This window comes from Leopardus geoffroyi, chromosome B1 (genome assembly GCF_018350155.1).
Source record: "Leopardus geoffroyi isolate Oge1 chromosome B1, O.geoffroyi_Oge1_pat1.0, whole genome shotgun sequence".
In the NCBI taxonomy this organism is placed as follows: Eukaryota; Metazoa; Chordata; class Mammalia; order Carnivora; family Felidae; genus Leopardus; species Leopardus geoffroyi.
The window spans coordinates 18,842,736-18,914,824 of record NC_059327.1 but is presented as its reverse complement, the minus strand read 5'-3'; the positions used below and the strand labels follow the sequence as shown (position 1 = coordinate 18,914,824).

Here is a 72,089-nt window from a genome sequence, read left to right as displayed (position 1 = left end):
AAATTGACAAATACATTAGGAGGTTTTATTCACCCAATTTTTATTCTCTCAAATATTTGAGGCTTTGGTGAGATGTAACAAAATGGGGAATTTTAACAGAAAAACTAAGACAGGGATTTTAATGGAGAAATTAAGGAACTGTTGACCTCTGTTAATTTGTCTACTTTCTCAGTGGACATTACATTAGGGAATGAGCTTTTTAAATTGCATTCAGCAAGTATGGGTGCCACCTCATGTTAGGACCATCAACGAGGGGCCCCTGGGTGGCTGAGTCAGTTAAGCATCAGACTCTTGATTTCAGCTCAGGTCATGATCTCACAGTTCGTGAGTTTGAGTCCCATATTGGACTCCACACTGACAGTGTGGATCCTGCTTGGGATTCTCTCTCTCCTCCTGTCTTTCTGACCCTCCCCAGCTCTCTCTCTCTTTCTCTCTCAAAATAAATATATAAACTTAAAAAAAAAAAAGAAACCATCATTAAATTTAAATGTCAATCACTGTGTGATTCTGGAATGTTGGAGGTAAATACTTTTGGACCTGTTCTCTTCTGACAAGTTCAATGTCTGGGACATGATTACCCAGTGTGAGACTTTTTGAAAATTCCAGAAAGTATCTGTTTGAAAACCTACTAGAATGAAGAAATGTGACTGTCTCTCCAACCTACAACATTAATATTGTCTGGTGTCCCACATAATAGTTCCCTAAGTGGCAGAATTACATGAAGAAGAAAGTTGGAATGGCTGGGATTTTTATTCCCTTTATTTCTCCAGGATCATCTTCTCTAAAGACATGGAGTTGAAGGGGCGTGTAGAGTGAGCAAGAATCCACTTTTGGAAAAATGGGGATTATAAAGACGATTTTATAATTATATAAAAGAGAATCTAGAAAGGAAAATGAGTGATAAAATAATAAATCAAGCTATAAATTAGCACATTTAGAAAAAGGATCTCACATCTGGACAGTAGTTTTTCTTTCTGTATTATGTTTATCTGCTTTTGGATGGTTTCTCCATCCAAACTCTTGCTGAGTTTCTAATAGAGATCATTTTTGCCAGGCTCATTTGTTAACCAGGACAGATGTGGACTGTTGTAAATGTTAACTTCACTCAAGAGAACTCTAAGTCTCTAGATAGTCTTCAAAGTAGTGACCAGGAATAAGATATGAATAAAAAGATCAACATTTTTGGCTATGTTAAGAACGCCATTCTAAAACAAATACATGCATACATGTGTATGCACACGCTTACACATATATATGGCTCTCTGTACTGCAGTCTTCCTGTGTGATTGATTTTTTTTATTCTCAAGTTAGTTAAAATACAGTGTAGTCTTGGTTTCAGGAGTAGAATCCAGTGATTAATCACATATAACACCCAGTGCTCATCCCACAAATGCCCACCTTAATGCTTATCACCCATTTCCAACCCCCCACCCTCATCAACCCTCAGTTTGTTCTCTGTATTTGAGTCTCTTATAGTTTGCCTCCCTCTCTGTTTTTATCTTATTTTCCCTTCCCTTCCCCCATGATCATCTGTTAAGTGTCTCAAATTCCACATATGAGTGAAATCCTATGATATCTGTCTTTCTCTGACTTATTTCACTTAACATAATACCCTCCAGTTCCATCCACATTGTTGCAAATGGCAAGATTTCATTCTTTCTCATTGCTGAGTATTATTGCATTGTGTGTATAAACCACATCTTCTTTATCCATTCATCAGTTGATGGACATTTGGGCTCTTTCCATACCTTGGCTATTGTTGATAGTGCCGTCATAAACATTGGGGTACTTGTGCTCCTTTAAATCAACACTACTGTATCCTTTGATTTTTTTTTTCAACGTTTATTTATTTTTGGGACAGAGAGAGACAGAGCATGAACGGGGGAGGGGCAGAGAGAGAGGGAGACACAGAATCGGAAACAGGCTCCAGGCTCTGAGCCATCAGCCCAGAGCCCGACGCGGGGCTCGAACTCACGGACCGCGAGATCGTGACCTGGCTGAAGTCGGACGCTCAACCGACTGCGCCACCCAGGCGCCCCATGTATCCTTTGGATAAGTACCCAATAGTGCTATTGCTGGGTCGTAGGCTAGTTCTGTTTTTAATTTTTTGAGAAACCTCCACACTGTTTTTCAGAGTGACTGCACCAGTTTGCATGGTGGCCACAGGTTTACAGAAATCCTGTTCATCTACATAAATTCATTTATCTTGAAGGGACGACAACAAATCTGCCTAATGTATCCATGATGGCCTGAGAATGCCTCCTTGCCATGCTTTTCCCAAAATGTTGCATTCCTAGTAGGGCTAAGTATGAACTGAGACACCCCGGCCCCAACACACACACACACACACACACACTCACACACACACACACACACACACAGACATATACACATGTGTGCTCACACCACAATCAATTTCCGGTTGAAACTGTGTATTTGAGGCTGGTGCCATCTTTTCTCAGATGGATTAGACGAACATATTTGCAGATAACATAATTACCTTCAGAGATTTAAACAGACTTAAGAAAGAGCCACAATCCTTTTTCGGTGCTATCAGACTGTGTGTTTTCTAGTGTAGGTCCAAGTCATGTTAACACAGAAAATGGGACTCCTTAAATGAGATTAGACTGTTTTGTCTTAGAAAAAAATTCAACATTCACTGTTGTCTTTTTAAAAAAATGTTTATTTATTTTTGAGAGAGATAGAGAGTGACTAGGGGAGGAGCAGAGAGAGAGAGAGGTGAGAGAGAATCCCAAGCAGGCTCCGTACTGTCAGTGCAGAGCCCGATATGGGGCTTGAGCCCACAAACTGTGAGATCATGACTCAAGCTGAAATCATGAGTTGGATGCTTAACCAACTGAGCCACCCAGGCACCCCTTCACTGTTGTCTAATATAATAGCTTTTAGATAATTTGGGAAGAAACCAGTAGCAGCCCCCCCCCACCAGTGAAGAAATGAAACAGGGATCAGACAAACTCCCAACTCACAGGCCCTAAGCCACTTAGTCCACTTCAGAGACAATAGAAAAATTTTTATCCACATTCAGATAAAGCATAAGACTGTTGTAACCTAACAGATATTAAAAAGGACCCAGTGCCCAGTTACTGGAACTTCTTTCTTCTGGGGAAACATTGAGCTTACAGGTGGTAGGAGCTTGAAACATGAGCTGAGCAGAGACTAGCATGACTAAGGAGAAAGAGAAAAGGTCAGGAGCAAAAGAATATTCAGATGAAACACTCTCTAGAGGTGGAACAGAAACTGTGGGTTGCTAGTGTCTCTTCCTACACTGTGAATGTGTCAAGGGAGCTGACTAGTGAGAGACAGTTACAATTTTTCATCTTCTAGAGTGATACTCTTTTGATATATTTCCTGGCTCCTCAGGAGAAAGAAAGAGAGAAAGAGAGAGGGAGAAAGGAAGAGGGAGGGAGGGAGGGAGGGAGGGAAGAAGGAAGGAAGGAAGGAAGGAAGGAAGGAAGGAAGGAAGGAAGGAAGGAAGGAAAATAAAAAACTGAAACCTTCCCAGTTCATAACTATAGGGAAGACGGGTGTAGGAAGGGAATAGGGTCTGATTCACTTCCACCCAAGTAGAAATAAGGATCTACTGTCCCTCCTCTCTTGAGGACAAATAGAGAAAGAGACAGTCTAATAAAATCTCCATGGAAATCTCTGTATAGAACTTCCCTAACCAAAGAAGACCATGAGATTCTCCCCTAAGACAGAAAGCAGGGTCATGTCCCACCCACATGACACCAATACTTTTGGATAACAAAGGAAGGATTCCTCAGTATCTCTGGACAAAAACTCTTATATGCTGTTTAAGGAGAGTCTATACTTAATCAGTCACGAACATACAAAAATTAAATTGCATGTTGAGATAATCCATTAGATTAGGATATACACTGCATTTTATAACATTTTGGCACTATTTAAGGTTACAAATTATATGAAATTGGAAATCCTATGGAAATTTTAAGTAGGAGGATCCAAATAGTAAAACCAGCAAAAGTAATTGAGTAGACCTTTTAGTATTGGCAATTAAAAGTTAAAAAAAAAACATTCTTTCATGAGTAGGGTATTTTCAGTAATACATGATTAAAAAAAAATCAGATCTGATTATTTGTAGAGCAGATCAAGCAGCAGTATGAGTCCCTAAAGTATTATTTTTTTAATGCATATTTTTGAGAGAAAGAGAGAATGTGAGCAGGGCATGGGCAGAGAAAAATGAGAGAGAGAGAGAGAGAGAGAGAGAAAGAGAGAGAGAGAGAGAGAGAGAGAGAGAGAGAGAGAGAGAGAGAGAGAGAATCCCAAGCAGGCTCCACCCTCAGCACAGAGCCCGACGCCTGACTCAATCTCACAAACTGTGAGATCCAGACATGAGCCAAAATCGAAAGAACCCGTAGCTTAAACGACTGAGCCACCCAAGTGTTCCGCCTGGAGAATGATTTTTCATGATGATGGAAAATATTCACATGTGATGAAATGTCTCTGTAACAGAAACAAGAATGCTCTAGAGAAGGGGAAAGTGAGTTTTTGCAAAGGTTGCATAACAGTACCTTTAGACTGCGTGTCTAGATGGTTAGGAAATAATAAGAGGTAAGTAAATAGGTCTCTGCACCCAGTTCCTGGCACAGCTTCTAAAACTCTTGCAAGGGTAGCTGGGTGGCTCAATTCCCTAAACATCTGACTCTTGTTCATGAGATTATCAGGTTGTGATCTCACAATTCATGAGACTGAGCCCCATGCATGGGGCTCTGCTTTGAGAGCATAGATCCTGCTTGGGATTCTGTCTTTCTCTCTGCCCCTCCCCTGTGCTCTTGCTTTTTTTTTTTTTCTCTCTCGCTCTCTCAAAATAAATAAATAAGCATTTAAAAAAATAAAGTAAAACCCTTGTAAATAGTGACGTTGGGTGAATCTTTTGTTCTAACATTTAGTTTTTTACCCCAGGTTCTGACACAGAGCTACTTAAGACCTTTGTAATTTGCTGAGTGATAGGAGCCCTCCTAAATCTCTTGGAGTTTCCTCTGTGATAGGAATACCTTTTATTATATTGATACAACTCTGGGTGAACTCCTGATTTGCTCCTGGATGGGAGTTAGTTACCTGAAGGACCAAGCCATTATTAGAGGCTTGGAATTTTCAACCCCCTCCCCCATTACATAGAGAGGGGCTGGAAATGGAGTTAGTCATCAGTCATGCCCATATGAGGAAGCTTCCATACAAATCCCAATAGTAGGTCTGAGAGCTTCTGGGTTGGTGAACAAATCCACGTGTGCGATGTGTTCACACACCCCAACTCCATAAGGACAGAAGTACTTGCAACTTTTCCAGATCTTGCCATACGTATCTCTTCATCTAGGTGTTCATCTGTATCCTTTATTATACCCTTACTGTACTATAAGATAGTAAACATAGGTGTTTCCCTGAGTGCTATGAGCCATTCTAGCAAATTACCAACAGGAGTGGGTCATGGGAACCTAAATTTATAGTCAGTCTGTCAGAATTGAGTGACAACTTGAAACTTGCAATTGGTGTATAAAGTGAAGGCAGTCCTGTGGGACTCATCCCTTACCCTGTGGGATCCGATGCTAAATACAGTAGGTAGTGTCAGGACTGAACCAAATTGTGGGACACACAACTGGTGTTATAGAATTGTTTGATGTCTGACAGCTGTTTTCAGAGATCTTTTTTATTATTATTTTATTTTAAACCCAGTATAGTTAACACACAGTGTTATATTAGTTTCAGGTGTATGAAATAGTGATCCAACAACTGTACACATTACCAAGATGCTCATCAAGACAGGTATACTCTTAATCCTGTTACTCAATTCACCCATCCCCCCATCCATCTCCCCTCGGGTAATCCTCAGTTTGTTCTCTATAGTTAAGTATTCAATTTTTTATTATTCTCTTTTTTCCCCTTTGTTCATTTGTTTTGTCTTAAGCACCACATATGAGTAAAATAATATGGTATTTGTCTTTCTCTGATTTATTTCACTTAGCATTATACTCTCTAGATCCATCCATGTTGTTGCAAATAGCAAGACTTCCTTTTTTTTTTTTTTGGCTGAGTAATATTCCATTATATATATATGCTAATGGTTTTTTATCTGTTCTTCTAGTGATGGATATTCGGGCTGCTTCCATATATTAGTTTTTATAAATAATGCTACAGTGAACACATGGGCTCATGTATCTTTTCAAATTAGCATTTTTATATTCCTTGGCTAAATATCTAGTAGAATTACGGGATCATATGGTAATTCTATTTTAATATTTTTAGGAACCTCCATACTGTCTTCCACAGTGGCTGCTTCAGTTTTAATTCCCACCAACAGTGCACACAAGTGTTCCTTCTTCTCCACATCCTCACCAACACCTGTTGTTTCGTGTGTGTGTGTGTGTGTGTGTGTGTGTGTGTGTGTGTGTGGTTTTTTTTGATGTTAGTCATTCTGACAGGTGTGAGGTGATATCTCATTGTCATTTTTTTGCATTTCCCCAATGATGAGTGATGTTGAACATCTTTTCATGTGTTGGTGTCAGAAGAGTCTTGGGTGTTGTAGTCATGTGAGAGAAAATTAACTCTCAGGAGTGTTTTGTTTGTTTTCCTTAATCAATGGCATTACCAGCGTCCTCACATCAGTGAAGGGCAAAAAGTAGATCATCTTCACATTCATCACTAATTTTAAGTCTGATTGCTATAGTGTGGAGGAGAGACTTGCTCTTAAGTCACTACACTAACACCTCAAGCTGAAGCCTGTGGTATGACCAGGTTGCTGAGTTTTTGCTTTATCTGGAACAAAGGATTACAGAGAGAAGTAGGTTGACACAGCACAGTGGGGTGTCCCGGCTAATTGTGAGATACAATATGAGGTGACTAATAATATGTAAAGTGCCAAAATGTGTAAATACTCTGCTTTTTAAAATAATCGGATAATTAATTGTATGTCTCCCACATGCTATTGCCATATTTTTATGTATGAGGAGGTTAAACAAAAAAGTTTGAGAATAGCTGGTCCAGAGGCAAATAGATCAACTTCTATGCAGAGTTTAAGTTGGGTTCTTCCTTCTGTTGTGTATTTTTGTGGATACTTCCTCCTTTGAGAGGAAGAGAAGGGACATGAGTATAGTTTCTGTGCACCTGGATACTTTCAAGAGCCTTCCCAGATAACCCCTGGCGGCTGCAGAATTGAGTGTATGTCTTCCTGCTTGTCTTTCTCATCAAACCAGCAAAGCTAACAGAGTGGAGTCCTTCACAGATGAAAACAAGACCAGGAATGACATTGTCAGAAATTGGATCCACACATGAAAAAGCATGAATGTGTAATTCAACATCATGTGCTTGGGAGAACTAGAAGTAGTAAGTACCTTGAACTGTGAGAGAATAAATGATGACAATATGATAAGGAAATAAAGGGGTCTGGCCAGCTGATGGCAATAAGACAGATGTTTATTTCTTTTTTTTTTTCAATATATGAAGTTTATTGTCAAATTGGTTTCCATACAACACCCAGTGCTCATCTCAAAAGGTACCCTCCTCAATACCCATCACCCACCCTCCCCTCCCTCCCACCCCCCATCAACCCTCGGTTTGTTCTCAGTTTTTAAGAGTCTCTTATGCTTTGGCTCTCTCCCACTCTAACCTCTTTTTTTTTTCCTTCCCCTCCCCCATGGATTTCTGTTAAGTTTCTCAGAATCCACATAAGAGTGAAACCATATGGTATCTGTCTTTCTCTGTATGGCTTATTGCACTTAGCATCACACTCTCCAGTTCCATCCACTTTGCTACAAAGGGCCATATTTCATTCCTTCTCATTGCTACATAGTACTCCATTGTGTATATAAACCACAATTTCTTTATCCATTCATCCGTTGATGGACATTTAGGCTCTTTCCATAATTTGGCTATTGTGAGAGTGCTGCTATAAACATTGGGGTACAAGTGCCCCTATGCATCAGTACTCCTGTATCCCTTGGGTAAATTCCTAGCAGTGCTATTGCTAGGTCATAGGGTAGGTCTATTTTTAATTTTTTGAGGAACCTCCACACTGTTCTCCAGAGTGGCTGCACCAGTTTGCATTCCCACCAACAGTGCAAGAGGGTTCCCGTTTCTCCACATCCTCTCCAGCATCTATAGTCTCCTGATTTGTTCATTTTGGCCACTCTGACTGGCGTGAGGTGATATCTGAGTGTGGGTTTGAGTTGTATGATGAGGAGCGACGTTGAGCATCTTTTCATGTGCCTGTTGGCCATCCGGATGTCTTCTTTAGAGAAGTGTCTATTCATGTTTTCTGCCCATTTCTTCACTGGGTTATTTGTTTTTCGGGTGTGGAGTTTGGTGAGCTCTTTATAGATTTTGGATACTAGCCCTTTGTCCGATATGTCATTTGCAAATATCTTTTCCCATTCCATTGGTTGCCTTTTAGTTTTGTCGGTTGTTTCCTTTGCTGTGCAGAAGCTTTTTATCTTCATAAGCTCCCAGTAGTTCCTTTTTACTTTTAATTACCTTGCCTTTGGGGATGTGTTGAGTAAGAGATTGCTACGGCTGAGGTCAGAGAGGTCTTTTCCTGCTTTCTCCTCTAGGGTTTTGATGGTTTCCTGTCTCACATTCAGGTCCTTTATCCATTTTGAGTTTATTTTTGTGAATGGTGTGAGAAAGTGGTCTAGTTTCAATCTTCTGCATGTTGCAGTCCAGTTCTCCCAGCACCATTTGTTAAAGAGACTGTCATTTTTCCATTGGATATTCTTTCTTGCTTTGTCAAAGTTTAGTTGGCCATACGTTTGTGGGTCTGGTTCTGGGGTTTCTATTCTATTCCATTGGTCTATGTGTCTGTTTTTGTGCCAATACCATGCTGTCTTGATGATTACAGCTTTGTAGTAGAGGCTAAAGTCTGGGATTGTGATGCCTCCTGCTTTGGTCTTCTTCAAAATTACTTTGGCTATTCGGGGCCTTTTGTGGTTCCATACAAATTTTAGGATTGCTTGTTCTAGCTTTGAGAAGAATGCTGGTGCAATTTTGATTGGGATTGCATTGAATGTGTAGATAGCTCTGGGTAGTATTGACATTTTGACAATATTTATTCTTCCAATCCATGAGCATGGGATGTTTTTCCATTTCTTTATATCTTCTTCAATTTCCTTCATAAGCTTTCTATAGTTTTCAGCATACAGATCTTTTACATCTTTGGTTAGATTTATTCCTAGGTATTTTATGCTTCTTGGTGCAATTGTGAATGGGATCAGTTTCTTTATTTGTCTTTCTGTTGCTTCATTGTTAGTGTATAAGAATGCAACTGATTTCTGTACATTGATTTTGTATCCTGCAACTTTGCTAATTCATGTATCAGTTCTAGCAGACTTCTGGTGGAGTCTATTGGATTTCCATGTATAATATCATGTCATCTGCAAAAAGTGAAAGCTTAACTTCATCTTTACCCATTTTGATGCCTTTGAATTCCTTTTGTTGTCTGATTGCTGATGCTAGAACTTCCAACACTATGTTAAACAACAGCGGTGAGAGTGGACATCCCTGTCGTATTCCTGATGTCAGGGAAAAAGCTCTCAGTTTTTCCCCATTGAGGATGATGTTAGCTGTGGGCTTTTCATAAATGGCTTTTATGATGTTTAAGTATGTTCCTTCTATCCCAACTTCCTGAAGAGTTTTTATTAAGAAACGGTGCTGAATTTTGTCAAATGCCTTTTCTGCATCGATTGACAGGATCATATGGTTCTTCTCTTTTCTTTTATTAATGTGATGTATCACATTGATTGATTTGCGAATGTTGAACCAGCCCTGCATCCCAGGAATGAATCCCACTTGATCATGGTGAATAATTGTTTTTATATGCTGTTGAATTCGATTTGCTAGTATCTTATTGAGAATTTTTGCATCCATATCCGTCAGAGATATTGGCCTGTAGTTCTCTTTTTTTACTGAGTCTCTGTCTGGTTTAGGAATCAAAGTAATACTGGCTTCATAGAATGAGTCTGGAAGTTTTCCTTCCCTTTCTATTTCTTGGAATAGCTTGAGAAGGATAGGTATTATCTCTGCTTTAAACGTCTGGTAGAACTCCCCTGGGAAGCCATCTGGTCCTGGACTCTTATTTGTTGGGAGATTTTTGATAACCGATTCAATTTCTTCACTGGTTATGGGTCTGTTCAAGCTTTCTCTTTCCTCCTGACTGAGTTTTGGAAGCGTGTGGGTGTTTAGGAATTTGTCCATTTCCTCCAGGTTGTCCAGTTTGTTGGCATATAATTTTTCATAGTATTCCCTGATAAATGCTTGTATCTCTGAGGGATTGGTTGTAATAATTCCATTATCATTCATGATTTTATCTATTTGGGTCATCTCCCTTTACTTTTTGAGAAACCTGGCTAGAGGTTTATCAGTTTTGTTTATCTTTTCAAAAAACCAACTCTTGGTTTCGTTTATCTGCTCTACAGTTTTTTTAGCTTCTATATTGCTTATTTCTGCTCTGATCTTTATTATTTCTCTTCTTCTGCTGGGTTTAGGCTGTCTTTGCTGTTCTGCTTCTATTTCCTTTAGGTGTGCTGTTAGATTTTGTATTTGGGATTTTTCTTGTTTCTTGAGATAGGCCTGGATTGCAATGTATTTTCCTCTCAGGACTGCCTTCGCTGCATCCCAAAGCGTTTGGATTGTTGTATTTTCCTTTTCATTTGTTTCCATATATTTTTTAATTTCTTCTCTAATTGCCTGGTTGACCCATTCATTCTTTTTTTTTTTTAATTTTTTTTTAACGTTTATTTATTTTTGAGACAGAGAGAGACACAGCATGAATGGGGGAGGGGCAGAGAGAGAGGGAAACACAGAATCGGAAGCAGGCTCCAGGCTCTGAGCCATCAGCCCAGAGCCCGACACGGGGCTCGAACTCGCGGACCGCGAGATCGTGACCTGAGCTGAAGTCAGACGCTTAACCGACTGAGCCACCCAGGCGCCCCAACCCATTCATTCTTTAGTAGGGTGTTCTTTAACCTCCATGCTTTTGGAGGTTTTCCAGACTTTTTCCTGTGGTTGATTTCAAGCTTCATAGCATTGTGGTCTGAAAGTATGCATTGTATGATTGCAATTCTTGTATACTTATGAAGGGCTGTTTTGTGACCCAGTATGTGATCTATCTTGGAGAATGTTCCATGTGCACTCGAGAAGAAAGTATATTCTGTTGCTTTGGGATGCAGAGTTCTAAATATATCTGTCAAGTCCATCTGATCCAATGTATCATTCAGGGCCCTTGTTTCTTTATTGACTGTGTGTCTAGATGATCTATCCATTTCTGTAAGTGGAGTGTTAAAGTCCCCTGCAATGACCACATTCTTATCAATAAGGTTGATTATGTTTGTGAGTAATTGTTTTATATATTTGGGGGCTCCCGTATTCGGCGCATAGACTTTTATAATTGTTAGCTCTTCCTGATGGATAGACCCTGTGATTATTATATAATGCCCTTCTTCATCTCTTGTTACAGCCTTTAATTGAAAGTCTAGTTTGTCTGATATAAGTATGGCTACTCCAGCTTTCTTTTGACTTCCAGTAGCATGATAAATAGTTCTCCATCCCCTCACTCTCAATCTGAAAGTGTCCTCAGGTCTAAAATGAGTCTCTTGTAGACAGCAAATAGATGGGTCTTGTTTTTTTATCCATTCTGATACCCTATGTCTTTGGTTGGCACATTTAGTCCATTTACATTCAGTGTTATTATAGAAAGATGCGGGTTTAGAGTCATTGTGATGTCTGTAGGTTTCATGCTTGTAGCGATGTCTCTGGTACTTTGTCTCACAGGATCCCCCTTAGGATCTCTTGTTGGGCTGGTTTAGTGGTGACGAATTCCTTCAGTTTTTGTTTGTTTGGGAAGACCTTTATCTCTCCTTCTATTCTAAATGACAGACTTGCTGGATAAAGGATTCTCGGCTGCATATTTTTTCTGTTCATCACATTGAAGATCTCCTGCCATTCCCTTCTGGCCTGCCAAGTTTCAGAAGAGAGATCAATCACGAGTCTTATAGGTCTCCCTTTATATGTTAGGGCACGTTTATCCCTCGCTGCTTTCAGAATTTTCTCTTTATCCTTGTATTTAGCCAGTTTCACTATGATATGTCATGCAGAAGATCGATTCAAGTTACGTCTGAAGGGAGTTCTCTGTGCCTCTTGGATTTCAGTGCCTTTTTCCTTCCCCAGATCCGGGAAGTTCTCAGGTATTATGTCTTCAAGTACACCTTCAGCACCTTTCCCTCTCTCTTCTCCCTCTGGAATACCAATTATGCATAGATTATTTCTCTTTAGTGCATCACTTAGTTCTCTAATTTTCCCCTCATACTCCTGGATTTTTTTATCTCTCTTTTTCTCAGCTTCTTCTTTTTCCATAATTTTATCTTCTAGTTCATCTATTCTCTCCTCTGCTTCTTCAATCCGAGCCGTAGTTGTCTCCATTTTATTTGCAACTCGTTGATAGCACTTTTTAGCTCCTCCTGGCTGTTCCTTAGTCCCTTGATCTCTGTAGCAAGAGATTCTCTGCTGTCCTTTATACTGTTTTCAAGCCCAGCAATTAATTTTATGACTGTTATTCTAAATTCACTTTCTGTTATATTGTTTAAATCATTTTTGATCAGTTCATTAGCTGTTGTTATTTCCTGGATGTTTTTCTGAGGGGAATTCTTCTGTTTCGTCATTTTGGATAGTCCCTGGAGTGGTGCGGGACTGCGGGGCACTTCCCCTGTGCTGTCTTGAATAACTTGCTTTGGTTGGCAGGCCCGCAGTCAGACCTGATATCTGCCCCCAGCCCACTGCTGGGGCCACAGTCAGACTGGTGTGTGCCTTCTCTTCCCCTCTCCTAGGGGCGGGATTCACCGTGGGGTGGCGTGGCCCGTCTGGGCTACTTGCACACTGCCAGGCTTGATGGCATATTAGCTGGGGTGGATCGGCCAGGTGCACAGGGGCGGGAGGGGCAGCTCAGCTCGCTTTTCCTCTGGAGATCCACTTCGGGAGGGGCCCTGCGGCACCGTGAGGGAGTCAGACCCGACGGTGGGATGGATCCGCAGAAGCATAGCGTTGGGTGTTTGCGCGGAGCAAGCAAGTTCCCTGGCAGGAACTGGTTCCCTTTGGATGTTGGCTGGGGGATGGGCTAGGGAGATGGCACTGGCGAGCGCCTTTGTTCCCCGCCAAGCTAAGCTCTGTCGTCTGGGGCTCAACAACTCTCTCTCCCGTTGTCCTCCAGCCCTTCCGTTCTCTGAGCAGAGCTGTTAGCTTATAACTTTCCAGATGTCAAGTCCCGCTTGCTGTCGGAACACACTCCATCCGGCCCCTCCGCTTTTGCAAGCCAGACTCGGGGGCTCTGCTTGGCCGGCAGGCTGCCCCTCCGCCCCGGCTCCCTCCCGCCAGTCCATGTAGCGCGCACCGCCTCTCCGCCCTTCCTACCCTCTTCCGTGGGTCTCTTGTCTGCACTTGGCTCCGGAGACTCCATTTTGCTAGTCTTCTGGCAATTTTCTGGGTTATTTAGGCAGGTGTAGGTGGAATCTAAGTGATCAGCAGGACACGTGGTGAGCCCAGCGTCCTCCTACGCTGCCATCTTCCCAGGATCCCCCAGATGTTTATTTCTATTCTTATATATCCTACAGGGCTATTATGAAGACCAGATATACAGTTACTTTGTAAACTTAAAATGTATCGTACAACTAATGATTAATGTAAGGTACCTTGCACATAGATGGTGTCAAACCAGAAAGAAACAAAAAAATAATGACCATGTCATAATTTTTCTTCAAATCATATTATTGGAACTGTTTGAGAATTATGAATGAGTTTCTTTTTTTACATAGATAAGATATAATATGCTTTAATAACTATTTAAAGAGAGGTGTGTTGGAGTGGCTCAGTGGGTTAAGCATCTGACTTTTGATTTTGGCTCAGGTTGTGATCTCACAGTTCGAGATCGAGCCCTGCATTGGGTTCCTCGCCCAGTGTGGATTCTCTCTCTCCATCTCCCTCTGCTCCTCTCCTACTTGCATTCTTTCTGTCTCAAAAAGAATAAAAATAAAATAAAATAAAATATGGTCTATTCCTTGGCCACTGCCAATTAAAATATTGGTTTACAAGTAAGATGCACATAATTTATCTGGGACACTTTTAAAAATACAAATTTCTAAACTCATCTTAGACTAGTCAATCAGATTATCTGTGGTTAGAGCGTGGATATCTGAGTTTTTTTTGCCAACTGTTCAGTTGTGTCTAAGGCAGCCCTCTCTAAACTGGTCTGGGGATTGTGTTTGAGAACCACAGCATAGCCCAAGATATATTACAGAGCTATTTTAGAAGTTTTGCTGGTATGTTTTCAAAAACGTATATTTGATGTCCTTAGATTATTTTCATAGTTCTCCTTACTCCTGAAATACTGCCATTACCTCTGACTCTACATTTTTTTAAAATATTCACATCATCCTTTTCCTAGCTGTTCATAGTACTAAGCCCTTTTCATCATTATAAGTAACTCACTTTAAAAGACTTGCATTATAAGCAAGTTCATATAATAGTAACAAAAGAAGAAATAGAAGTAAAACATTTAGAAAAAAGACTTGGCCTTAAAATTCAATATTATTTAAAGATAATATTGTTGTTTACCTTGAAAAACCAAAAGAATTGATGTAAAAGTATTCTATAATAAGGGAGAATATATTTTCTCTAATATGATTCTGGCCACCAAAACTGGATTTTTGCACTATTTTATTTTTAAGATATTGATACAGAAAGTTCTAAAGTAAAGGAGAAACTGATTAAAAGTAAATGTTATGGGGCACTTGGGTGGCTCATTCAGTCAAGCGTCTGACTTCAGCTCAGTTCATGATCTTGCGTGCGGTTCGTGAGTTTGAGCCCCACATCGGGCTCTGTGCTGACAGCTCAGAGCCTGGAGCATGCTTTGGATCCTGTGTCTCCCTCTCTCTTTCTCTCTTTCTCTCTCTCTCTCTTTCAAAGGTAAATAAACATTAAAAATTTTATTTAAAAAAAGTAAATGTTATTATCTGCCAGGTACTATGCCAACCACTTGAGACTTGAGGAAATCAAGCCTTAGAGAGGTTAAGGAATTTGCCAAAGGTCACGAAGCTAGTGGGTGGCAAAGCCATGATTTGAACCCAGGTCTGACTCCAGCGTCACATGGGAAGCAATTTATCACAAAAAGCTTGAGCTTTTTAAACAGTAAAATTTCCATATTTCAACCTCTTTTCTTATTAGTTTCAATTTTTTATAAAAAGTAGACTATTCAAACAACCGCAATGACTATTGTAAGGTCTAGTAAATAATTAAAAACAAAAACTCCATTTTATAAAACTAAGTAAAGTCTTATAATGCAGCTGAAATTCTATCGCTGCCTAAAATTTTTATGGTCTAATAGTAGGATATTATGTTCTTTTTGACCTTGTTACAATTTTAGCTCATAATATGCTTTAGGTTGTATTCAGGAAACAAAAATAATAATAGTTGGGTATATAAAATAACCTTTCTTAATCTGACTTTCCTTTTTATCAACATTACTTTTTTTTCTTTTAATATAATGAATATTAGAGATACTTCTGCATTCTTGCAGTGATTTTAATAATGCTTGCTGTATCAGTTATCTATTGCTGTGTAACAAACCATACCCAAACAATAATCTTTAATTTCCACTGACCCTGTGTGTTCACAGAGGCATTTCTTCCACTGGTCTCATCTCAACTCACTCCAGTGGCTGCTTTCAGCAGGCAGGATGGCTGGAGGTGGAGGGGCTCAACTGGCTGCTCTCATTATTTCTGAGCTACAGTTTGAAAGATGGAATGATTGAGAGAGCTGGGCCCCTCTCTCTACATGGTCTTTCATTCTAGATTTCTTCACAAACTCTCAGAAACATTCCGAGAAAATGAGATCAGAAGCTGCAAGGTATAGAGAGGCCAAGGCTTGGAAGGCGTGAAATTTTGCAGATAATTTGATCAAAGCAAGTTACAAGGTCAGTCGAAATTCAAGGTGTGGAGGAGTATGCTTCACCTCTTTATATAAGAAGCTGAAGAGTGGTGTGGTCACATTTAATGAGTCACAACTGAAATAGTCAGAATACCTACAAATATGTGGTGCTATGGTAATGGCCATGATAACACAAGAGGCAGCATTGTATAGGAAAAAGAGTACAGGCCACCTGGCTGGCTCATTTGGAAAGCATGTGACTCTTCATCTCAGGGTCATGAGTTTAAGCCCCATGTGTGTGTAGAGATTACCAGAAAATAAATTAATTAAAAAAAAAAAAAACTTTTAAATAAGAAAAGAGTACAGAATTGGAAGGCAAACACATGACATCAAGTTCCAATTTTCCCACTGAATGGCATCTGTAAGCAATGACTTAAATTCTTTAACCCTTATTTTCTTCAACTGTAAAAAAAAAAAAAGGTAATATCTACCTCATAGGGTGGTTGTGATGATTAAATAAGATTCTGTGCATAAAAGAACCTTACAAAATGTTAGATACTAAATTAATATGAGGTATCACTATATTAAATAACAAGATGTGGACATTTCATTTCCTTAGATGTCCTCTTAGGAAGAGCAGTATTACTTTTTTGTGTGAAGTATTTTTATGAGCTATAGGAATAGAACATGAGATCTCAAGGGTATACTCAGAGTTTGTAAATTGATTGCTAATCCTGACATACATGGTCAACTAATTTGATAAGGGAACCAAGAACACTCAATGGGGAAAGGATAGTCCCTTCAACAAATGGCTTAAAAAAACTGGATAACTACATGCAGAAAAATGAAATTGGACCCTTATTTACATCACTTACAAAAATTAACTTGAAATGGATTAAAGACTTAAACATAAGATCTGACACAGTAAAACTTGTAGAAGAAAACATAGAGAGAAGCTCCTTGCTATAGGTCTTGGCCATGACTGTTTCTTTTGTTTTTTGTTTTGGTTATGTCACCAAAAGCAGAAGTAATAAAAGGAAAAATCAACAAGTGGGACTACATCAAACTAAAAATTACCTGCATAGCAAAATAGACCAATAACAAGATAAATAATTTACACAAAAGGAGAAATATTTGCAAATCATATATCTGATAAAGGATTAATATCCAAAATATATAAAGAACTTATACAACTCAGTGACAAAGTAAACAACCAATCCAATTTTAAAAATGGGCAGAGGCTCTGAATAAACATTTCTTCAAGAAGACATACGGATGGCCAACAGGTACATGAAAAAATGCTCACTATTGCAAATCGTCAGGAAGATGTAAGCCAAAGCCACAATGAGCTATCATCTCACACCTATTAGAATGGTTAATACCAAGAAGACAAGAGATAACAAGTATTGGTGAAGATGTGGGGAAAGGGAGCCCTCATGCACTGTTGGTGGGAATGCAAACTAGTGCAGCCACTGTGGGAAACATTATAAAGGTTCCCCCCAAAATTAAAAATAGAACTACTTTACAATCTGGCAATATCATTCCTGGGTATATATCCAAAGGAAATGAAAATAGGACACACACAAAGTATCTGCATGTCCATGCAGCATTATTACAGCTTTATTCATAATAGACAAAGTGCCTGTCATTGGATGAATAGATAAAGAAAGTATGATGTGTTATGTCTATGTGTGTGTTTGTGTGTGTGTGTGTGTGTGTGTGTGTGTGTGTGTGTGTGTGTTTGAATATTACTCACCCATGAGAAAGAAGGAAATCCTGCCATGTGTAACAACATGGATGAGCCTTGAGGACATTACGCTCAGTGCAATAAGTCAGCCAAAGAAAGAAAAACTCTGTGAAGTCACTTATATGTGGAAAATCTAAAACAACTTAACTCATAAAAACAGAGAGTAGAGTGGTGGTTCCCAGGGGCTGGGAGGTGTGGAAACTGGGGAGATGTTTAAGGTTATAAACTCACAACTATACAACTAGTAGATAAATAAGTTCTGGAGATCTAATGCACAGCATAGTGATTATAATCAACAATACTGTATTTTAAACTCCAAAGTTGTTAAAAGACTGATCTTAATCATTCTCATTACAAAAAAGAAATGATAATTGTGTGGCATGATAGAGGTGTTAGCTACCCCTTTGATGGTAATTAGCTTACAATATATAAATGTATAAAATCAACATGTTTTATATCTTAACAATGTTATATGACAATTATACCACATTTGTTTTAAAAAGGTGATTGCTACGCTCCCTGTATTACTGTTGTGAAAGAGATTTATTTTTATCTTTAGAAAAGGAAGAAAGGAAAAGAAAGACAAAGACAGGCAGTAAACACAGAGTGAGAAAAAAGAAGAAAACTCAGAATGTTAGATGACTGAATCATATACGATGTGATTCCTTCCATAACCACCAAATATTACTTTTGGTAAAGTACAGTAATTTCACTGGATGCTTGTTGAAAGTGATTTTTTTTAAATCAGTTAACATTAAAAAAATAATCCTCATTAGGGTTTGCATGGGATATAATGGAAGCAGCACCAGGGAAGTAGACCATGAGAACATATGTCCACAGTAATTCACGTAAATAATGATGAGTGTGTTGGACTTACACAGTTGTAGAATTGGGTGTTTCAAGCTAAATTTACCTCTTCTCCAAAAAGCAGGAATTTAGCAGCTGACTGCTAGATTACCTCCAAACAAATCAGAGAAAAATCCCTTTGATTGCTTTGTGATCAGATTTCAAACAATTGATTCAGTGAAACAACAGGCTATAACTTGAGGCTATGATTTCTCTTATTAGAAAATGAAATGTTATAAACTTTTGGATTGTGTAAGATCATCAGTATTTAACTGATAATAATGGTGTAGCTTAGAAAATAACTCGATTCACCTTCAGAAAACCAGATGCATGTGTATAACATTTATGCTGCTGAAATTTGTGGTTGTCACTGTTGCTAAGACAGGTCTCACTCACTGTCTGACATTGAGTTACAGAGCAGTGAGGCTTGCAAAGAAAGGCAAATACAAGTTTTATTGGTACAAAGAGAATAACGCTGCAAACTAATGACTTCTGTCCCTTTAAATTATAGCTGGCAGGGGCTTGACATGGCAAGGCGATCTCTTTCCAACAGCCCATCAACATCTTCTCAGCTGCCATCAGCATCAGTTTGCACCCTGCCCTTCCTTAGCTGGCCCATCTCTCAGGAGGTCTTTGACTAGGGGCTAGGTTTTAACCTTGAAATACTACAAGCTTTACAATGAATTGGAGACTTTGTATCTTTTTGATGGATTTTTGTTTTTAGGTAAAATCTGTGAGCTTTTCTCAAAGACTAGTGGTGAATATAAATTCCAGCCCAACTAGAGACCAAATGTTATAAAGGATATTTATACTTCCTGCAGGCTCTGTACCCATCCTCTGCCCTCCCCTCTTGGGGGCATCGCATTTCTCACAGTGACCTTCTATGGTGACACAGAAGTGCCCACTGGAGTACCTTGATTTCCACTCCCTTACATTCTCCTGCTTGTTCCGTTAAGTCCCTTAACTTCCAGTGTAATTTGTTATTTATCACCATCATTGGGAGTTGTGTTGGGTTGTAGCTCATCTAAACTGTTAAACCATTTCAAAACAACAGATGCATGGCCAACGCCTACAGAATGTCATGTTTTCAAAGAAACTGTTGGTCTCCGGGCCTCACCCTGAGGAACGTTCCAAGCATTTACCTAAATGAACAAGGAAGTAGGAACTCTGCCTTCATCCACGTGGAAAATAAATCAAATCACATTCGTATTAATGCCCCTATTATGCCAGCTACTGGCAAACCCTGGCTGCCCTCACTGGAATTTCTGTCTGCAGGTCTCCACATTTGTGTGTCCTGTTGTCTGGGAAGAAATCCCCTGTGTGACTCTCCTGTTCTGGGTTTTTCTGTTTGCTGTCCACTTCTCATGATCTGTACCCGTCCTCTGCATCAACAGATACGAATACAGGGATGTTTCTACAAGGAATGGTCCTAGGAACAATGTTGTAGAACCCAAGAGGACCAATGCCTGTGACCAGGACGCTGCCCTCCCTGAACCCACCCTTCCCTCCTCAAATGGGCCTGGCCCCGCCCTCTGTACAACCATCTCATTGTAGCCCATGAAAAGAGAAGCTTCATATTCAGGTCCTTGGCTCCTGGACTCTTATACACAAATGAAAACAAAAAAAGCAGAGCTTTTAAAAAAACAACAACAACAGCAAAAAAAAAAACAAGCAATAGTGTTCAGACCCAGAACAATCCCAATCCTTACTTAGAAGAAAATAAAAACTCTGAAGGGAACAAGATAAAAAGTAGCTAAAAAATGATACACAGATACCACTTTCCATTATCATATAGAGCAATTCCTTCATGGAGCACAACATTTCAGAGATGCCTGTCCTGTTGTGGTCTCTAGGGTATACAGTAATGCCCCCTTATCCACAATTTTGCAGTCCTTGGTTTCAGCTACCTACAGTCAGCCACCAGAGCAAACAGTCCCTCCTCCTTCTGACACAGCGTCATTACATCAATAGTGGCCTCATGAACTCTATGTCACAACTCTGGAGTCATTCACCTCGCTTCTGCATCACCTTGGAATTTTATCCCCTCACAGCATCACAGGAAGAGGGGTGACTACAGTTCGATACAGTACAATGTTTTGAGAGAGACCACACATTCACGTAGCTTTAATTACAGTATATTGCTATAATTGTTCTATTTTTTATTAGTTATCGCTTTTAATCTCTTACTGTGCCTCATTTACAAATTAAACTTTCTCATGGGTGTGTATGTATAGGAAAAAACATAGTGTATTCAGGGTTTGTACTCCTTGTGGTTTCGGGCATCCCTTGGGGGTCTAGGAATGTATCCCTCATGGATAAGAGGGAATGACTGAAGATTTGGTCGGAGTGGTGCTTTCCTCCCTCAAAAACAATCTAAGTTTTTGCTTTTTGTGAGATACGACTCTGAATTTTTCTTTATCTTTCATATCAATGTTTCAATACCTTCAGGCTGTTAAAAGATAAACTGAAATGTATTAAACATTTTAAGATCTTATTAGAGCAAAAATTAATTAAATTCAAGCAGCGTCAAATCAGAAATGGTTCAGAACTCTCCAAGAACAGGAGCAAGGAGGGACTTTTATAGAGAAAAGGCAGAAACAAAGCAAGGAAATTATTGATTGGCTACAGCTTAAAGCCTAGTTTGCTGTTTGTGATTGGTTGTCCTCGTTGTTTTGATTCCGTAACCTTGAGGCATTTGTGGGCTTAAGTTTTGGTTTTCATATGTCAACCATCATGACATTAGAGCCACGGCAATCTAATGGCCTCCTTGTTTTATCTAACAAGGCCACATTTCAGTCAGAACTCAAGCACAATAAACTGGGAGCGATCTTACTTGGCTTTCAGCAGTATCTGTGAGGAGGCAGCCGGTTACCTAGAAATGGAGACTGAGTGTTGGCAGGACAGTGCAAGGCTTTGCATTACGAGGACTCATTTCATACTTTTGGGTCTTTGCAACACTATAAAAGGCAAATTCTGGACCATAGTTGTTAGCAGTGAATCTTGGTTCCTGACCTTAGGTCTTGAGTTAGGCCAAGACAGAATTCAGAGCCAAACTCTTAAGCAAGCAAGGGTTTAATTGTGGTCAAAGTACCCTCTCAAGGTGTGAGATGGGGAGGCCCAGAGGTAGCAACAGCACCAAAGGTCAGGGATGTCTTTTTTTGTTATGTTTGCATAACTTATGGGTCATAGCTAAGGTGGTCTCTGACTGAGGTTGCTTCTAATCATTGAAGGGACTCCTCATACCAGTCACAAGGGAGAGATTGTGGCCCTATATGTCCTTGCTGGAAATGTCATGGCAGCCTCCCTCCATGGAGGGAGGGGTGTCAAAACTGCGAAGTACATGTATTACAATGAAGCTATAGGTTACCCTCTGGCAGTGGTACCTAGGGAGAAAAGCGTGCATATCTTCCAAGGCTCTTTCCCAGCTGTTTGGAACTTTGTTTCCACCCCTTTTTATCAGTCAGAAAGCATCCATTCCCTGCTCAAAGCTAACGGCCTATTCCATCAGTTTGCTGATGAGTTCTTAGGACAGAGTCAACTTTACCAATGAGAAAATGGAGGTGTTTAGAAAATGTTTCCCCTTTTCACATCCAAGAGCAACTTTAAGCCCCATCCCCCACCTTGCTTCCTCCCTTCCTGCTCCCACCAGCTTCTCGCCTGCTGTTGTATGGGATTCAGCAGCTCTAATGCCTCCTTCCTATTCCCTGGAGCCAAGAAAGTTAAGTGCGGTAATTTGTTCATGGAGCTGGCGCTAGTCACTACTCTTTTTTGGCCTACCTCTCTGGGTTCCCTCAGCGCTTGGTTCAGTTAATGAACTCAACTCCATGTTCTTACTTAAGGAGAAATTGATTATCTTTTGTTGAAACACAGGCTTATATGGAGTAGGCCACTTCTGTCCATTTGTATGTTAACGCTTACAGATTCAGCTAAGATACTTAGCTAGAGAGTCATAAAAATAATTTCGGTAACTTTTTTGCTGTTTTTCTTCTCTGGTCTTATAATAGTTAAAGCACTTTCAAGTTAGTACATTAAGGTATTATGTTGTGAGAAAAGGTTTTACGTTTTTCATGCTTCTTGTCAGTCCGTTTCCTGCCGCTTTGAAGCAGAAGGAGGCAGTAAGGGAATGTGAGGGCGATCTGGCTGCGACATCTGTCACCCCATTGGTCGCCAGGGTTGATTCGGCTGATCTGGCTGGCTAGCCAGGTGTCCCCTTCCTCCCTCACCGCTCCATGTGCGTCCCTCCCGAAGCTGCGCGCTCAGTCGAAGAGGACGACCTTCCCAGATAGAGGAGGACTGTTCTTCGGTCAAGGCTGTAAGAGTACCTGCGCTCCCCTGCTAGAACCTCCAAACAAGCTCTCAAGAAGGAGGCAGGAAGGAGTGTTCAAGGGAAAGGAGGAGGAGTAAGAACCTAATACTTTATAGCCTGTGAGACATTTAGCTGTCAGACGACAGAGCATTCAACAGAATTGAGTAGAACTAAGTGCCCTCTTTCTTACTTTACTTTAATGACTAGAAAGGAACAGAAAGAACAAGGTAAAAGACAGAAGAGCAAATCTACATGTTGCCAACCAAAAGCAGAGAGGTTAGTGTATTTTCAAGTGCTTGAAATGCTTCTTTTAACGTAATGTAATTTTTTTTCCTTTCCTGGGCCATGTCTAATACTAAGATCAGTGTTTAAATCACTTCACATAAACCCAATGTAAATTAGGTAATAACTAATGAAAAAAAAAAAAAAGGAGTATCAGCTTCTGTATCTTTTTCTTTTATTAAATCAAGGGCTGTATTTTTATGTCCAATTATTAGTCTTGTTTATTTCTCTTCTGCAAGTAGAGCAGAGATAAAATTCATTTTGTCTTTTTTCTTAATTCTGGTGATAAGTGAGTTTCAGTTCTAGTTTTTTGTTGTTGTTTTTTTAATTTTTTTTTAACGTTTATTTATTTTTGAGACAGAGAGAGACAGAGCACGAGCGGGGAAGGGTCAGACAGAGGGAGACACAGAATCTGAAACAGGCTCCAGGCTCTGAGCTGTCAGCACAGAGCCGGTGCGGGGCTCGAACACACAGACCGCGAAATCATGACCCGAGCCGAAGTCGGCCGCTTAACCTACTGAGCCACCCAGGCGCCCCTCAGTTCTAGTTTTTTTAACTAACAACTCATAGTTACCGGTAAACTTTTTGCAAAAGCATTTTTTTTTTTTAAATCATACTTTTCATGAGGGAGCAGAAGACAAGATGAGAACCAAGCACAAGTAACATTACCTGCCCCCCACCCCCCACAGGCGGGATATCAGTGACAGTCCTCAGGCACTCCTGGCTGCCCAAGGACAAAGGAGAGGACAAAAAACAAATGGTTAAACTGATTAGAGTATCTATATGTTTACAAATATCTTAGAAAATTACTAGAAAAAGGCAATCCTATCAATAGCCTAATCTCCAGTAACCCAAGTACTCAGTTTCCGGAGCCCCAGCATCACCCTCCATAGTGATATGGAGAACAAAGGCAAGAAGGAAATGGCAGGCAAAGTTAAATTTCTTTATAACCTGCAGCCCATTGACAAATACTTGAGGCAAATGCAGAGTACAACATTTCTCCAGGAGCTCCCTACTATTAAAGCTTTGCTAGAGGGAAAAACAACCTTAGCTTGACAATAACTAGGCCTCCGGTATTCTGTGATTCTTTAGCATATGAAAATCTCTTTGGAAGCTTCCCTTTTGACTTGACCTTACCCCAGCCCCCATAGTACATAAGGAGCCACTCTTCACAACCCCAGGGCAGCTCTTCCTGCCCACAGGTATTGTCCTTGGGCTTTAATAAAATCACCTTTTTTGCACCAAACATGTCTTCAAGAATTCTTTCTTGGCCATCAGCTCCAAACCCTCCATCTCACCCCAAAACCTCATCGGTTTCAGAATATTAATTTTACTAGACATGTCAATATTGGTTCTTTGATGAGATTAGAAATTAGGGTTATGCTGATGAGAATAACAGTCTCTCAGATTTTCAAACTAGCAATATGGGAACAAAAAAAGTCTTAGAAAATATTGTAAAAAATAAAGGTTCATCATTTATTTTATATATGTGTGTGTATGTGTGTATACATATATATGATATAGGATTCTTACACAGCTGCGTGTATGTGTATGTGTGACAGTGTACAAATTCAGGTCCAGTAATACAGACTGACTTAAAATCTAGACTTAATCTTGCTTGCAGTCAAATGTTGAATGCCAACTAGTAAATGTATAGTGGGTGCTGGAACTGGAAAAATCACCACTTTAAAGATATCATAGTGAAAATTAGTTTAGGCAAAAATAATCAATAAGTATGAAGTCCAGGGTAATATTTTGATGAGAAGCAGGATATTTGCATGGTCGTAAAGTGTCTCCACATGGATCACTTAGTTGTCGCATGGGGGAATATAATAACTATACAGTAGAGAAATTGGATAACATCTTGGCAGAGTGATCAAAATTAATATCCCAAATGTAGGACAGATGAATATCATATGACCCCAGATGTGATGTGGCTATGAATCCATAACCTGAATCTAATAAAAAAACACTAGACACATGCAAAGGGAATATTCTTTTTTTAAAAAACCAATGTTATAAAGACAAAGAATCCTGTGGAAGTATTCTAGATTATTCCAGATGAAAGAAGAATAAACAGACATGAAAACTGAATGTAAGTATAAATATACATATTTATATATTTAATAGGGGTGCCTGGGTGGCTCAGTTAGTTGAGCATCTGACTCTTGATTTTGGGCTTCAGCTCAGGTGTTGATCTCAGGCTCATGGGATTGAGCCTGCAGAAGATTCTCTCTCTTTCTCCCTCTGCCCCTCTCCCCTGCTCATCTCTCTCTCTCTCAAAACAAAACAATAGCAAAACATTTAAAATGTATATATAATATCTGATCTTAGACTAGATCATGTGTTAAAGGGCAAAAAAAAAAACCATAAAGAACATTAGCAAGTCATTTGAAAAATTAGAATATAGATGGTAGTTTAGACTAAAAGATTATATCAATGCTAAATTTCCCAAAATTGGTAACTGTACTGTGGTCCTGTAAGAGAATATTCTGTTTCTTATGAAATACACATGAGTGGATTTAGAGAGAAAGAAAAATCAAATGGAAAACACAAATGGATAAAAATACTAAAAATAGGTGATTATGGGCAAAGGATATAGTATTCTGATTTTTAAGATGTTCAATAAATTTGAGATCATTTTCAAGTAAAACATTACCATTTCCTAAAAAGCAGCATGATTCACACACACACACACACACACACACACACACACACACACAGTCTTAGCAAGTCAAAATGTGTAGGAATTCTGAGAATATCATACTGTCTGATACTAGAAATCTAATGAGTAGGAAGGGGCTATTAACAAAAAAGCAGCTGTTCCCTGATAACTCTCTGGGACCCTGGCCCTTATCCATCCTTCTTTTGGACCATTGAGATGCTCTCTTCCACCATCCCCAAACACAGGGAACACTTCACAGCTTAAGCAGCTTAAGTCATGGATGAATCAGGCAGTAGTAATGCCATAGGAGAAAATGGTGACATCTGGTGCCCAATGGAGTGCTGGAAGGGGAAACAAAAAAATAGTAGACATAATGTGATCACTCACATGACAGCTGACCATGCTTAACTGAAATAATCACTAAGACTCCTAAAACTATGATCTCAAGGGAATAAAATCCACTATGCCATGATTGCACCCCCATTTAATATCCACAAACTGACAACTTCTTGGGAAGCTTACTACATACAATTCTATGTGAAGCCTATACATGCACGGACTTTCTATGAAAAACGCAAATGGTCACCCCAATGACCACAATCAAGAGGCACACCTAAAATAGTTAGATTTTTTAAAACATTTTTTACATTCATAAATGCAAAGGCCTCAAGCATAACACAAAATCAATGTAAAACTGAGAGAAGAATGCAAGTCTCCTTTTTTTGCAATCAAATATTCTGCCTGGAGAGCGCTGCTTTAAGGAACATAAATTAAAAAACAATGAAAACTATTCATCACAAAGACACTGTTCCTCTACCCCTCCTTTATCAACAAAACCATGTTAAACATTGAACAGGATTCTGTTTTTTCTGTCAGTGATCACACCAATACGCACTGAACGGAAAGAAGAAAAACTTGGTAGTTTTTAATCGCATACCTGTGGCAAAGCTTCCAGAAAGATCTTTCCTAGACAAGGGCTGTTTGGAGAATGAAAAGGGGAGATTGAAGAGTGGGAGATGGTATCAGGATAGATAAGTTAGAAAAATATCAAGAGGAGAGTTCATCTAAGGGGAAGAAAGAAAAGATAAGAAAAAAGGAAAGATAGAAGACAAGGTCATAAGGAAAGTGGTTTACCATGCTCCCACTTTCTTTGAACTGATTTTTAAATCATATTCTATCTAGACTTTCCATTGTAAACAAACAAAAAAAAGAGATTAAGAAAAACCCTAAAATTTTGCCAAGAAAGTGCTTCTTAGTCCTTTTTTTTTTTCAGATAATTTTTAATTGTCTCATTAGAAAATACTGAATTGGTGTGACAAGGGTTTGGACTGCCTCCTGTTCTCTCTGACTCTGCCAGAGTCATTGGATTTACAAAAGAGCCAAAGGTTCTTACCTAAGTTTCTCCAGTGGTGAAATAAACATACATAACATATATTTACAAATGACAAGTGTGTTTTTCTGTGGGAGTTCCTGTTATAAAAACAGTCACCCCAAGCCTACTTACTCAGAAGCCCTGACTTCTGAAAAAATAATGTTTTTCTGTAGAAGTAAAGGATTGAAGATATGTATAAAGCAATGAAAAGTATTTGTGACCAATTTTATATGGTATCACTTTTGTGATGAGTCATTTTACCATGAAGAAATTCTAAAACAGTCAATTTTAAATGAACTTGAAATTGTCCCCTTGTGTTGTTTTTGCAAGCGTGCTGAGCTTACCTGGTAATTGTCGGATATAGTAACCTAGTAATCATCTGATACACAGGTTCCTCACCGTTACTGATGACAACCATCTGAGAAGATTGGTCTGTTACACACACATGGTGTCCAGCTTCACCCTGGGTATTAAAACATCCTCAATCCCATGACTCTTCATCACTGTCTATCATTCCTCTGAACAGCATTTAAACACAACTTTAACATTGACTTTTTTATACCATCAAAATCTCTTTGCTGTCAGAAAATAAGTCTACCTTCTTTTTAACTGAGAAAACTAAATAAAATAAAGACCCTCCCCCCCTAAGCTTTCAGGACCTTTCCTATTTCCCCACACCCATGCTATCTACTGAGGGATTCATCAGCAGATAGTACCTTTCTGTGTGACATTTTGCTTCAGTCCTGGGAACCTGTTGGTAACCAGCTGTGGAAGTGGGAAATAGAGAAAGTTTGTGTGCCACTAGAGCAAAGAATGGAGCAGAGGTATGTAGTTGGGCAGAGATGAGATAAAGAAAAAAAAGTTTTCAGTAACATTGCTGTCCTCAGTTTCCCTTTGTTTATAGTGTCCAGCTCAACTGAGGGGTATTCCACAATCCATCTCAAAACTTTTCATCTATTGCTTGCTTGGGTTTCTGGTTCATGACACAAAATGTCTTAAATAATATAGCTGCTATAAAAAAAAATTTTAACTTTAGAACTTGATATGCATTGAAATTTCCTCCCCAGAAAGATTAGTCCTAACCCCTAGCACTTGTGAATGTGACCTTATGTGAAAATAGAGTCTTCACAGATGTAATCAAGTTCTGATGAGGTCACACTAAATTGGGGCAGGCCCGGGGCGCCTGGGTGGCGCAGTCGGTTAAGCGTCCGACTTCAGCCAGGTCACGATCTCGCGGTCCGTGAGTTCGAGCCCCGCGTCGGGCTCTGGGCTGATGGCTCAGAGCCTGGAGCCTGTTTCCGATTCTGTGTCTCCCTCTCTCTCTGCCCCTCCCCCGTTCATGCTCTGTCTCTCTCTGTCCCAAAAATAAATAAACGTTGAAAAAAAAATTAAAAAAAAAAATAAATAAATTGGGACAGGCCCTAATCCAATGTCTGTTGTCAATCTAAGATGAGGGAAATTAGGACACAGACTCACAGAGAGGAGAATGCACGAATGCACGTAAAAACATAGGGGAAAAAGTCTCAGTGAGAAGATAGCAGTGTGAAGACAGAGCCAGAGGTTGGAGTAATGCCACTACATCCCAAAGGAGCTCATGTGTTGCTGGCCATCACTAGAAGCAAGGAGAGAGGCATGAAGCAGATTCTCCCTCAGAGCCTCCAGAAGGAACCAAACCCACCAACACCTTGAGTTTGGGCATCTAGCTTCAGAACTGTGAGAGAATAAATTTCTGCTATTTAAGACACCCAACGTGTGGGACTTTGTTATAGTAGCCCAAAGAAGCTAATCCAGGAGACCATATTATTCTGGTTTTAGAGCTAAGGACCCTGATGCTAAAAGTTAAAGTAACTGGCTTAAAGCAAAGTCAAATGTCTGGCAAGTAGAAGGCCATGTCCTGTGATATTTCTTTCATGCCATGTAACTATCACAACTGAGAAATTCTAATTGAATTTAATATATCAATGGTACTCTGTGATTGACCTCCTGCTTCTAGGTAATAACTAGTTTATCTTTATTTTAATCAATCAATTTTATAAAGAATAAGAGATAAAACATTATTAAAAGAAAAGGTGTGAAGCAAGAAAGCTGTAATGTAAAATGCTGTCACCATTACATATGACATTTTGTGAAATCTCAAGGTAGTAGTCAGCAGTGATAATATTATATGCACCATTGCCTAAGCTGTCACATTGTTAAGCCACTTTAAAAATATACCAGGCCTCACTAAATCCTTAAAGTTTTTTGCACTCTGGTCTTCTGATAGATTTTAGATTTTATTAAAGTATCAAAGTTCTACTTTTTCATGAGAATATAGGGCACACTGAAAGTCATTATGAGGGATACAAAGGGTGTGGGAGAACGGTCATTTCTTGCAGGCAGTTCATGTGCCAAGCATTGTGCTAAACATTTTTATATCCTTATATTAATGTGATGTAGTATATAGTATTATTCCCACTTTAAAAAGAAACTGTGTGTCAGAGAGTGTATATAAATGGCCTTAAGTCACAGAGGTCATGAGTGGTGGAACTGGGTCTATGTCTACCTGAAACCTTAACCAATTGCGCTTCCATTCTACTGACTGGCATTTGCAGTCATGAAGAGGACTTAATGCATAAGTTTGCTGCTCACAAATGGAATGAAAAAAGCCCTAGTAGTGCAAAAGCAGAAGGGAAAGTTCTAGGAATAGACCAGATTTTTGAAAACTTCCAAAGAAAATAGCAGGTGAGATGGGATTGATGCTTAAAGAAAGATGAAGCCATAACCCAAGACATCAGAGGAAAATATGGATCTTCCCCAACTCTGGAGTAACTCAATGTAAGAAACAATATGGGCACTCATGGGTGACCACATGATGCTCTAATAAAGCATTTTTTTGAGACAGTTGTCTCCTTTCTCTATAACAATAGAATGGCTGATAGCTATTACTTTTGACCTCAAAAAAAGAAGACAGTGACCTTATCTCTAAAGAAAGTAGGCTACGTATCTTGGAGGCCTCTAGTAAAGACATTGGAACCCAAGGAAGGAGCAGAGCCTGATAGAACACCAATTTTCCCCAGTGGAAAGAAACAGAAAAGCAAAAGTTGTACCACACACCAAAGCCCTTCTTACTTTACAATATGGAAGTTCCTAGGTTGTCTGCATGCCCCTGTGATGGATACTATGTTGTGACAGAGTCCCTTTTGTATTGAAGGACTCATTCTACCAAAGCTGGGTGTGTTACCCAAGAATAGATTTCATTTACTTACACTATTGGGGAAGCATCTTAGGCTTAAGAAAGCTGCTCACCAAGGGCATATCACCTTTCTTCCAGCATCCTGTATCCTCCAATGACTGGTTCATGCAAGGATATAAAGACTCAACTTGTTTGACTAAATCAGGGCAACCATGGAGGGCTTGTCTGGTTTTAGAACTCTGTGGGGGTGGCTAAAGTTTTGTGTTGACTGTATCATGGCCCAACTTCTCCCTCTACCCCCTTTCTGTTTTCTTTTCTTCTCCGGTAGGAGTTGATCTTGAGAGCAGCTCAATAAACTTACACATGCTTATTTGTGTCTCAGAGGCAGTTTTCTGTGAAACCTAATCTAACCCTTTTTTGACCACACCTACGGGACATCTTCCATCAGTGTGCTCGGTTTAAATGGGTTTCCTGGTTGTTCTCCCATTCAAGAAAGAGTCCTTCTGGAAAACTAAGAGTTGTCAAGAATGGAGGAAGCATCATAGGCCACATCACACTAATCAACTGTTTTCATTTACATGTGCATGAACTACTGTGAAAATCAAAAGATATTTGAGAAAAATCACCTCTATGAAAGACAGTCACAAGAAACCCCTGGAACAATTGAATATAGAAGAAACAGTTCAATTAGAGATTCAGAAGCAATTTTTCTAAGTACATAATCTAGAGACTGAAAAGGCATTTACTACAGCAATGGAAATACAAACCAAGATCAGAGAAAAGTAATTTCTTAAAAATTTGAAATATTCTAAAATTATAAAAGAAATTCTGAATTTAAAGACTGAACTTTATGTAATTTCATTTTAAATTTTAGTCAGTTAACATACAGTGCAATATTGCTTTCAGAAGTAGAATTCAGTGATTCATCACTTACATTCAACACCCAGCGCTCATCACAGCAAATGCCCTCTTAATACCCATCACCATCTAGCCCATCTCCCACCCACCTCCCTCCATCAACCCTCATTTTGTTTTATTATTGTTGAGAGTCTCTTGTGGTTTGTTTTCCTCTCTACCCTCCCTGCCCCCCTTTTCATGTGTTCACCTTCTTAAATTCCATGTGTATGGTATTTCATTTCTTAAATTCCATTTGTATGGTATGTCTTTCTCTTATTGACTTATTTTGCTTAGCATAATACATTCTAGTTCCATAGTCATATTCCATCATACATATATACACCACATCTTCTTTATCCATTTGTCAGCCAATGGACATTTAGGCTCTCTCCATAGTTTGGGTTAATAATGCTGCTGTAAACTTTGGTGTACATTACCCCTTTGAATCTATAATCTTATATCCTGTGGATAAATACCTAATAGTGCAATTGCTGTAGTGTAGGGTAGTTCTATTTTTAGCTTCTTGAGACACCTCCATACTGTTCTCCAGAGTGCCTGCACCAGTTTGCACTTCCACCAACAGTGCAAGAGGGTTTCCCTTTCTCCACATCCTTGCCTGTTATTTCTTATGTTGTTAATTTTAGCCATTCTGACAGGTGTGAGGTGGTATCTCATCATGGTTTTGATTTGTATTTAATAGGTGATGAGTGATATTGAGCATCTTTTCATGTGTCTGTTAGCCATCTGGATATATTCTTTGCAAAAGTATCTATTCATGTCTTCTGTGCATTTCTTAACTGGGTTGTTTGGTTTTTGGATATTGTGTTTGATAAGTTCTTGATAGATTTTGGATACTAAACCCATTGTCAGATATGTAGTTTGCAGATACCAACTCCCATTCCATAGGCTGGGTTTTAGTTTTGTTGATTATTTCCTTCACTGTGCAGAAGCTTTTTATCTTGATGAGGTGCCAATAATTCAGGTTTGTTTTTGTTCCTCTTGCCTTCAGCAATGCGTCTAGTAAGAAGTTGCTCTGGCCGAGGTTGCTGCCTGTGTTCTCCTGTAGGATTTTGATGGTTTCCTGCCTCACATTTAGGTCTTTCATCCATTTTGAGTTTACTTATGTGTATGGTATAAGAAAGTGGTCCAGTTTCATTCTTCTGCATGTCACTGTCCAGTTTTCCCAACACCATTTATTGAAGAGACCATCTTTATTTCCTTTGGATATTCTTCCCTGCTTTATCAAAGATGAGTTGACCATATATAGTTGTGGGTCCACTGCTGAGTTTTCCATTCGGTTCCATTGGTTTTTGCATCCGTTTTTGTGCCAGCACCATCCTGTCTGGATGACTACAGCTTTGTAATATAGCTTGAAATTGGAATTGTGATGCCTCCAGCTTTGTTTTGTTTTAGATTGCTTTGGCTATTCGGGATTTTTTGTGGTTCCATACAAATTTTAGGATTGTTTGTTCTAGCTCTGTGAAAAATGCTGGTGGTATTTTGATAGGGATTGAATTAAATGTATAGATTACTTTGGGTAGTACAGACATTTTAACAGTGTTTGTGATTCCAACCCATGTGCATGGGATGCTTTTTCATTTCTATGTGTCCTCTTCATTTTCTTTCATAAGTCTTCTATAGTTTTCTGAGTACAGATCTTTTACTCTTTAGTTAGGTTTATTCCTAGGTATCTTATTGTTTTTCTTGCAATTGCAAATGGGATTGATTCCTTGGTTTCTCTTTCTGCTGCTTTGTGACTGGTGCATAGAAATGCACTAGATTTGTTCACAATGGTTTTATATCCTGTGACTTTGCTGAGTTCATATGTTAGTCCTAGCAATTTTTTGGTGGAACGTTTTGGGTTTTCTACATAGAGTATCATGTGATCTTCAAATAGTGAAAATTTGACTTCTTCCTTGCTGATTTATATGCCCTTTATTTCTTTTTGTTTTCTGATTGCTGAGGCTAAGACTTCCAGTACTATGTTAAATAGTAATGGTGAGAGTGGACATCCTTGTCTTGCTCCTGACCATTGGGGGAAGGCCCTCAGTTTTTCTCCATTGAGGACCATATTAGCAGTGAGCCTTCTGTATGTGGCTTTTATGATGTTGAGGTGTTCCATCTATTCCTATATTGTTGAGAGTTTTTATCAAGAATGGATGATGTATTTTGTAAAGACTGAATTTTAGAAAGGAAACATGACAAGATCAACCCTAGAAAAACTAAGACTACCAAAAATTGTAAAATGTAGGAATACTAAGAATTGTAGAAATCTAGCAAGTTGACAAAGAGAAAATAGTAACAATGGGAAAAACAAATAAAAATTATATCCACCAATTTTCCCAAGTTGAAGACATAAGTGTTCACTAAAAAGGCCTCTTGAGAGACAAAAAATGACTCCTGGAGAAATTATTGTAAACTTTTAATACTCTGATATGAAATAAAATAACATAAATACTTTGAGGAGAAATAAAGCTCTCCAGGAGAGCTGACTAGTACAAAAACTGAACAGTGGTGTGGGTGAGAAATGAACCACACTTATTGTTTTAAGCCACTGACATTTGGGAATCGTCACTAATGACAAGTATCATCTAGTATTATCTTAATATAAAAATCGGATGAATTTGATAAATCAAGCAGTAGAGATTTAAATGTCTTATTTAAAAGTATAAAAACATGCACCAAGTTTGTGAGTATTACCACTAATAATAACAGTGATGATGATGATGAAAATAATAATAATAATAATAATTATTATTATTATTATTATTATGGCATCAAATCCAAACGTAGAAAAGAAGGAAAAGAAGGACTGAGGGTAGTGTAAATTTGTTCCTCATCATCATGGTGGCAGGGTGGAAGTGGTTTGAAGATAAAGAGATATTATATAAGTTTGACAAATTAGGAATCAGATGACAAGACACAATTGTTTTCCTTATAGCTGAAACAACCATAAAATCTAGGAGCTGTTAACACCGTAGTCTCTGGAAAGTACAGCTGGCAGTGAAACAGATTATTACTTTCCATTTTGCTCTCTTTTGTTTAGCCCGATATCCTTTTACCACGTGCATGCATTATTTTAAAAAATGTAAACATATTTATTCTATCTTTTTAAAAAAAATAAATTATTATTCAATGAAGCTCTATCCTGCATCCTGCAGATAAACTGAATGAAATAACCCAGTGTTTACGGAAGTAGAAAGATAACCTTAATACATTGTTAGGAGTGAATGAAGTAAGCTGCCCAATGTTGTATATAACATGAACCCAACTGAGTAAGTAAATTTGTGCCAAAAGAAGGAGTAGAAAGGGAGAGAGGAAAGAAAAAGAGAAAGAGAGACAGAGACAGAGAGAGAATTCTTCATGAGGAGGTAACCATCCAAGGTGCAAGCCTCCCCAGGAGTGAATGTAACTGGAAGAAATGGCCACGAAATGTGGAAACAATGGGAATCACAACAGTGGAGCAGCGTTGTCAGTAGCCTCAGATTTCTAGAATAACGATCATTTATTCCCCGCATTTGAAATTTCCTGGCTGTGGGTATTAGTGTCAAATAAGTAAATTTCAAGATTCTTTACTGAAAATCATAAATTACTTTTACACACTAATATAGTGACTCAAAAATACCATACGATACGGATTTCAAGGAATTGGCTGGCTGACACTTTCTGCAGGGGACATCTATATTTAAATGCATACCTTATTTTTAAATGTGATGTTTGCTTGGAGTTTTATTTAAAATTGCATACCTAAAGAATATTTTGAAAATTCATTTTAGGAGGCCGTATTGAAGTTGTGATTCAATTTCAAATTAACCATACCCAAATTCCTTGCCAGAGATACTCATTTTACTCTTTTTAATACGTATGAATGCGATCGAGTTCCAGCTTGCCAAATTTCTCATCTTTCAGTGAAAAAGCAGCGGATCTAGAGTCTGGCAGCATCCAAGAGGTTGTTTTGTTGTTGTTTTGTTTTTTGTTTTTTTTTTAATTCCCCCTGTGAAATTCTGAAAAGACTTGATGACATTATTGGTCCAAAAATAATTGCGAATGTTGTGGCCAGTAAATTGAAGCCAGATACACAGTAGCTTTATTTTCTAGCTTTCCTTTCTTCTCACAAGCAACTAAAGGTCACTGACAAAGAAAAAAGAGAGAGAGAGCACTGAATAATGCTTTTTTTGCCGGAGTCCAGCTCCAGCAGTTCCAAGGGTTCCTGAAGGATGAACGGCATCAGTGAAAAAGTGAAAAAAAATAAAAATAAAACAAAAATAAAAATGGGCACAGACAACAGCAGTGTGTTGAACTGGCCGCTTTATTGTGGCAAACGTGGCATTATATTTGTGAGCAGTTTCCTTGTAGCATACGTCATCTATGTTTTCTGGCATTTCCTAATTCTAAAAATGTCCCTATGTGTAATCACCCTTTAAGGAATAACATGGTTGTTTTCTCATAACGTTTCCTCCTGCTCTTTGCTTATTGATTAATTTCTTACATTATTTTCATTATGTATCTACGTTTATCTATAATCTATAGAGCATTTGCTTTGCTGTTTTCATGAAAGGTCATCTATCTCTCAACACCTCAAGTGGAACAGTTACAGGGACATGACCTCTTAGTTGTTTCCCTGCACCATTTGTGGCTTGAGGAACAAAAGTGTTAGCCTCGGCCTGAGGTGCCAGGAGGGGGCCAAGAGGGCCTTAGGAACCACGCCTTATACCTTCTCAGAGAGACAATGCACCTAGCAACTAATGAACCATTCTGTACTTTAACTGACTAGGTTCAGTCATCATCTAGAATGCCTCCTGGGAGCCAAGTGGGCCTAGGGATTGGAGTAAATTATGCCCATAGATACACTCCTTTGTTGCCAGAGTAGGGCTTTCAAATCCATTTGTTCCTTCCTTGGCTGAGAAATCTATGAAGCTATCCTTCCTTTAGGTAGAGGAGTCTTTACATGGGGTGGCAAGGGCTAAATGTAGGGCTGCACAATTTCCTCGCGGAGCCTTATTTCTTTCCCCAATAGTTCTTTTTCCAGGGGGCCTGTCGTGGGCAATTCCCCAACAGGCAATTCCCCAGGTATTTTTAAGGCCAAATTACATAAAAGCGGGAGTACAAGAAGCTGCACTGTCGTGCCGCCCTGCGGTCCCGATCCGTCCACCGCCCAGGCCCTGCCATCAGGCTGGTTGGATAGCTCGGCTTCCGGCACTTTTTACTCAAGTGATTCAATGTTTTAGACTGTGAAATACACTGGTATTTCAGCAGTGGTCTGGGAGGGCATCTTGGACAAGAACAGTGTATTCCGTGTACTCAGCAAGCAATTTTGAACCACTCTGCAGCGAATACCATGCTAGGAACAGCCATAAACCTGGAGAAGCCGGAGGTCATGTGGCAATTTATAATACGCAAATCCTCTATTACACCAGCATATGTTCACTGGCAGATGGGCGGCGAAAGCTGTCGTCAGCTTCTGTTATCACAGGGACACGGCTGTCTACTAACTCACTGATGGAAACATGAAGCCATAAACCAGATAAAGACGGTGGGTTGTTGAGGAGATGGGCATAGCAGGGTGCCAGCCTGACCACGGCAGTGTCCCAGACTGAGATGACGCCGACAGCTGCGTGTTGGGCTCCGCCACAGATGTCACACGGGTCATTTTGAGCAGTTCCATCCTGGCATTTCCGAGCTGCCCTTCCCACCAAACAGTAGAACACAGTCGCCCCCAAAATGGTTCTGGAAGCCTGCTAATTCCCTGGCAGTGGAATGAGCTTAGGGAAATCGATTCTGCTTGGCTCTGGGTGCCCTGTGAGGGAAGACCCCGCAGTGTGGGCAGCTGATGGGAGGTTTGAAACCCAAGAGAATCTGCAGCAGTGCTTGTGTGAGAAGGCGGAAGCGTCCGCAACGACAGAAAAGGACGCTGAGGGAGAGACACAAGACACAGCCTCAGGAATGTGCCTGGGCTTCTGGGCCACAGAAGGGCAGACAGGTAAGCCTGGAGGGCAGAATCAGAGGAAAGATTTTGTGGCAATTTCAGCCTGTTTCCTCAGTTCTGGAGTTTGATGGTCAGCAGAGTCTTTCCCCCCGTTAAACTTCATGTCATTCCTACCTATCACCAAAGTCTCTCTCCCACTCTTTCTCCCTTTTCAATAAAGAAATTTAAACTTGTTTCAACTCAGTATTTGTCCCATGATTGCTGTCCGTCTGACAACGTGCAAGGGAGCATGCAAATGCAAAGTAAGAGTGACATGCTTCCTCCCTTAGGGACCTGAGTAATTTTGGAATGACATGATCCATGAAATGTTTGGAGAAAGATATAACACAGGATATAATCAAGTGTCACAGAATGTATTAGAGGAAATGAATGTCACTGGCAGGTCAGGAAAGGTGAAGATCGAATCTGGGACCAGGTACAAGAGAGGTGGTGGGACAGGAAATGCACCATGAAGGAGGAAGAGCGTCGGGACAGAAATGAAATAGCAATACTTTGAGTAGGTGTGCATTTTCATTGAGGAGATGGGACACTGGAATGCCCTGTGTGCTCCTCTGGCCCAGAAAAGCAGATTCTGCCCCTGCAAATCTGGTCACTGTGAATGAGAGTTGTGATGCAATATGAATGAGACTTGCTGTTTATAGATCTGGCCACTGAAGAGTCCACTGGTGACAAAAAAAATCACTGTTGCATAATATGGAATCATCTGTCTTCTAGGTGAAAAAGCTGAGAGGCAGATTTTGTAAAGAAGTGGATTCTGTTTACTTTCCTCCCAATTTTAGGAACCAGTATCAGTGAGGAGTCAGGTATTCTCCCTGAAATCCTGAATTAAATGCTTCTTGGAATACTGGAAACCCAAGGAAAAGATCGGTTAGGGAGAACTTAGCCCAAACCTTGCAATAAAATAAGTGCAACGTGACAAAAATCATTTTAATTATAACCTCTTGTTTAAGTAGATGGAAGATGGGTATAAAACAAATATGACATGTCCCCTGACTTAATTGCATGTGACTGTATGTACTGTGTCCTCTGGTTGGCACAGGGGAAACCTTTGCACCCCAGGATGAGCAAAATAGTCACCTTACCTAGCTCTAGTTCACAAAATCAGTGAGGCCTTCAGTTATCATTCCTGTAAATTTTCGACTCTACAAAGAAAATGCCCGTGTCCTTGATTTTTGCAACAGTGGTTATATTATGACACTTGGCAGGTATGATAATCATTTGAGAACTGTTTGCACCATGAATAAACTAGGTATTGCCTGAGTGACCTGGCAGGGTGTTTGTTTGTTTGTTTGTCTGTTTACCTTTTGACTGGTTTCCCATTCACACATAGAGAGCTGAAATGGGTGTAGTTTCAACCTTACAACAATCAAAAAATGATAAACAGCAAATTCATAACTTGTCTGAGCCCACCTCCAGGAAGCTGAGCAAGACAACCAACTGGTCCCAAATCTAAGAAGAGAAAGGTACTTTCAAGAAGAGAGGAAATGCCTTGCCTGCCTTACCAGGGCAAGATGCGGCCAGTGAGAAGAGCTCAGCCCAGGTGATGGAAAACAGATAGAAACTCTGCATACCCTGCCCATCTAGGGTGAAGACCCTGGGAGCCCAAGTAGAGAGGAAGTTCACATCTTCTTGCAGAATTTTTCTATGTCAATTTTACTGGGCACTCATAGAAATATAGGGGAAATCCCAAGAAAGTCTCCCTTGTATGGAACTGGGGGAGGGAAATGGTAGCCACGGCAGGAGAAGTGAGGAATTTCACCAAGATCCTTCTTCCTTATCTCCCTTATGGGAGATGATCTTTGAAAAAAAATAAAATATCAAGAACAAAGCCTTAATCTGTGTGTGGGGTGGAGGATGGGAGTGGGGGAAGGACAGGATACGTGAGGACCTGGGCCTACAGCTATGGAAGGAACGGTGAACTGAGGATGCCACATCCCTGGGACCAAGAGTATGGTGCCTGCCTAAGACTGAGGCTTATTGAGAACAACAGAGAAAACACCCCTACAACTCTCTCTCTCTCTCTCTCTCTCTCTCTCTCTCTCTCACACACACACACACACACACACACGTTGCCAGGTTAGCAAGTTTCTAGTAACATGTAATTTACTTGCAATAGGTAAGAGACAGACTCTCTCTGGGACATAGCTCCCAGGGAAGACCAGAAGCAAAAAAAGAGAAGACATTTGAAAAAAGGCCTCTGGCAAACTCCCATCCTAAATATATTTCTAGAGGATTAAGCCTGTGGTGTCCTGAGAGTAACATTAGCCTAACAAGCTGCAAACCCAGCTCACCTCCTAATTAGATTAACTCAACTCTCCACACAGCAGGTTACCAGAAGAAAAGTCATGCCCATTTCCAAGAGTTACAAAAAATATTTACCTCAGTGTCTATAGTCTGAAAAGAGTTGTCTGGCCGGGCTCCTGGGTGACGCAGTGGGTTAAGCATCCAACTTCGGCTCAGGTCATGATCTCACAGTTCGTGAGTTCAAGTCCTGCGTCGGGCTCTGTGCTGACAGCTCAGAGCCTGGAGCATGCTTCAGATTCTGTGTCTCCCTCTCTCTCTGCCCCTCCCCGACTGACATCCTGTCTCTCTCTCTCTCTCTCTCTCAAAAATAAATAAATATTGAAAAAAAATTTTTTTAAAAAAGAGTTGTCTGGCTTTCAACAGCAAAAATTAGGAAGCACACCAAAAGGGGAGACAATCCAAAGCAGAGTCAGATATGCCCCAAGTCTTGGAACATCTCACAGGGAAGTTACTAACCATGATTAATATGTGAGAGGCTCTCATGGGAAAAGTAGGCAGTATGCAAAATCAGATGGTAATTTTAGTGGAGAAAAAAATTTAAGAAAAAAAAAACAAATGGAAATACTAGAAATAAAACCATGTAACAGAAAATGAAGATTTCCTGCGAGAATATTGTTAGTAGACTCTATATGACTGAAGCAAATATTAGTGAGCTTGACAAGTCTATGGAAATTATCCAAACTTCAAGAGCATGCGAGAGCGGTGGGGACATACCAAACAGCCTAATGTATATGCAACTGAACACACAGGAGAAGGGAGAACAGGGCAAGAAGAAATATTGGAAGAACTGAGTATCTGCTGAATTTTTTTACTTGGCGAGTCAGTCCTTCTAAAGGGTGAATCTCCTTAAAAACTTCTCTCCACAAAGTCTAATTTATTTCTTAAATGCTCCTGTCTCAGCATATTCCTTTGACAAGTGAGAAATCACTTTCAGACTAAAGCACAGATACAGTTTTGTGTGAGCTACTCATCTCTCTCCATACAGAACTTTTGATGGTGTTTGGCCAAGAACTCTAGTCCTGAAAGATAGTCTATGAATGAGAAAATTATCAAGGACAGTAAATTTTAAAAATTCAGATTACAGTCTCTGTCTTTGATTGATCACAAATCAGATTATGAAATGCCATCAGAGGCTTTACAGCAAAGAAATGTACCTAATCCATTTTGATCGAGTATTTTCTAAATCTGTTTATTTTCTAAATCTGTTTGACCATATACTGCTTCTTTCCACATAATATTTATTAAAATTGTGAAAAACTAATATTATAATTAGTCAGTTTGTGGTAATTATAAAGAAGAGTTTAATGCTATTTTCCCTTCTTTTTTCTTTATTTTTTTCGGATTTTTTTTTTCAGGTCTCTAAGGCCTTGTATGAACTGGGCCTTCACTGTTTCTCAAACTGAATCTTCTGTTCTCCATTAACTCACTATATTTTAATTCTGTTGCCCTTAATCATTCATTCTAGATTCATTTCTTCCTTAAAGCCTTTGCATTTTCTGTTCTTTCTGCCCCAAATGCTTTTCTGTTAGGTATTTGTACGCCTTTCTCTCTCATTCAGATCTCTGGCAAACTTCACCCATTTTGACAAATCCTTATTAGCAACCTGTTCTAAATTACCATCTCCCTCCATCATCCTTTATCCCTTTATTCTGCATTATTGCATCATTGTATTGATTACTACCTAACATTACACTTTGCATTCTTTGTTTCTCATCTGACTCCTGTTGACAAATGTAGACTCCTTAAGACCAAGGACCTTGTCATCTATCTTAATCAATATCCTCAGTGCCTAGAATAATAACTGATATCATTCTAGAATGACAGGGACTAATAAAAATCTTTCAAAGAGTGAGAGAGTAATGGATTGGTCTCTATCAGGTTGCATTCTTCTTTGATCCATACTTAATTGGCTTAGCCAACCTATCCATAACAGAAGTGATACACTAATTGGAAAATATTCTCTCTCTTGATCTTACTTATTTAAAAAATCAGTCATTATAGTATAAAGGCTTTCTGACGTCGACAACTATAATTCTATTGCTCTAGTTTTCTTCTTCTTAATTGATCTTGTGCTAATTTATGCAATGTGGGGGCATCTGATAATGTACTGTGCTAGCATCTCACACAAGAGATATTATGGACCTGATCTGAATAATACTGTGTAGCTTCCCCTAACTTAAAGGGACAAAAAAGTTATTATTTTGCTCTGGGAGATTATCTACTATTTAAAAAAAAATGATTTCTGAGGGTGCCTGGGTGGCTCAGTCGGTTTAGTGTCTGACTTCAGCTCAGGTCATGATTTCGTGGTTCATGCCTTTGAGCTCCATGTTGGGCTCTGTGCTGACAGCTCAGAGGCCCAGAGCCTGCTTCAGATTCTGTGTGTCTTTCTCTGACCCTCCCCCACTCCCTCTCTCTCTCTCTCTCCCTCAGAAATACATAAGCCTTAAAAAAATTAAAAATTAAAAAAAATGATTTCTGGTCACGTATTTCAAATTCATGCACTGAGCAGTTGAGTTAAATTTAGTCTGGTACCTTGCAACAAAATTCAAACTAACCATAGCATTGCTATTGATTTCTATTGTTTTATAACTACTACATGTAAAAGTTGACCCTGTCAGGTAAGTGTGGTGATTGACATTAAAACACCAGAGAGCTTGAAAACACACACACACACACACACACACACACACACACACACACACACAAATACACAAGCTTTAATTCCAGGGATTTTAATTAGTGTGCAGGTAGACTTAAGTGTGGACCTTTTAAAGCTCCATCTGTTGATTCTAAAGGGTAGCCAATGTTGTGGACCAGTGGTCTAGTTTAGGGAAATGTTAGGACTATGTATAAGCAAGTGAAATTGGGGAAGATATGGGTCAGGACAGACTACAACTCAGAAGACAAGTTGAAATGAAGAGACGAAGGTTTCAGGAAAGATAAGGCAATCAAATAGTTGTCTACGTGGACCATACTGGCGCAATAGTCCATCATAGAACACTTGGAGTCATAATAGTCTAAGACTCTGACAAACTGGCACAGGGCTGACTGTGGGCTTCTAAGCTTCAAGCCCTAAACACACTTACTTTGCATCTCTGATTGCTAAAATGTCCCATACGTCATTACCACCTTAGTTTCTGTGAAGATGTTGGCATCCTCCTCCTGCTTTGAAAGGCTTTCTGTGGCTTTTGACATGGAGTTTCCCAAAATGTTCATGACTTCAGGAACCCTATAGACACCCCCAGGGGTGCTTCATCTTGTATCCCTGCTTGTACTTTAGGTTCCTCCATCTCTACAGTTGGGGTACAAGAGGGATTCAGACTCAAGTTCCTGGAATCTGGGTCTGTTCTAATCTCAACCCTAAACTGTCTTGACTGTAATGAATTAATTTTAAGCTACCAGTAGAAAACCATCATGCATTTCAAATCTATGAACTTTTTTTGCTCGTTTTATTTTAAATCTCATTTAACTATAGTAGCAGCTGTGTTCCCTCTTGCTCCTGTACATGCTCTCTCTCTCTCTCTCTCTCTCCTTTACTCTCTATGTATATAAAACCCTTTTTGTGAATTTTATGTAAGGAATATATTGCCTTGGAAAGTAATCTCAAAAGCAACAACAAAAAAGGAAGAATATTAAAGTGTATATGGCAGAATAAAGTATTAGAAGCTCTATATCAATCATCATACCAGATAAAATGAACACATAATGGGGATTTGTGGTATAATAGAAATACATCTAATCTTAATCCCCTTAGGTCCTGGCACAACGCTTCAAAAACTCTTGGAATTTTCTAATAATAGGAGTTTCTTTGTTAGGTTAATGAGGTGATTTATGGTTTACGTGTGAGGGTGCCTATCTGTCTTCAGGAGTGAGGCTGATCATTAGAAGGATCAGCCATGTGATTAGAGAGTTGGAACTTTAGGTCAGCATGACCTCTAGGGAAGGAAGGGGATAGCTGGAGATGGAGTTCAAGCCCCTGACCAATAGTTTAATAATTATGTCTAGGTAGTGAAATCCCAATACAAACTTTAGAGGAAGCTTCAGATGAGCTTCCTGGTTTGTGGACATATCAGTGAACTGGGGCAGTGGTCCCAGCATCACCATTATAAAGTATTAAAATATTCCTTTCCAAAAATAAAGACCGTATTTGTTTGTTTGTTTTTTCTTTTTTTTTTAAGTTTTTTTTTCAACGTTTATTTATTTTTGGGACAGAGAGAGACAGAGCATGAACGGGGGAGGGGCAGAGAGAGAGGGAGACACAGAATCGGAAACAGGCTCCAGGCTCTGAGCCATCAGCCCAGAGCCTGACGCGGGGCTCGAACTCCCAGACCGCGAGATCGTGACCTGGCTGAAGTCAGCCGCTTAACCGACTGCGCCACCCAGGTGCCCCAATAAAGACCGTATTTGAATGTAATAGTGATTGAATCTAAAGTTCTTGGCCATGAATGGAAGACTAAATGTTTGTGCAAATACTTGTATTTACAGGCAAATTTTCTATTGGAATGTTAGTTTCTGACACCAATTTTTTATACTGAATGGGTGTCTTGAAATAGAGTTTAATTCATTTGTTTATTCTTTCTCGATTCAAGAGTAAACTAATTTGTTGCCTAAATTTAAGGAAATAGCAGAACTAAATTCTTTGAATTTTTATGAATTATTTATCTTTTCTAACACTTGAGACCATTGAAACACTATTTGTTTTAAATGTTTTGAAGTTTTTATGTTTTCTCTTTTACCTAGTCAAAAAGAATGAATTTTGCAATCAGATTTTTCACTTTTATTGTCAAGTTTTAGTGTAACATTTTATAATAGGGTATTCTGTACTGTTCTTTTTAAAAAAATTTTTTTAATATTTATTCATTTCTGAGAGACAAACAGAGCATGAACAGGGGAGGGACAGAGAGAAAGGGAAACACAAAATCAGAAGCAGGCTCTAGGCTCTGAGCTGTCACCACAGAGCCCAACGCAGGGCTCGAACCTGCAAACTGTGAGATCATGACCTGAGCCAAAGTTGGATGCTTAACCGACTGAGCCACCCAGGCACCCCTCTGTACTGTTCTTTAATATAAAATATATAAAATAATGGAAAATTTGAAGAATTGAATACATTGAGGATGAGCCTTCATTCTTCTATTTATTATCTTCCTCCTAAATATTCTTTTTACCCTGGTTCCTGCACAGAAGTTTGACATAGATGGAAAAATAAGGCAGAGTCAGAGGTTTAAAAAGATAGGTTTTGACTCTGGGAATGAGAAGGCAAAATTAACAATAACCATTTCAAATGAAATGATTATCAGCTAGGTATTTTTAAAAAGCAAGAAAACAGCCCATTTTCAAAATTAAGCACACATAAAAACTTAAGATAATGAAGAAAAAACATATACATATATGTATATATTTGTATGCCAGAGTGCAAGTGTGTGTGTATGAGAGAGAGGAGTAAATGAAAACATTTGTCAATGAATTTGAGCTAATGATTAGAAATATTTTGAAATAGTCTTTTTTCCAAATTACAGACTTTTTTTTTGAAATAATGAGAGGCAACACACACTGTAGTTTTGAAGTGTGAATTTTGAGGGGCGCCTGTGTGGCTCAGTTGGTTAAGCATCAGACTTCAGCTCAGGTCATGATCTCATGGTTCGTGGGTTCAAGCCCTACATCAGGCTCTGTGTGGACAGCTCAGAGCCTGGAGCCTGCTTCAGATTCTCGGCTTCCCTGTCTCTCTGCCTCACCCCCACTCGTACTCTGTCTCTCTCTCTCTCTGTCTCTCTGTCTCTGTCTCTCTCTCAAAAATAAATAAACACAAAAATTAAAGTGTGAATTTTGAAATCAAACATTTTGAGCATCTCAGCTCTTATAAATCTGGGTAAGTTACATTTCCCAGTTAACCCATCTATAAAAAATGGATATATTTTAGTAACTGGGTGAAGATTTCTGGTAATGTAAAACACCTAGTTCATCGGCACCTGTAAATGATAACTAATTTGGCTTGAATGCCTTCAGACCTCAAAGTTTGGGCATATAAAGGAGGATGTGAAAGAAATATTTAGGAAAGGAAACTAGATTTTTACAAAGGTTGCTATGGACTATCTGTTGAATAGCATGTATTCCCAAGTATGAAAACAAAGGATGGAGCTTGTTTAAAATGACTTTTTAGCCGTTCATCTCTTTTCCCTGAACTCTGAGCCTCTCTGAGCCTACACCACATAGGCCATGCTTTTCCAGGATAACACAACCAGATGTTAAAAATGCGCTCCGGTACATCATCACCATGAATAAAAGGAAGTTCTTTTCTACTTCTGATTTTGCAGGGGAAATCTTGTCAAAATGAAGCAGGGAAGTAGGAGGAAAACTCCACTGTCTAATCCACCATTTCTTTGTACATTTCAATCCATGCAATTAAAAAACACTTGAAACCATTTAATTGGGTCTGTAGTAGAAGCATGAAATAGTCTCTACCTCTTTCTGGGGTTCCAATAGGTTATCATCTGTTTGCCATTGAATGGAGTCTCAGGGATTTGGGGCTTCTGAAGTAGATATATCATGCTGAGTTGCTTTTGAATGCTAGAAACAGTACCTTCTGATTTTCCTAAACTGTCCAACAGTATAACAAAGTCATTGAAAATATCTTTAAAGATAGTCATACTCACTCATTTCAGGGCAAATGTGTGAAGGAGTATAAAGTATAAAGATGCTACTCATTTATTTATTAAAATAATCAATTATTTCTTGAAATTATTTTTCAAGACAATCAAAATGTTTGGCTGTTATTCATAAAGTCATTTTTTATTGTAGTCTGACTCTTTGTAGAACACCTCAAAATTAAAGTATTTCATGTTTTTCTCAGTCCTAGAAAGAGTGTTAGTGTAGAAAAGCTTATGTGATTTAGTTTTCATGGCATTTGCCAAATTAAGTGAATCTAAATGTAAAAGTCAGTTAATATTAACTATTCTAAGAAGCAAGCTGAACAAATCTGAGTTTAGACCTTCTCTTAATTATTTCGCAGTTTATCCTCTTCGCTGTGTTCGACTAGAAACCCAGTAAGCTTTGGCAGCACAAAAAGTAAATCCCCTGCCCTTGACTCAAAACTTCTTAAACTATGCTAACAATACAGTCGGGGTTTATGGACAGTCTTCTCAGAAATATAAAGTTTATCTTCTAGGCTGGGATTAACAACATGGCACCTGCACTTAACTTTCTGAAGGTTCATAGTCACTTTCTGTCTCTATTGAATGGAAGGTGCTTTCACTTTGCAAAGCAACAGCCTGAAAAATGCTGGTAATCCAAGTTCACCATGTAGTTTAACTTTCAAAGGGTGTAAGAGCTTTTGATGACAATTTTATTTAACTTCATTTTCCCTAAGAAGTATGTTTGTTTTAAAAATCTGAGCTGGGTCTTCTGATTTCCCTATCTATCTATCATCTATCTATCTATCTATCTATCTATCTATCTATCTATTTGACACCATAGTCTGTGTTTGCATGAGTCCAGTAAAAATCCTCTATTTTGAAATTGGAACTAATTGAAATTCCTCTGGATTTTTGCCTTTAAGACAGATCTGAGGTCTGGCTGGATGGCAGAATATACTGGAAGTGTTGAGCTAAAACTGACAAAAATATCTTGCTGTAACTGTTACACACCTGACCACCTCACTTCTGGTTTCTTTTTTTTTTTTCAATGATACAATTTTCTGACTTTGTGTAAACATATTACTCACAATAAAGTGCAAAGACATAAATCATGAGTACAAAATGAGGCAGGAGAGGCCAGGAGTACATTAATCACTTGTGGGGCACTGTGATCTAGCAAAAAGTGCTTGAGGATTGATTACATCTTGGCTCTGTTGTGTATCAGCCCAAGGCTGTAGGCCAGAGACTTGAATGCTTCTCTGTTCTCTTCTGCCAACCTGTGGATAAGAATACCAAACTCCCTGAGATTAAAGGTGATGATAACAACGTTAGCTGTGAAGTATTAAGATGTTATTGTTTGACTAGGCATTGTTTTAAATCTTTTTTTTTTAATGTTTCTTTATTTTTGAAAGAGAGGGACAGAGTTGTGAACCGAGAGCCAGAGCAGAGAGAGTCAGAGACACAGAATCTGAAGCATGCTCTGTGCTGTCAGCCCAGAGCCCAATGCAGGGGCTAGAACTCACAAACCCTGAGATCATGAGTCAGATGCTTAACTGACTGAGCCACCGGGCGCCCTGGAACTGTTTTAAACCTTTACATCAATTAAATTTCACAACATCCATGTGAGGTGGGTACTATTATTACCCTCAATCTATAGATAGGGCATTTGAGGCACACAGACCTTAAGACATCACACCAGTGCCACTCCACAAATAAGGAACATACTGGAAACTCCACTTCTGGAGGAGTTTCCTTATCTCACCAGGTTTCACCCAGAAAACCAGAAATGATAAGATAGAAGCCCAGGCCAGGCCCACTGCCTCCACCACGGTTCATCACGTGATGATAAGAACACTTTTGAATAAAAGTGTCCATACTGTTTCCAGTTTCTGGTTCCGAGTAATTTTGGACTGTGCCTCAAACCCAAGCCCAAAGTGACACCTGAAACACAGAAACTTCTTCAAAGAAATTATACATGGTTTTAAAGAAGCAAAAATTGTGAAAAAGCACAAAAACTACAAAAATGTATTGTTGAAAGGAGTAAACGTGGTGAAAAGGTACAAAAATTCCAAAAATGCATTGTTTCTTGCATGTGAAAGATGCAGTACAATAGTTAAACATCATCGTAAATGTAGAAGCTTTCTGTCAGCATTGAAGGTCAACACTGCCGGTCCTGCAAGGAAGCTCAGCCTGAACGCATCAGAGAAGAGACTGCAAGTTCTTCAAACTTAAATCATGATATGCCTGGTTCCAAAGGTAAGAACTCAGCACTAACGTTCAGAATTCCTATAACTGGATACAACACCCACTTCAAAGAATGTGAGAAAAACAAACAAATGCTTCTCTCAACTAAAAATGTAGCTTAGTCAGAGTGAATTTCAAAAGAATCCAAAGGTATGTTTCAGACACATTTCATCTTCTCTGTAAAGGATAGGCTATGAAAATAAGAAACGTGTAATGTAATTTCTAAAACTAAAGCTAGGGAAACAGTTTTTAGGGGCGCCTGGGTGGCTCAGTCGGCTGAGTGTCCGACTTCGGCTCAGGTCATGATCTCACAACTCATGAGTTCGAGCCCCACATCAGGCTCTGTGCTGACAGCTCAAAGCCTGGAGCCTGCTTCAGATTCTGTGTCTCCCTCTTTCCCTGCCCTGCCCCCACATGCTCTGTCTCTCTCTGTCTCTGAAAAATAAACATTAAAAAAAAAAAGAAAAACAGTTTTTTAAAAAACTTCTCTTTATTCTTTCAACACATGGAAACTTGATCTAAGAGCAAACTTCCCTTGGCACCTTTCAGTGTTTACAGAGAACGAATAACTAAAACCTGCCTACCTCACAGGGTGCTTGTGAGGATCAAAACTATATGAGATCATTGTAAGCAGTAAAGATATATGTGAACATTGAAAAACAAAACCAAAAACTTAGGCAGTCTATCAGCGTCTCACTCCTAGCCGTGGCTAAGGTTGCCTCTCAAAAATGTACATAAATGCACCTGCACCAAAATCAACATGAAATGCTTGTTTTCTTTCTTGTCTTACTCCAGAATGCTTATGTTTGTTGCCATAATTAGTGCTGGGACCTTGGAGAATTGATGGAGGGTCACTGTGGTTCCCGCTGTGCTGAATGCAGCTCAATTCTCACTCACTCAACTTTCTATCTAAGGAGTTTCTCTGCGGCCCTGGTATAAAGAGTCATGCAAGAAAGGAATTTCATCAACTACTTCCCATTAAATTGCTAAATGAGACCACTTTTAGGAAAATTTACATTTTAAGATGACAGAGGAATAGGAAAATGGTAGACCTAAGGGAAATAATTATGAATGCAATTTCAATGTCCCCTTGAATTCTTTGGGAGGAAATGAAGAGCTTCTAAACACAAGCGTCTTAACTAATCATCCATCCAGCAGAGGAGAGCCACGAGATAGCTGGGTAAGGTATGTGAGTGGACCATCTCATCAACTGTGTGGTCATTGGGTCTTCAGGCCATTGTACTTACTTTCTCAACTGAAGAAACAATTTGGTCCTATATGGAAAATGAAGTAAAACACAGGCACAGACCTATATAATTTTTTCAATGACGTGTTGTTTTTCTCCTCCATAATACAAATTTCTCAAGTCACGAGTAGTAGGAAACACTTCCTTCTCTGAAACCTTGACAGTTTTGAAGGCTATGATCCTTTTTATGAAGACCAGAAGCCTGACAACTTATGTTATGGGTTAGAGTCGTAGCATTTCTGGGATTACTTCTATCACTGAGATAGGTACAGAGGATATGTGATTAAAGACACCATACCCCACTCTGATGATGATTTTAAAGGCTAAGCTATGAACCATCATGAACTTTATTTTTGTTTTAGCGTCTTCTTATTTTTTTCCCCCAGCCAAATGTCTTTTTTTCCTCAGGTCCTATTATTTTATTTTAAAAGTTTTTAACAGCTTTATTGAGGTATAATTGATATACAATGAACTGTACACGTTTCATGTGTACAGTTTGAACTTCTGTAAATACCGATGCTACCATCACCGCAATCAGGGGGCAAACCTCCCAACACTCTCAAAGTTTCCTTGTCTTCTTTTATTTTTGTTTTTGTTTTGATAAGGACACTTAGCATGTGTTCTTGAATAAACTATTAACCCTCATAGCTTAACTTTGTCACTTTCTACTGTGCTCAGTATACCCTCCGTGTAGTGTGGCTTTCACACATGCTGTGCCCAGCTGCCACCAGGACCCTTTTGTTGGCAAAGCTGTGCACGTTTTCTAACCTTAAATTGCCATAGTTAAATCCCACTTAGGATTTAACCTACATACTTTGACAGCATTTGGTGCTGATGCTTTCTCTGAGGCGTCTTCCAATATGGCTCTTACGGAGGTTTGACAACCATCATTTTCATGTCTATTTTAAAAAAATTTTTTTTAACGTTTATTTATTTTTGAGACAGAGAGAGACAGAGCATGAAGGGGGGAGGGGCAGAGAGAGAAGGAGGCACAGAATCGGAAGCAGGCTCCAGGCTCTGAGCTCTGAGCCATCAGCCCAGAGCCTGACGCGGGGCTCGAACTCACGGACCTCAAGATCGTGACCTGAGCTGAAGTCGGACGCTTAACTGACTGCGCCACTCAGGCACCCCTTCATGTCTATTTTTAAAGCCCCCTGTCCTGTCCTGACACTTAGTATGTCCCATAAATCTGCCTTAGCATAATTTTCTCCTCACTTTTCTTGATCATATGTGGAGGTATGGAATACTTTTTATTTGTTCCTAAGGTTTTAATTACTACTAATATCAGTTTTCAATTGATTTGAGGTTTATGGATCCCTTTAAAAATCTGATGAAAGTTAGCTTTTCCTCCAACAAAAAAGCACATTGACACTCAATTTTGAACTCAAAATCAGAAGGCTCAGAGAGTTTTTGAAATCCAAAACCATAAAAATAAAAGCTCTTGATCTATATCCATTCCTCTATCAGTGGACACTTAAGTCGCTTCCATAACTTGGTTGTTGTAAATAAACATAAGGGTATTATGCTAAGTGAAACAAGTCAGGCAGAGAAAAAAAATACCATATGATTTCACTTATATGTGGAACCTGAAAAACAAATGAACAAAAATAAATGAACAAAAAACTGAAACCAAATTATAAATACCGAGAACCAACTGGTGGTTGTTAAGGGTGGGGAGGGGGTGCAAAATAGGTGAAGGGGATTAAGAAAAAGCTCTAGTAATAAAATAAAGAAGTCACGAGGATGAAAAGTACAGCTTAGGGAATATAGTCAATAATATCATAATAATGTTGTATGGTGACTTAGGGTAACTACACCTAAGGTGAACATTGCATAATGTATAGCATTATCAAATCACTATCTTGTGCATCTGAAACTAATATAGTGTATATCAATTGTACCTCAATAAAAATGAGTAAATAAGTAGAAATGAATGAATCATTCAATCAGTCATCAATGGTGTATTCTTCAACTTTTTTATAAGCTGCTTTAAGACTTACAAAACAACTCAAAGGAAAAGTAATAAATAAACAAAACCCTTTGATCTATACATTGATGATAAAAAATATATGTTTATAGCTAGGTTCATATCTCTTTTCTGAGCTTTAATATAGTCATTTATAGCTACATTCCCCTATAAGCACTGCTTTAGCTATATATCCCACAAATGTTGATAAATTGTGTACTCATTTTCCATTCATCTCAAAATATATTCTAACATTTTAAAGTTTTCACTGGCATCTCCTCTTTGACTCATTGGTTATTAGGAAGGTATTGTTTCATTTCCACATATTTGTGAATTTCTCAGATATATTTCTTCTTGATTTCTAATTAAACTGCATTACACTTAGTGAAAACCATACTTTATGTGACTTCAGTATCTTTAGAATTATTGGAGCTTGCTTTATGGTCTAACAGATGTGCTCTACTGGGAGAATGTTTCACTTGCACTAGTTTGAGAAAAATCTGTAATATTCTGTTGTTGGGTAGAGTTTTCTACGGATGTCCGTCAGGTCTAGTGAGTTTATAGTTTTTTCACGTCTTGCATTTTCTTTTGATCTTTTTCCTAACTGTGTTACCCATTACTGAAATTGATTTTAGCATCTCCAACTATTTTGCTTTCCAGTTCTGTAAGTTTTTAATTCATGTATATATTCATAAATACATTTATGTCTTCCTAATGGATTGGTATTTTATCATTATGAAATATCCTTTTTAATCTCTAGCTATACTTTGTGTCTCAATGTTTATATTACCTGATATTAGTACAGCCACTTCAGCTTTATTTTGGTTACTGTTCGCATAGTACATATTTTTCTAGCCTTTTACTTTCAATCTATTTGTGTCTTTGAATCTAAAGTGTGTCTCTTGTAGACAGCATACTGTTGGATTTTTTTGTTTAAATCTGCCAATGTCTGCCTTTGGATTGCAGTTTTTAATCCCTTTACATTAATATAATTACTAATAAAGCATTATTTATGTCTGCCATTTTGCTATTTGTTTTCTACATGTCTATATCATTCCTGAGCTTTAAATCTTATATTTTATGACCCATGTGTCAGATTCACGTATAGATCCCATAGAAAACATAAACATATCCAAAACTGAATGGATGTTGACTTCCATTAGATTCTTTCTTCTATGGTTTCTATCTCAAGGAAGGCTAACACTACCCATTGAGTTATATGAAAACCTAATTGCCATTGGCTATCTTTCCATCTTCACTCACCTCATCCAATGATTCACAAATACCTAGAAATACTACCTCCTCAATGACTGTCTTGAATTCATGTATTTTATTGATCAGTTCGGGCTTCCATAGAAGCTAAGTGGTGTTCCTGCCTCCTGTCTTCTCTCCCTACAGTCCAGTCTCAGTTCTGTAGCTAGATTGACATTTCTAAAAAGCAAATATGATCATGTTAGCTTACAAACCTCATTGGTTCCCCACTGCTCTGACCTTTACTGTCCCTAGCGTGCTTTTCAAGACTCTGTCTGACTTAGTCCTCTTTTACTTCACAGTTGCCGTCGCTCACACCCTAAACACCTGGTCTTGACAGGCCAAACTTATTTCCATCAGCTGAACATAGCCTGCTCTCACCTATGGCTTTCTGTTAGAAACACATTTCTTTCCATTTTCTTCTTTATCTAGCTAGTTCCTACCAATGTTTAAGGTCTCTCCGTAATACAATGTACTGAAAAAAAGAACATTTCCCTGGTGCCACTATTTGAATTACTCTTCTAATATTTATTTCAATAGAATCCTGTACTGTTCTCATCATATCACTAACATCAATATTTTTAAATTCTGTTTCTTCTATTCCCCAAATAATCTCAAGTTCCATGAAGGCAGGGACTTCTGAAATTTTGAGGGTTAAAGTTTTTATTCAAATTCCAATTAGTTAACATACAGTGTAATATTAGTTTGAGGTGTACAATATAGTGATTCAACACTTTTATCCATCACTGTATGCTCATCACAAGTGCCTCCTTAATCCTCACTACCTATTTAACCCATCCCCCTGCCCATCTCCCCCACCCCAAACCATCAGTTTGTTCTCTATAGTTGAGAATCTGTTTCTTGGTTTGCCTCTCTCTCTATTTACCCCCTTTGCTAATTTGTTTTGTTTGTTAAATTCTACATATGAGTGAAATCACATGGTATTTGCCTTTCTCTGACTGACTGATTTTGCTTAGCATAATAGTCTCTAGCTCCATCCATGTCTTTGCAAAAGGCAAAATTTTTATTCTTTTTTATGGCTGAGTAATATTCCATTGTATATATGTATACCACATCTTTTGTGGGTTGTTTCCATACTGTGGCTACTGTAGATTAAGCTGCTATAAACATCAGGGTGCACGTATCCCTTTGAATTAGTATTTTGGTCGTCTTTGGGTGAATACCTAATGGTGCAATTACCAGATCATAAGGTAGTTCTATATTTTTAACTTTGTGAAGAACCTCCGTACTGTTTTCCAGAGTGGCTCTGCCAGTTTCCATTTCTCTCAACAGTGCGAGAGTGTTCCCCTTTCTCCACATCCCCACCAATACTTGTTTCTTGTGTTGTGGATTTTAGCCATTCTGACAGGTGTGAGGTGATATCTCATTGTAGTTTTGACTCATAGTTCCCTGATGATGAGTGATGTCGAGCATCTTTTCATGTGTCTGTTAGTCATCCGGATGTCTCCTTTGGAAAAATGTCTATTCATGTCTTCTACCCATTTTTAATTGGATTATTCGTTTGGGGGGTGTTAAGTTTTACAAGTTCTTTATCTATTTTGGATACCAGCCCTTTATATATAGGTATATGTAATTTGCAAGTATCTTCTCCTATTCTGTAGGTTGTCTTTTAGTTTTATTGATTGTTTCCTTTGCTGTGCAGAGGAGTTTTATTTTGAGGAAATCCCAGTAGTTTATTTTTGCTTTTGCTTCCCTTACTTCAGGAGACTTATCTAGAAAGAAGTTACTATGGCCAATGTCAGGGAAGTTACTGCTTGTGTTCTCCAGGATTTATATGGTTTCAGGTCTCACATGAGGTCTTTAAACCATTTTGTGTTTATTTTTGTGTATGGTGTAAGAAACAGGTCCAGTTTCATTCTTTTGTGTGTTGCTGTCCTGTTTTCCCGCATGATTTGTTGAAGAGACTCTTTTTCCCATTGGATATTCTTCCCTGATTTGTCAAAGATTAATTGGCCATATAGTTGTGGGTTCGTTTCTGGATTTTCTATTCTGTTCTATTCGTCTATGTGCCTAATTTTGTGCCAGTACTATACTGTTTTGACCACTACAGCTTTGTAATATAACTTGAAGTCCAGAACTGTGATGCCTCCAGCTTTGCTTTTCTTCTTCAAGGTTGCTTTGACTATTCAAGGTCTCTTGTGGTTCCACACAAATTTTATGATTATATGTTCTAGCTCTGTGAAAAATGCTCTTGGTATTTTGATAGGGATTGCTTTAATTATGTGGGTTGTTTTGGGTAGCACAAACATTTTAACAATATTTATTACTCCAGTCCATGAACATGGAATGTCTTTACATTTCTTTGTGTCATCTTCAATTTCTTACATCAATGCTTTACAGTTTTCAGAATACAGGACTTTCACCTCTTTGGTTATGTTTATTTCTGGGTATCTTATTGTTTTTGGTGCAGTTGTAAATGAGATAGACCCCTTACTTTCTCTTTCTGCTTCATTATTGATGCATAGAAATGCAACAGATTTCTGTACATTGATATTGTATCCTGAGAATTTACTGAATTCATTTATCAGTTCTAACAGGTTTTTTTTGGTGGAGTCTTTTGGGTTTTCTATATAGCATATCATGTAATCTGCAAATATTAAAACTTTTGCTCTTCCCTGCTGCTTTGGATGCCTTTTATTTGCTTTTGTTGTCTGATTGCTGTGGCTAGGGCTTCCAGTATTATGTTAAATAAAAGTGGTGAGACATCTCTGTCTTGTTCCTGACCTTAGGGGAAAATCTTTCAGTTTTTCCCCATTAAGGATAATATTAGCTGTGAGTTTTTTCTAGATGGTCTTTATTATGTTGAGGTATGTTTCTTTTAAACCTACTTTTTTGGGGTTTCTCTCATGAATGGATGTTTGTTGAAAGCTTTTCCTGCATCTGTTGAAATGATCATATGGTTCTTATCCTTTCTTTTATTGATGTGGTTTATCACAGTGTTTGATTTGCAAATATTGAACCACACTTGCAACCCAGCAATAAATCCCATGTGATCATGGGGAATGGTTTTTTTTTTTTTTTTTTTTTTTTTTTTTTTTTTAACGTTTATTTATTTTTGGGACAGAGAGAGACAGAGCATGAACAGGGGAGGGGCAGAGAGAGAGGGAGACACAGAATGGGAAACAGGCTCCAGGCTCTGAGCCATCAGCCCAGAGCCTGACGCGGGGCTCGAACTCACGGACCGCGAGATCGTGACCTGGCTGAAGTCGGACGCCTAACCGACTGCGCCACCCAGGCGCCCCGAGAATGTTTTTTTTTTAATGTATTCTTGGATTTGGGTTGCTAGTATTTTACTGAGAATTTTTGCATCCATATTCATCAGGGATATCAGCCTGTAGTGTTTTTGTTTTTTGTTTTTTTGTTTTGTTTTGTTGTTTTTTTCAGTGGAGTCTTTATCTGCTTTTGGTAATAGGATAATACTGGCCTCATAGAATGAATTTTGAAATTTTCTTTCCTTTTCAATTTTTTGGGATAGTTTGAGAAGAATTTTTAATTACTGATTCAATTTCTTTCCCAGTCATCAGTCTGTTCAAGCTTTCTATTTCTTCCTGTTTCAGTTTTAGTAGTTTATTTATTTATTTTTTAATGTTTATTTTTGAGAGAGAGCACAAGCAGGGGAGGGGCAGAGAGAAAGGGGGGCAGAAGATCTGAAGAGGGTTCTGCGCTGACAGTAGAGAGCCCCAAGCGGGGTTCAAATTCACGAACTGTGAGATCATGACCTGAGCCAAAGTCTGACACTTAACCGACTGGGCCACCCAGGTGCCCCTGTATCATTTCTAAATATAATTACAGTATTCCAAAAAATCACATCAGACACCTAGAGCACCATAAAAGGCACTAGGGGAAACTTCACAGAGATCATTTTTGTATGAGGTACATATCACAATACATATATCCTGTAATTGTTGTTCTAGTGACATAAAATTACAATATACATATAAGCAGTATAAAGTTTCCAATGTACGGTGTGATATAAAGCCTATCAAGCACCTTTCCTGGGAGGTGGGAGACCATTATTCATATCTAATATGGATCATTCTCCTTAAATGCATTATACTGCACTTGTCCACAGTGAAATACATGTAACCCTCAGAAACAAAGCCTCCACAGACCTGACCTCACATGTTCACTTTTGGATATATTTTAAATTATTTGTAGTTAGAATATGAAGAATAAAATTTCAGTCCTCTAAATCGATCTTTCTGAAAGTGTTTTCTGAGGACTACCTGAAAAATCACTTGGGAGATTTGTTTAAAATTCATGCTAATAGAAAAAAATTAAATTGATGGGCCATGTATAAAAACTATAGCAGCATGGGCTACCAGTGATCATTGTTCTGTAATATTAACTGAGAGGATAAACTTTTGACAGTATATGTCTAATATGAAGCTACTCCTTAAATATAGCTCTGTGAGATGTAGTAGGCTTTATCTTTGCAATAATTTCACCTATAATAATTTACTACAATTATTTTTCATTAATTTCATATATGTCACCTTTTTTGAAACAACATAGCAAAATGCACTGGCAAAAAAGTTAAAAACAAAAGAATATAGACATACTTTGTTTCAGCAAATAATTAATATTTGTCCAAAAATAATCATTTGAGGCACATCATTGTCTTCTGAGATTTGTTTATTAGAAGCATATATTTTTCATTTAGAATATAATTTGTGAAATTCAGTTAAGCAACAGAACATGTAAAAGTGCATTGTCACCTATAAATTGAAGTTAAAAGCCTTTTTGTCTTATTTTCCAGAGAAAAACACATCATACTAATTTGTTTATTTATTTGTAATTTTATTATTATTTTTTAAATTCCATTATAGTTGACATTCAGATTTATATTCATTTCAGGTGTACAATATAGTGAATCAACAATACTAATTTGGTTTAATAAAAATAAATAGCATATTTAACATATTGTATATTTTATGTATGTGCCTCTGTTAGTGATATATGTGAATATGTTTACATACAGGCATGTTATAGCATTAAATGATGCAAACCAATTTTTAAATGGTATAATGATGTACATTTATAGTTCTGTCTGTTTAGTTTTCAAGGTTTTAGATTTTTTTTTTAGCTCACTGAATTTGAAATTTTACTGTTTCTGCTATAGCTTAGAAGGATATAAAATACCTTGGGGAGGAACTGCAAAAGAAAATATTACTCCCTGTAAAATGTGAATACCTGTGTGGCCTCTCAGGTATAGGAAATACATTTATTGTGGGTTAGTCTTTTCCCAAAGGGAGGTGGACTATGGAAATAACTGGCAGTAACAATGGATGGCTATTTAATTGTTTTACGGTAGTTCTGAAAAGTGGCTGCCTTCTCCTTTTAAAATCGGAGGACACACTATAAAAAGGCTAGTTCCCTTGGCAAAGGTCCTCTCATTTCATTTACTCCTTTCCTCTGTTGAATACTTAAAATAAATAAAATAGCAAGTCTGGGAATAGACTTTCTATATATCTGCTTCCACTTTTGGAACAATGCAGAGACTAGATTTTCCATAGTGTAAGAGCTAGGACATTCAAGTCTGTCAGGAAGACTATGACTTTCTTATTGTTGCAGAAAATTATAATAATAAAAGTTATTTATCAAATACTCACAATGTGTCACACCCTGTTTCTTGTACATTACATGCAAAATGCTGCTTAATTTTCATAATGAACCTGAAGGATAGGTTCCTATTATTAACCTCAAATGAGGAAAATAAGACTCAGATTGTATCGCTGACATCAAGCCTTTAAGCTAATAAATCATAGTTCAAGTACCCAACTTACATTTGTCTGACTCTAATACCTGTTATGTAAAATTATTACCAAAAATCTTCTTTCAAAATTTTGCAGCATTAAATTCTACATCAGTGATTTTATGTCTGTCAAGGTAGAATAGTAGCTCTTAGATAATTCCCGATATTTTGAAGGTTACAATATATTCTAAATATACCAGACTGAAAATAGATTATCCAGCTGTTGTGTAAAGAGTTGTGGTCTGTGGAACTGAGTAATTTAGATTCTAACCCTGTCACAACCTTGTGTGTGTGTGTGTGTGTGTGTGTGTGTGTGTGTGTGCATGTGTGTGTGTGTGTGTGTATGCTTGAAAAGTGCAAAGGAGGAGTTTATGAACCTTAATATTCTCTTTAGAAGCATCTTAGAATTTTAGATTATACAATATAAAGCAGAATCTTGCTGAAAACATTACCTCTTTTTATATGGCTTTTTCAATTTTGTTATTATTTTACTGAATTTTAACTATTTCACATGTATATTGATTTATACTACTTATTCTTTGGAATACCTAGATGCCTGGGTACCAGCTTAGCCATCATTCTCTATGCAAATGAAGTTATATCACCTGACAGAACTTTTCTCCTTTGATCAAACCTCAGTCAAGTTCCTCTTTGTTCTCTGCTCCACTAAGCCCAACCTCCGGCTTCAGTCTCAGTCCTTGTAAAGTCAGCAAAAATCCTATTAAGTCAGTTTAGGGAGAATCCCTATCCTCCAATATGTGGCCACCCTGGATATCTGACCAAACTTCTGATTCCTCACTATCCCCAGGTGATGTCTGATCATCTAGGCATTCCTTCAGTAAGCATCCTGTTAGGTCAGTTGAGCAAGAATTAGCCTACACTCTTCATAATTTTCCATCCACTCCCCTCCCCCGCAACTCTGCTCCTTGTCTAACAATCCCCACTTTTTCTTGTTGTATTTGGAGTTGAGGCCAATCTTTCTCCCTTAGTGGAAAACTCTATTGTATTAATATTTTGGAGTGAAGTCTTCCTCCCTATCTTTAACAAGAGTCGGATTGTTTTTTCTTTAACAACATCACATTAGCTTTATCACAAACTGATTAAAGAGAAATCAGTATAGTCCATGAAAATCCTCTCAGGATTCAGATAAGTCACTAATTAATCCTTTATCACTCTAAATTTTATTAGCAACCTGATTCATAAGATGGATTGGACAGCAAAACATAATTTTATTATGAGACTAAGTGAGAATTGGATGGGAAAACTATGTCTTCCAATTCAAATAACAACAACAAAGAACTTTCTTTTATTAGCAAGCTAATTGATAAAATGGTCTCTTGAAAATCTGTAACAGGCAAAGAATGGCATTAATTACTTGAAAAAAAAAACCTCTTTTAAGTTAATCAAATGTAATATATAGATAAGAAAATCAAAGCTAGTGGGAGGCATATAATAAAATCTTTTGTGATCTGAACAAGTCTGCCTCTTACACAGTGTAATCAGTCTCTAAGGGAGAAGACGGCAAATTTGTTTGGGAAAAGGACATTAAACTAAGAAACTGTCACCTTTACTTTGTTTTCTTTTTGAGATTCAGTGAGCTTCTCATTGAAGTCATGCCTAGGGTTTACCAAAATCTCTAATTCCACTTTACGTCTTTAGCCAGACGTTGCCCAGGTCGAAAACAAATATCAGACTGTGTAGATCTCGTCTTCATTAGTAACACCACGTAGCTGTTTCTGATAGATCACCAATAGTAGAGTGATATGACCCTAATGTTTGGGGACATGCAGGCCTAACTTGTTTGGGTTAAGTGAACCCCAAAGATGTGGTAGCACATTTTTAAGGAATGGAGATAATTGGTCTATATCTCTATCTTGATTTATATCCAAAATTTGTACACAATATATTTCAGAAAAGGTTCAAGTGATTAATTAGAAAAATAAAATCAAAGTATTATCATTTGATGGTGAGATTACAAGTAATACTTTTGTTTCATTTTAATTTCTATTTTCTACAGACAAGGTATATGGCTTTTGTTTTTCATATATGATTGGCCAAGCAAAAGAACAAAGATGATAAAAGATTTGCACAATAACATTTAGCTAGCTTGATCAAATAGGTAGCACACCCAATGTCTGTACCATAGACATTCTTTTTAATCACTCATGGGTCACTTTAGAAACCTGACAAAAGATGCTCTATAAACAAATTTTGCCAAATGTCAATTGATTTCTATCTTAAACAGCCAGTGAAATTGGAATAAATTCTGTAATAAAAAGATAATAACATACCTCTAGATAATACACAAATTTAAATAGTCATAATAAAGTAGAAAATATTTAGAACTAGATAATATATACATTTAAATGTAAAACACATTTAAATATATAACACTAAATATAAAAACTCATGGTATACAGCTAAAACAGTACTGAGAGAGAAGTTTATGGCATCACCTGCATATTATCAAAGAAGAGATGCTAATAATTAATGAACTAAGCATACAATTTAAGAAATGTGAAAATGTAAAATGGAACATAACAAATATAACAAAGGTCAATTAACAAGGACATAAAAATGGTTCCGTGAATAGATTAACATATTAACAAATGTTTGTTGAAAGCACAACTAATTAATATTAGAAAAAAAGAAATAATTACATATATGAGATCGTTGTAATCAACCAACATCACCATGGACATTAACTAATAAATATGAAATTTTGATGAAATATATACATTTTAATTTCTAGAACTGATGACTTAAGAATAAGATCTCTTGACACTTGTGAGGTATGTCAAACGTTTGAGGAATAAAATACAGTCTTTTTTGAATATTTATTTTTGAGAAAGAGAGAAAGACAGGGTGCAAGCAGGGGAGGGGCAGGGAGAGAGGGAGACCCAGAATCTGAAACAGGCTCCAGGCTCTGAGTTGTCAGCACAGAGCCCAACGCGGGGCTTGAACTCATGGACCACAAGATCATGACCTGAGCCAAAGTCAGATGCTTAATTGACTGAGCCACCCAGGTTCCACAGGAATAATATATAGTCCTTACCCACTAAGTAAAGTATAAAAGATTGGAAAGAAGAATCAATCTTTCTTTAAGTATGATATAATTGTGTAGAAAATCTAAAGGAATCTATAGGCAAGTTACAAAAGTAATAATATTTAGAACAACTAGTGAAAATAAATCATTATAAAATGTATTTTTGTAAAGCAACAATGTAAGTTTCCATTAATGACATTAAAAATATTGTGCATATTTTAAAATATGATATGTAATACTTATAAAAAACATTAGCCTTTTGGGGTGCCTGGGGGCTCAAACGGTTAAGCATCCAACTTCAGCTCAGGTCATGATCTCACAGTTCCTAAGTTAGGGCCCCACCTTGGGCTCTGTGCTGACAGCTCAGAGCCTGGAGCCTGTTTTGGATTCTGTCTCTCAACCTCTTTCTGCCCTCTCCCACTCACATCTGTCTCTCTGTCTCTCTCTTTCAAAAATAAATAAACATTGAAAAAAATTTTTTTAAAAGCTTGTTTTGTAGAAGTTAGTAAGAAGACCTATTCTAAATGAATGAGAAGATATACCTGGTTCATGGTTTAAAAGATCAAATGAATAAATTTCAAATTTCCTGAAGTGTTTCTTTATATAACAGAATCAAAATTCACTAAATTTTCCCTATAACTTCATAAGCTGAATACTCAAAGTATATAAAAATATAAGTATCCAGGAATAGTCACAATCCTCTTGGAGAGTAAGAACAAGGTGAGAGAGGTTGCTTATCACCTATCAATGTATTATAAAGCAGTGATACTTATGACAATACAGTAATGAAAATTTAATAGAAGAATAATGCAAAAAGAATAAAAAGCCAAGAAATTAATTAATATGGACATTTAATTTAAGACTGATATGGTTTTTGTGGATCTGTAGACAAATGGTGGACTTTTTAGCAAATGATCATGGGGTAATTAGTGAGGCAGATGATGAAAGAAAGGAAGGAAGGACAATAGAGGGAGAGAAGGTGGGAGATGATGAGGGAGAGGGAGTATGAAGCTGTGAGCAAGAAAGGAGAAAAAGGGAGGAAGAGAGGAAAGGAGAAAGAGAGGGGGAGAGCGAGAGGAAAAAGGAAATTCAATTCCTGCTTCATGCTACACATAGAAATTAATTGTAAGAAGACTAAAGGCATAAAGGTGAAAGTATCTTTTGATCTTGAAGTGGGAAATGTTTTTAAGCATAATGCAAATAAAGCACAAACCATGAAGTAAAACATTAAGTTGACTGCGGTATATTAAGTGTATCTGTTTATCAAAGGGATATTAACATTTATGGTTGAAAAGTTTAATATATGTGTAGTGAGAGAAAGAGAATGGAAGTGAAGGAGAAGAAAGATTATGGCAATATTTATAGATATAAAGGCCTTAAAACATGAAATACATGAGTTTGTGAAGTTCAGCAACCCTGAAGCAAAATAAATACAAATTAAACCACACATGGGCACATCATAGTCAAACTACTTTAATTCAAAAATAAATAGAAATATCTTTTTTTAATGTCTATTTATTTTTGAGAAGAGAGAGACAGAGCATGAGTGGGGAAGGGGAAGAGAGAGAGGGAGACACAGAATCTGAATCAGGCTCCAGGCTCTGAGCTGTCAGGACAGAGCCTGATGTGGGGCTCGAACTCATCAACCACAAGATCGTGACCTGAGCTGAAGTCTGATGGTCAAATGACTGAGCCACCCAGGCACTCCAATAAAGAGAAATATCTTAAAGACATTCACAGGAAAAAGGAGCATCATCTTTAAAGAAATAATAGTATGATTGACAGCTGACTTCCAATAGATTAGATAATCCAGGAGCGATGAAATTATATCTCTAATGTGCTGAAAAAAATGTATATGTAGTCAAACTAGAAGTCTATATTCTTCCAAAATAACCATCAAAAATGAAGGCTAAATAATGACATCTTTCAGAAATTAATAATTGAGAGATTTTTACCATCAGATCTAAATTTCCAAGAAATGCTACACAATATTTCATGCTGAAGGAAAATGATCTCAGATAGAGAGACAGAACTACAGAAATGAATGAAAAGCACAAAAAAGGATAAATATGTAAAACTTTGAAAGAATATTGGCTGTAAATGGAGTTGAAATGTTGCACATTTCTTACATTCTTTGAGAATTAGTCAAAGTACTAATTTTAAGGTAAACTACACTAAGTCAAAGATTCATATTGAAAAGAGCAACCACTAAAATTATAATGTGAAAACAATGTAACTAAAAAGTAGAGGAGATAAAATGTACTTCTGTACAATGGAATACAGTGATAAAAAAGAATAAACAATGGCTGCATGCAACAACATGAATAAATCTGACATACATAATATTAAGTGGAAAAAGTCAAGCAAAAGTCCTATGCTTTATATATAATATTATTTACAGTTGACCCCTAAACAATATGGCTTTGAACTGTACATGTCCACTTATATGTGGATTTTTTCGATCAGTACTGTACAATATTGACTACTGTAAATGTATATTCTCTTCCTTACGATTTTTTTTTAATGTTTATTTACTTTTGAAAGAGAGAGAGCATGAGCCTGCACATGAGCAGGAGAGGGGCAGAGAGAAAGGGAGACAGAGGATCCCAAGAGGGCTCTGCACTGACAGCAGAGAGCCTGATAGGGGCTCAAACTCATGAACTCAGATGGGATTGAACTCAGATCATGACCTGAGCTGAAGTCAGATGCTCAACCGACTGAGCCACCCACGAGCTCCCCCTTATGATTTTCTTAATAATGTTTTACTTTCTCTCGACGATTGTACATAGAGTATATAATACATATAACTTAGAAATTGTGTGTTAATCAGTTGTTTATGTTGTCCCTAAGGCTTCTGGTCAACAGGTGGCTATTAGTAATTAAGTTTTAGGGGAATCAAAAGTTCTATTCAAATTTTAATGGTGTGGAGGTCAGTGCCCCCAACCCCTGCATTGCTCAAGATCAACTGTATATGAAGTTCAAGAGCAGGCAAAAGTGACTTATGGTGTATTAGAAAAGTTCTGTAATTTCATCTGAGTGCTGGGCCATATCAATGCATCTGTGTGTATATAAAAAGTTATTGTAGTAGCTTTAAAATATGCTCACACATTCTCTGAAACTTCTTCAAGAGTTACGGCCTCATTTACGTATTGAATGTGGGCTAGACTTAGTGATTTGCTTCTAACGAAGAGAATAAAGTGGAAGTCACAGTGTGTGACAATAAGGATGAAGTCATAAAAGGCTTCCTCCTCACTTGTCCTCTCCCTGGGTCTCCCAGTCAGGGGGAGTCTAGATTCTATGTGGTAAGGACATTCAGGCAGCCTTGTGCCCTGGTCATAGGGTAAAGCAACACCCGGGAACTGAGCTCTTCATTTTTCAGCCATGTTAGTGTCTTCTTGGAAGTGGTCGCTCCAGCCTCAGTCAAGCCATCAGGTAACTGCAGCCTGTGCAACATCCTGATGGCAGCCACGAGATACCCGAGAGACCCAGAGTCATAACCACCCAGCTGAGCTGCTCTGAGACCAGGACTCAAAAGCACCCAGCTGAGCTGCTCTGAGACCAGGACTCATAAGCACCCAGCTGAGCTGCTCTGACCTACATAAACTGAGATCATCAATGTTGCTTATTTCAAGCCATTAAGTTTGGAAGTAACTCTTTACACAGAATAAATAACTAATACAGTCATTGTGCTGTGTACTTAATATTGTGCACTATTATACATCATGTATCTTATATGTTACATATCAGTAAATAATAAAAATCAGCTGAAAACATAATTGGGAAATTGACAGAAGAGGCAAGGAAAATGGGGAATAAATACATGGAAAAACAGCCATCATTAGAAATTGTTTGAAAAACCATTCAAATATGTTATATACTATTTTGACCTGTAGTCTTGGCAAATCTTTAGAAAGGATAATGACATTCAGTGTTGTTATAGGTTTAGAAAATGTTTATTTATAAAACTATTCTGTAAGAAGGTGCTTTGTATAAAACTTTAAATAAATATGTTCTTTAATAATTCCCCTTCTAGGGACACCTGGGTAGCTGAGTCAGTTAAACGTCCAACTCTTGATTTCGGCTCACATCATGATCTCACGGTTTGTGAGTTCGAGCCCCATATCGGGCTTTGCACTAACAGTGTAGAGCCTTCTTAGGATTCTCTCTCCCTCTCCTTCTCTCTGCTGCTCCCCTGCTTGCACTCTCTCTCTATCGAAAATAAATAAATAAACTTAAAAAAAATTCTACTTCTAGGAATGCAAATAATATAAGGAAACAATTTTACAAAGATATGTACAAAAGGAAACATCCTCATAGTGTTATTTATAATAGTAAAAACATAAAGCAATTTACATGTCTAAAAGTAACGTATGGGTAAAACAATTGTGATTTTATCCATAATATTGAGTCTTACATAGCTATGTAAGGAAATGTAACTAACCGAGAAAAAAATGTATTTTTCTTAAGAATATCCCTATTCTTTTGTGTATCTTTCAGTTGATTTATAGACAGAAAGATGGTAGGAGACTGAAGCCTGAAGGTGAAGTTACTGGTCAGCTTACTGGTGATGGAGATGCTCCTGGAATAAAATCTTCTGGCCATCGAGTTAGTGTAATAGCCAATAATTCTGGAACTCTTTAGCTGATGGAAATGGCCAGTTCAAGCTGCTGAATTTAAAATTGCCTGTATGCCGTATCTTAGGGAAAAAAGGAAATAAATACAATGAACAAGAAGACCTACAGGTTATATTATCAGATAAACCATTGTTCAAATCCTATTTTTACCATTTACTGCTTTTGTGACCTTGGTCAAATCCTTTAATCTCCCTGAGCCTGTTTCCTTCTGTAAAAATAAACTAATACTAGATTCTCCTCAAGTTTGAAGAAGAAATAAAATTACGCTGTACATGATGTTAATAACGAACAGGCACCCAGCAGATGACTGACCATTACTGATTTCATTAATCTTCACTGCAGACAAATTTTAAACAACTATTAATAATTTTTCAAGTTCAAAGCCTAATGTTGTTTAATCAGTGTTATTGATCGAGAGTTCTATTTAGAGTTCTAACAATTGCTTACTGATAGCTGCTTAATAATAGTCATGGGAGTTTGCCTATTCTATTCAATTTTGAGTGTTTTTTTTTTTTATTTTTTTTCAACGTTTATTTATTTTTGGGACAGAGAGAGACAGAGCATGAACGGGGGAGGGGCAGAGAGAGAGGGAGACACAGAATCGGAAAGAGGCTCCAGGCTCTGAGCCATCAGCCCAGAGCCTGACGCGGGGCTCGAACTCACGGACCACAAGATCGTGACCTGGCTGAAGTCAGACGCTTAACCGACTGCGCCACCCAGGCGCCCCTGAAATACCTTTTTAATATACATATACAGAAAAACCAAAATGACTTTATACTCACAAAGTTTCTGTCATATTCTCTCTTAAGACACTCAAAATCCTGAAATACCTTTTTAATATACATATACAGAAAAACCAAAATGACTTTATACTCACAAAGTTTCTGTCATATTCTCTCTTAAGACACTCAAAATCCGGGGCGCCTGGGTGGCCATGTTCTCATGGTTCGGTTGGTGAGTTTGAGCCCCAAGTCAGACTCTGTGCTGACAGTTCAGAGCCTCGAGCCTGCTTCAGATTCTGTCTCCCTCTCTCTCTGTCCCTCCCGCTCATGCGCTCTCTCTCTCTCTCTCTCTCTCAAAAATAAACACTAAAAAAAAAAAAAAAAGAAGGCATTTCAGAGTTTGATATATTATTTGAAAAGCTTGTCATGGTTTTTCGGATACAAATTTATTGGTCATTTTTGAGTGATAAAGCAATCATTTCATTTTCAAAGTGCGTTTCTGGTAACAAACGCAACAGCGTAGTTTGTGCTTGAAGGGAATTCTACACATAATATGGCTTCTTCCCCCACCTGGCCCCCCACATTGTCTAGGATGTGGTCTTGCAAGTTACAACAATGCTCTTTAGAACTGAGTTTAGGCTAAGTGTGTCTCCATTTAATTGAAATGATATGGAATTATTTTCAGCTGGTCAAGCCATTTTCAATACACAAAACACCATTTCCAACTGCAAATAAGTAGTAAATGAGCACCTTGCAAATGTTCGTAAACACAATCAGCATTTCATTATGATATCAAGTATCACAAAGTAAGCAGGATCAAAAATAGACTCAGTAGGTAATTACAGCAGTGAGCATCAGCTTGTTAAGACCAAACTTATCTTTCCTGATTCCAATCTCCTTCCTGTTGCTTTTATCAAAAGAAAGTAAAAGATACCATCCTTTCCTTTCTTCCTTTTCCTTATAATTGGATTATCAGTCACAGGATGCTGTCATGTAAAATAGAAAATGTTTGCTTATTTCCCTGTTCACATTCTTTACATGCCTTTTATATTTTGATAAGAACCATAAGGGGCAGAAAATAATTCTAATTCATCAGGTGAATGTAATTCTATATAAAATTTTACTCATTTTATAAATTGAGCATTTCCTGTATTGATTTTGAAGTGCTTGTGTCTATTCTGCGTTTTTCAATTAGTTTTGGTGTTTTCTGTTTGGTTTTTATGAGAGTTGAGAGAAAGGGGAGTTTACATGCATTAGGATATTTAAAGATTCATATTCTTTCTATGATTCCACTGGACTGTAAGGAAGTGAGTCAGATTGTTAGTGTTGTCTTAATTTGGTTTATTTTTTTCCTATCTTCCTATGAATCCATATATTTATTACCTGGTGACTTTTGTTGGACTAAGATTTTTCATTGATGATTTGTCTACTTGGGAGACAAATCTATATATGCCTCTGCCTAGGTTGATAATGAGAAACTTAGAAATTTTACCTGCTTACTTAGAAATTTACACAGACAGGGGGACCTTGATGGCTCAGTCAGTTAAGCATTTGACTCTTGGCTTCCACTCAGGTCATTATCTAATGGTTCGTGAGTTTGAGGAACATGCTGACAGTGTGAAGCCTGCTTGGGATTCTCTCTCCCTCTCTCTCTCTGCCCCTGTCCTGCTCGTGCTCTAAATAAATAAATAAATAAATAAATAAATAAATAAATAAATAAGAAATTTGCACAGATAAAAAAAAATTGGCTTTTTTTCTTTTTTCTTTTTTTTTTTTTTTTTGCTTTTTGTAAGATAGGGTTACTTTTCTTATAAAATTATCAAAATTATTTACATTTACAATAATAATCCCTAATTATTGCATATTTTAATGCTGTTATAAATGGTCTCTAAAATTTTAATTTTAACTATTTTTGCTAGTACATAGTATTATAGCTGATTTTTTAGAAATCAACCTGGCATCACATAACTTGCTAAATTCACTTATTAGTTCCGGGTAGTTTTTTACGATGATGGCGATGATTTTTCTTAAAAAATTTTTTTTAATCTATTTATTTTTGAGAGACAGAGAGAGAGACAGAGTGCAAGCAGAGGAGGAACAGAAAGAGAGGGAGACACAGAATCCGAAGCAGGCTCCAGGCTCTGAGCTGTCAGCACAGAGCCCGACACGGGGCTCAAACCCATGAACCCTGAGTTCATGACCTGAGCGGAAGTGGAAGCTTAACTAACTGATGGAGCCACCCAGGTGCCCATGATGATGATTATTTTAATGTTCTTTGGGGTTTTTTTTTACACACCTGATCACAATGTCTACATATAAGAATGAGCTTTATCTCTTCCTGTCTTATCTGTAAGTGCTTCATTTTTTTCTTGCTTTCCTACAGTAGCTAAAACGTTTAATACCATGTTGAATAGAAATGGTAAGAACAAACGTCCTTGCCTTGCTTCTGAACCGCAGGAGTTTTATAGGTTCTATTTATCACAGTGAGAAAACTCCCTTTTATTATTAGCTTGCAGAGAATTTTTAACATGGTATTTAATTTGATCATTCCTTTATTTGTTTTCCATAACTATTAAGAGGTTTTTGTTATATGTTTTCGCTTTAATTTGCAAATGTTTCACAATCTATTGCTGGATAGCAAAATTGGCATAAATGTATCAGCTTAAAACAATATATATGTCTTCCACTTTCTGATTCATCATATAAGGAGCAGAGGAGTCATCACTCCATCCTATAAGTAAAAAACTGAACTGAAAAATCAAGTCTTCTTACATCTGTTAGAGAATTGAGGTCACAGGCAAAACCACTGCCCTCAAATTGGAGAAACAGACAGGCAGATATAGATAATACCAATATGAACAGAAACCCATGGACAGAAACTTCTGTGAGAACCAGGACCAAGGTACAGAAACCGAAACTGTAATTAAAGTATTGCCAGAGGCTGAGTGTGGACTCGTCTGAAAATTACAAACTCTTGTGTGGGGAGGTTCAGTCATGGGGAACCCCTCATTTTTGTGAGTTTTATTGCTACAAGCTGTACCAGGCTCTGACAGTGAAGTTTGCAGAAAAATCCCCTCATGCATCTGGCAGGGGGAAGGGAAAAGTAACCATTTGGAAGTAAGCTAGACCATTATGTTATGTTATTTCTTTAAAAAAAAATTTTTAATGTTTATTTATTTTTGAGAGAGACAGAGAGAGAGAGACAGAACATGAGCAGGGGAGGAGCAGAGAGAGAAGGAGACACAGAATCTGAAACAGGCTCCAGGCTCTGAGCTGTCAGCACAGAGCCCGACGCGGGCTTAAACTCACAAACCATGAGATCATGACCTGAGCCGAAGCTGGACACTCAACTGACTGAGCCACCCAGGTGCCCCATGTTATGTTATTTCTAACAAGACCTCCAATCAAGAGAAGCTCTTTTACTGGAGCCTAACTTATGGTTTCATCAGCGCATAACCAGACCGGGGTAAGAGAAATACGCAGCTCTAGCCTCCTCTTGCCCATCTCACTTAAGGGAGGAAAAAACTGAGAAGTACTCGTGACATTCATTGTCCAGAGGCACAAGGTCACTAAAAGACTGAGACCTGATCATAGTGCTAGTGAATGCTTTTCCTGCTCCCATTCATTACTCCTATTCTATTAAAGTTCCATTTACATCATTTCAACTAAAAATTATAAGATCTAATAACAGACAACAAAACGAAACAAAAAACCAAAAACACATAGTTTAGATAGAAAGGGCAAGGAGCATCAGACCCAGACTTAGATATGGCAGGGATGTTGGAATTATCAGGCTGGGGATTTAATTAGTACACTAAGGTCTCTAATGGATAAAGTAGAAAGCATGTAAGAACAGGTGGGCAATGTAAGCAGAGAAATGGAAATCCTAAGGAAGAACCAAAAAGAGATACTAGAGACCAAAATGCTGTAACAGAAATACAGAATGTATTTGACGGGCTTATCAGGAAACTGGATACAACTAGAAAAGAATCTCTGAACTCAAGGTTATCTTCATAGAAGCCCACAAAACTGAAAAAGGAACGAAGACTGAAAAAAAAAACCCACGGAACGATACCCGAGTACTATGGGATAGCTACAAAAGGTGTAACGTGCGCATAGTGGGAATATCAGAAGGAGAAGAGAGAGAGGAACCGAACAAATATTTAAAAGCATAATGACAGAATTTGCCCCAAACTAACATCAGACACCAAGCCACCCATCAAGGAAGCTCATAGAACACCAAGCAAAATATATGCAAAAACAAACAAAAAACATCTCCTAGGCATATAACTTTCAAACTACAGAAAATCAAAGATTAAAAAATCCTGAAAAGAAGCCAGAAGAAAAACAACAAAGAAAACACCTTACCTACAGGGGAGCATATATAATAGTCATCAGAAACCATGCAAGCAAGAATAAAGTGGATAGAAATATTTAAAATGTTGAAAGAAAAAGAGCCACCAACCTAGAATTCAGGACCCTGTGAAATTACCCTTCCAAAGTGAATGAGAAATAGACACTCTCAGACAATTGAAAACTCGGGGAATTTGTTGCCAGTACATCTACCTTATGAGAAATATTGAAAGAAGTTCTTCAGAGATGAAGAGCTTAAATGATTCAGCATTTAAATGACATGGGCAAGAAATTCAGATCTACCTAAAGAAAGGAAGAGCATTAGAGAAAGAATAATGGAAGGTGAAATAAAAAGGGTTTTTTTTAAACATTTCCTTTTTTTTTTATTTTTTTAAAGTTTATTTCTTTTTGAGGGAGAGAGAGAGAGAGCGAGCGTGTGCAGGAGGTGCGGAGAGAGAGGGAGACACAGAAGCAGGCTGCATCCGAAGCAGGCTGCAGGCTCCAACCTGTCAGCACGGAGCCTGATGCGGGGCTCGAACTCACGAATCGTGGGTTCGTGACCTGAGCTGAAATTGGACACTTTACCAACTGAGCCACCCAGGCACCCCAAGGTTTTTTTAATTAAGAGTTTATATAACAAGTAAAAGACTTATATACCAGTCTTTGCTCAAAAGACTTATAGCAACAACCTATTTGATTATACATA

The 72,089-nt window shown here is 38.1% G+C and overlaps 1 pseudogene; it reads left to right on the top strand.

Annotated features, from left to right (window-relative positions):
- Positions 1-36,983: 36,983 nt before the first annotated feature.
- On the top strand, positions 36,984-48,572 carry LOC123596327 (annotated as a pseudogene).
- Positions 48,573-72,089: the final 23,517 nt, after the last annotated feature.